The sequence below is a fragment of the Cnephaeus nilssonii genome (genome assembly GCF_951640355.1).
Source record: "Cnephaeus nilssonii genome assembly, chromosome: 6".
NCBI classification, from domain to species: domain Eukaryota; kingdom Metazoa; phylum Chordata; class Mammalia; order Chiroptera; family Vespertilionidae; genus Cnephaeus; species Cnephaeus nilssonii.
This window is the reverse complement of record NC_137077.1, coordinates 85,625,767-85,697,855: the sequence shown is the minus strand read 5'-3', so window position 1 is coordinate 85,697,855 and position 72,089 is coordinate 85,625,767. Positions and strand designations below refer to the sequence as shown.

General features: G+C 42.4%; 1 long non-coding RNA gene across 1 annotated transcript; it reads left to right on the top strand.

Moving 5' to 3' along the window:
• Positions 1-25,349: 25,349 nt before the first annotated feature.
• Positions 25,350-44,855, top strand: LOC307101280. Its single transcript, XR_013813656.1, has 3 exons — positions 25,350-25,484; positions 30,762-30,867; positions 44,586-44,855. It is a non-coding gene; the product is annotated as an uncharacterized lncRNA (long non-coding RNA).
• Positions 44,856-72,089: the final 27,234 nt, after the last annotated feature.

Below are 72,089 nucleotides of genomic sequence, written 5' to 3'. Positions count from 1 at the left end.
AGGTTGATGGGTTCACTGGGCTCTGCTTTATAGCCTCCACCACAAGAATTGATTGCACCAATGTCATTGCTAGTAAAAGGTGGCTTTGTCCTTGCTGTGGAAGAAATAGAGCTGTCATCTGTCCTGGGCTGCTCTGCTTCTGGGTCATCAGCCTTGGCTTTCTCTCTCCTGTGCCTCTTGAGGGCTTGGGCGAATTAAAAAAGAATAATGGAGAATTACGGTTTTTGTTTTGGTAATGTTAGGGTTTTGAGCTTTTCTCTTCCCCACTTCCACACTGGTCATCAGCACTTGCCCCAGCCTTCTGATGCCCCCCCCTTGCCCTACACCAGATGCCTGGAAGGGTGCTTGCTGTCAGAGAGCCTGGGGTCAAGGTCTGCCCTGCAATCTCACTGGCGGGCTGGGTGACCTCGCCTTGGTCACTTGATTCTCTAGGCACTGATATCTTTACCTGTAAGATAAAGATTGTATCACCTGTTCTGCCTATCACACGAAGATGTTATGAGGATCAAATCAAATGCGTTAATGTAGGTAAAAGGCCTTCATAAAGCATTACACAAGTGTCCTTGTTGCTTGATGCCTCCGCCTGAATTCATTCCCTCCTGGCTGACAGTGTAGAAGAAATTACAGATTTTAGAGTCAAATAAGGCCCCATGACTTTCTAGCTGTATTATTTTGGGCACATCGTGCTCTGAATTTTGGTTTCCTCATTAAAAAATGAGGATAACTTTACCTGGCATTTATTTATTTACAGCTTTATTTATTTAAACCAACACCTTGATACGGTGTTGTTATGAGGACCAAAGCAGAGATAACATATGTAAAGCACCTAACATAGACTTGGCACCCGCTAGGCTCTCAATAAATGACAATTCTCCTGCAGTTGGCAAAGGACTATGGTATGACTCAGCTGACATGCCTTCCTTTATAAAGAGAGATTTCTCCCTCTAGATTGCTGAGGACAGACTGTCTGCTAGCTCCTCCATCTGTGTTTATGAGGATGCTTGCCTACAGCTCTGGTATGCTTTAAATTTTCTTTGTAAGTCGGTAGACTAGGGAATTACATAATGGTTCCCTGCTCTCATATTACTTGGGAATAAAGATTTCTCAACAGCTTATGTGAAAAAGACCCAAATGTCTGGCTGACTGCAAAATTAACCTGAATCAATAGGGTGATGAAGCAGAAAATCAATGTATTTTAGGGAGCACTAGTGGAAGAGTCCAGTCCTACTGGATCCATCCTACCTCCTACCGTGGAGCAAAGGACTCAGGTTAGGATGCTGGTGCACTGGGATGGTTCACTAGAAGGGAAGTGCTGGCCAAGAGCTTGGGACCCAGAATGTTTGAGTAACTGTCAGAAAAACTCAGGTTACTTAAACTGCAGGAGATGTATGTTATGGTCTTCTGTTTTCTGAGTGGAGGGAGCAATTAGAGGAAAAAGAACACCACCCCTTTTCATTTACATAAGAGTGCACATTTCTAAGATGTATGTGCAAATATGTATTTGCAGCTCTGAAATTCCACAGGGAGGAATTAGGGACCGTACACAGAAGTTACAGGAACATACTTCTAGTGGTATTTCCATTTCTGTTCCTACTTCAAACTCTGGCTATTGTAAGCATTGGCTACTATAAGGTTACTACAACCCATTAAAAACTGGTCTTCCTTATGTCAGTCTCAGCATGGCATTACATATAAAAGATATCCAAAATAATATTGAAATTAGTAATTAGAAAGCAACATAACCACAAATACACCCAGAAATTAAAATAGGCAACAAGGGGTAATCGTGTACAACTTTATGTCAATTAATTTAAAATATATAAAATGGTCAATTTTCCAGAAAACTATAATAAATTTTAACTGATTCAAGAAGAAATAAGTGACCTAAGTCCTATGACCAAGAGAGGCCTTAAATCTACCCAAATTATAATTAAGATATAGTTTCCTACAGGTGAGACTTTACAAATTTCCAAGGAACATATGGTCCCAATTGTCTAGGAACTATTCCAGAGAATGCAAATAGAGAATGAAAGAAAAAAATACCCCCAAACTAATTTTATTAGTCTGGCACAAACTTGAAGCCAGAATAGGACAAGTATAATTGAAAAAAATTATAAACCAACCTCACTTCTAAATATAAAGATATTAATTCTAATAAAATTTAACAAAGTTAATAACTCAGAAAAAGAACAATAATACATTATGACCAAGTTGGGTTTTTCCCAGAAAAGCATGGATAGTTTAATATGAGAAAAATCTGTCAATATAATTTACCACATTAACAAATTGCAAGAGAAAAATCACATAGTTATTTTTATAGAGGCAGAAAAATAATTTGTTAAAATATAATACTCTCTCATATTTAAAAAAAATATATAATTAAGAGGCAATTTTATTTGGCACACATTTATTTTATAAAATGAGATCATTCTGAACATTGGACACTATTTGATGTAGTTAAGGTAGGTTGTCCATTTCAGGGGACAATTTGGAGATGAAAATCTTTCCCCAAATTCTCCTTTGTAAAGGAAAGAGCATACCCTTTCTCTGTTACGTGAGCCTGGCATTTAATTAATTAACTGACTAATTAATTAGTTCATTTATTTATACAGTTTTATGGAAATATAATTAATATACCAAATCCACATGTATTGAATGTATACAATTTGATGACTTTAGACATATGCATTCACTTATGATACCATTATCAAACTTAAGATAATAAACATCACCTTCAAAAGTTTCCTGGGGTCTTTTTGCTTCTTCCTTCCTTCCTTCCTTCCTTCCTTCCTTCCTTCCTTCCTTCCTTCCTTCCTTCCTTCCTTCCTTCCTTCCTTCTTTTATCCCTTCCTTCCTTTCTTTATGTGGGTGATAAGAACACAACACGAGATTATTTCTCTCAGCAAATCGTTAAGTGCACAGTACCATATTGTTACCTATAGGCCCTATGTTGTACACCAGATCTCTAGGACTTAACTTATTTTGTATAACTGCAACTTTATAGCCATTGAATACTTCCCCATTTTCCCTGCTCCCTATCCCCTGGCAACCACCATTCTATTTTCTGCTTATATAAGTTTGACAATGTAAGATAGCTCATATAAGGGGGTATTTGTCCTACTGTGTCTGGCTTATTCACATAATATATCTTCCAGGTCCATCCATGTTGTCACAAATGATAAGATTTCATTCTTTTTAAAGTTTGAATAATATTCTATTGTGTGTGTGTGTGTGTGTGTGTGTGTGTGTGTGTGTGTGTATATAATTTTATTTACCCATTCATCTGTCAATAGACATTTGGGTTGTTCCATATGTTGGCTATTGTGAATAATACTGTAGTGAACATGGAGGTACAGATATCTTTTCAACATCCTAATTTCAGTTCTTTTGGATGTACATAGAGGGGAGTGCTAGGTCATATAATAGTTATATTTTTAATTTTGTGAGGAACCTCCATAGTGTTTTCCATAGTGGCTGTACCATTTTACATTTGCACCCAGTGGTGCACAAAGGTTCCAGTTTCTCCACATCCTTGCCAACACTTGTTACTTTTTTTTTTTTTTTGCTAATAGCCATCCTAACAGGTGTAAGGTGTTATCTCATTGTGTATTTTTTGCATTTCCCCAATGATTAGTGATGTTGAGCACTTTTTCGTATACCTGTTGGCCATTTGTATGTCTTTTTTTGAGAAATGTCTATTGAAGTCTTTGCCCATTTTTAAATCAAGCTATTTGATTTTTTGTTTGTTTTTGAGTTGTAGGGGGGAATTATCTTAGTTAAATAAAATATATCTATTAGAAAATTGTAGCAAACATTATATTTACTGCTGAAACTTTAGAATTATTCCCTTTAATATCTGGAATAAGACAAGATGCTAATTAATTAACATCATTTCCATCTAGCTGCTGTTTGAAGGTCCCAGTCAGAGCAGTAAGACAGGAAAAGAAAAAGCATGTGAATTGGAAAAGAAAAGAAAAACACAAAACTATCACTACTCACAGAAAAATGATTGCCTTCACAGGATCTAAAAGAAAACACAAATTATTGAGACTAATATAAGAGATCAGAAAATTACTAAATATAATATTAGTATAAAAATAACTTGTATTCACATACAGCATCAATAAATAATTATTAAAAGACTCAATATTATAAAAAGATAATTTCTCCCAAAATTAATAAATTCAAAACAATTCCAACCAGAATCCCAATTGATTTTTTTTGATACTTGATAAGATGATCAAGTTATATGAAAGAAAAAAGGAGAAAGAAGTTTGAAGAAGACCAAGAAGGGAAGACTCATGCTACTATATCCAGTGTGTTGGTCAGGGTTCAATCAAGAAAGCAGAGTTGCACACAATGGAATACTATGCAGCTGTAAAAAAGAAGGATCTCTTACCCTTTGAGGCAACATGGAGGGACCTGGAGAGTACTATGCTAACCAAAATAAGCCAGTCAGAGAAAGGCAAGTATCACATGATCTCACTCATATGTTGAATCTAATGAACAAAATAAACTGATGAACAAAAATGACCCAGAGACATTAAAGCATGCAACAGACTGATTAATCTCAGAGGGAAGGGGGTCAGGGGAGAGATTAACCAAAGAAAATATATGCATATATGCATAACCCATGGACAGACAATCATGCAGAGAAGGCCTGGGGAGGGGGGAGGAGTGGGGTGGAGGGGTTCGACGGGGAGAAAATGGGGACATCTGTAATAGTCTCAAAAAAAGAGAAAGGAAGGAAGGAAGGAAGGAAGGAAGGAAGGAAGGAAGGAAGGAAGGAAGGAAGGGGAAGGGAAGGGAAGGGAAGGAAAGGAAGGAAAGAAGAAAGGAAGGAAGGAAAGAAGGAAGAAATAAATCAGAGCTGCAATGTGTGTTATGGCCTAATGGATTAGTCTAGGAAGTAGACCTTATATAACAGTGAGAGCAGCTAGGAAATGAGATCTGGAAGGAAAAGCTGGAGGATCTGAAAAGAATCTTTATCCAGTCCTCTAGAAACACAGGTGAGGGTGGACAAGTCAGAGTTTACAGGGAAACTTAAGAAGCCGAGCACGCATTCAGCTACCGAGGATGTACTGCAGAGGGGCGCCTGGGGTGAGGCCTGTGCCAAGCCATTGCTTCCCTGTGGCCACTTCCTCACTGGATCTTAGCCAAGTGTCTGGTAGTAGACCTTGGGCTAGGAGACCAGCAGCTGTGAAGAAGAGCTGGATGCAAAGCAGAGGAGAGCAAGAGCAAGTTGAAATCCTTTGGTGCTTCTATGTCTGTCAGTCCACCTAACTGTGAAGACCTTTAGAGAGTAATGGCCTTCCTTCCCTTCCACATACCAAAGTCTCACATAAATAAATTCTTCTCTTGGCCACCTTGAACCATACAGGGAAGGAAATTCTTAGCTCAACCAAGGTGGCAGTGGAACAATCCAACACATCAAGGTTAATATTAATGCTATTGTAATTAAGATGGTCAAGTATTTAGGGCAGGAAAAAAAAAAAAGGAATAGAACAAAGAGGCTAAAACCAGACCTATACATCTATAGATATAATATGGGACAAAAAGTGGCATTGCAAATTCAATTAATGATACCACAATGTTTGGTTTCCCATACGGAAAAGTGGTTAAAGAAAAGAAAAAAAAAATCCTTTCCTCACACTAGTCACAAAGTTAAATTCCAGGTGGACTAAATCCTAAAATCTTAAATGTAAAGAGCAAACTTTAAAAACAACTTTTAGGAAAGAAAATATTTTAGAATATTTTTATGACTACAGCAAGGAAACAAATGTATTAAACAAGGGGGAAAAAGAATACAAGGGATGATACATTTGACTAGATTCTGATCAAAATGTCATGGCAAAGGCTGTTATTAGAAACTAAAATGTTAAAACCGCAACGAGGTACCATCTCACACCTGTCAGAATGGCTGTCACCAATAAATCAACAAACAAGGCGAGGATGCGGAGAAATGGGAACCCTAGTGCACTGCTGGTGGGAATGCAGACTGGTGCAGCCACTCTGGAAAACAGAATGGAGTTTCCTCAAAAAATTAAAAATGGAACTACCTTTTGACCCAATGATCCCACTTCTGGGAACATATCCTAAGAAACCCGAAATACTAATTCAAAAGAATATATGCACCCCTATATATTCTTAGCAGCATTACTTACAAAAGCTAATATCTGGAAACAGCCCAAGTGCCCATCAGTAGACGAATGGATAAAAAAGCTGTGGGACATTTACACAATGGAATACCACATGGCTGTAAAAAAGAAGGATCTCTTACCTTTTGCAACAGCATGGAGGGATCTGAAAATTACTATGCTAAGTGAAATAAGTCAGTCAAAGAAAGATAAGTATCACATGATCTCACTTATGTGTGGCATTAATGAACAAAATAAACTGATGAACAAAATAGAAACAGAAGTGAGACATGGAACAGACTGACAGCGGGGAGAGGGTTGGGAGGACTGGATGAAAGAAGGTGAAGGGATTAGCCCCAAAACATAACACAGTTACAGACCACAGAGTGGGGATAGCAGGGAAAGGGGGTGGGGCTAGGTGGAGGTGGGCAAAGAGAGGAGGGGAAATGGGCATGGAAAGAGACTTTACTTGGGGCAATGGGCACACGATGCAGTGTGCAGATGTTTTATTGAGTTTTACACTTGAAACCCGTACCGTTTTGCAAACTAATGTCATCCCAATAAATTAAATTTAAAAAACTAGCCCTAGCTGCTGTGCTCAGTGGTTACAGCATTGGCCCAGGCACCCAAGAGTCTAGGGCTTAATTCCCAGTCAGGGGCACACATCTGGGTTGCAGGTTTGTTCCCTGGCCCTGGTCAGAGAACGTGTGGGCGGCAACCAGTCGATGTGTCTCTCTCACATCAATGTTTCTCTCTCTCTCTCTCTCTCTCTCTCTCTCTCTCTCTCTCTCTCTCTCTTCCCTTCCTCCCTTCCACTCTTTCTAAAAATAAACGGAAAACATATCCTTGGGGTGAGGATTAACAACAACAAAAACACTAAAATGATAAGCCACTGGCTAAAAGAAGATATTTGGAACATATAACTACAAATGATTATTACTCAGGATATTTAAAGGATATCTACAAATTACTATGAAAAGGTCTGGGTTAAGGAAAAAAATAGGAAATTCACACAGGATAAGACTTGAGTGGCCAATTTAAAATTTTGAAACAGGCTAAGAGTTACTTTGTGCTAACCATATACTGTTCCAGGCGTTTTCCATGTGCTAACACACTTAATCCTCACAATAACAGCATGAGGTTGCTACTACCACCTCTTTTTCTTCCAGAGAGGGAAAGGAGGACCCAAGCTCAAACAACTACAGGCGGTTAAAACCAGGATTTGGGCATCAAGAGTTTTGCTCAAACACATGGGCTCTTAACCACTATCTATTCTACCAACTTGCTAAAAATGTAAACATCCGACAATATTTACTGTTGGCAAGGATGCGCAATGTGGAGACGATCGTACACTGCTGAGGGAGGATAAACTGATACCACCACTTCGTAGGCGGACAGTGTGACTTTACAAGTAAAGTGGAAGATGCACATTACCCTGCAACCCCGCAATTCCCCACCTAGGCCAGAGCCTGAAGTCTCACATATGGAAACAAAGGAAATGTCTAAGACTGTTCATCATAGCATTGCTTGTAATGGTACAAAAATACAGTGTGGAATAGTCACACAATGGGATATTAATGTGAACTAACCTAGGCAAATCTCTACAGCAATATTGATGGAAAATAAAACAAGTTGCAAAAGGAAGTATGCAGAGTATGATGCCATTCATATAATAAAATTTAAAGTATGCAAATCACAACATGATTGACATATGTAGTAAAATCATAAAACCTGGAAAAATAAACTTAAAATTCAGGAAAATGGTTGCCATTGTGAAGGGGAATGAAAGAATGGAATGGGGGAAGGTTTATGCAGTGAGCACCAATTGTTTCCATAATAATGTAGTATTTCTTTGAACAATAGGGCAAATATAGTCACATATTAAGACATGATAGCCCAGCTGGTGTGGCTCAGTGGTTGAGGGTGGATCTATGAATGTATATATTTCCATTTTTAATGTCAGGAGGTCACGGTTCAATTTCCCGTGAGGGCACATGACTGGGTTGTGGGCTTGATCCCTAGTGTGGAGCATGCAGGAGGCAGCCAATCAATGATTCTCTCTCATCATGGATGCTTCTATCCCTCTCTCCTTCTCCCTTCCTCTCTGGAAAAAAAAAAAAAAAAAAGACCTGACAGAACTGGATGGTGTGTATATTCTATTCTTTTCCATATTTTTAGACTTCGACAACCTGACCCACACGTGTTTCTTACTTCACCTTTCACTCCACCCCTCTCACGCTGCTGCCACCACTCATCTATCACGCCATGCTTCCCCAGGCCACACTTCCACCACCCTTTCCTTCGCCCAGGAACGCCCTTCTCTGCCTAAAAAAAAAAACACAGAACAACTCCAACAGAAAGCCTGCTCACCTTCCATGGTTTGAAATACTTCATTTAGAAAAATTTCTGAAAGTATACTTAGGTTCATAGAAGCATTTTTCACAATATCCAAAAAGTGGGAGAAACCCAAATGTCCATCCACAGACGAGTGGATAAAGTGGGTGCTCTATCCGTACAATAGAATATTACTGCTGACAACGTGAGTGAGCCCGGAAGACATGGTGCTAGGTGAAGTAAGTCAGTCACAAAAAGCCAAATATTGTATGATTGCACTTATAGGAGGTAATCGAATTCTGAGACAAAAAGTAGATGATAGTTGCCAGGGGCTGAGAGTTCGTGCTTAAATGGGGACAGGGTTTCCGTTTTGCAGATAAAAAGAGTTCTTCAGATGCGCGGTGGTGGTGGGTACACAGTAACATGAATGTACTTAATACCACGGAACAATGAAAAATGGTTTACATGCTATATTTTATCACCATAAAATACGAAAGAAAAACACCTAGAAGGCAATGTGTACTGTTTTAGAAGTTAGTATTAGGCGTCTTTCAAAGAGGACATCTCCCACACCTGCTACCTCCCACCGCTGCTCCTCACTCTCGCAGCTCCCACGCTAGACCCCTTCCAGCCTCCTTTCTCCTCTCATTTGGGGGCCGTGTTCTGAGTCCCCAGCGGGATTTCCTCTCCAAACCCCTCTTGCCCTCAGGCTTACCTCTTCTGCTCCCTGCCCTTCACCCCCGTGACCACATTAGACCCCGGTGCTTCCTCTCCCTCCTGACCAGACCCGGTGCTCAGAACCCCTGTCTCCATCTACTTTCCTCCTTGACCCAAGCTGGGAGTCTGTTTTCAGAGCTGTAACCACACCTCATGTTCCGATTTCCTCCTGGGCCTGGAGATTGAATTTGGTTTCTGGACCCTGTTGGGAGTCATCACGGGAGCTGACCCAGCGGTTCCACTTTGCAGGAAGGGCCGAGCCTTCAGCTCTCACCCGAGAACTGTGATGCGACTCCACGTCGTGGTTGCTCAGATCCGAACTTGCTTGTTATCATAAAACCACCTGGAAGCCTTAGGGTGACCTATTTAAGTGTCCCTATGTATGTCTCCATTTGCTTATATCTGCACAGGAAAATGACCAGAACTGATGAGAGAGGTTCCAGGGAAGGGCCTCCATTGGGCCCGTGACGGGGGACCAAGGGGAGAGTCACATTTCAGTCCCCACCGTCTCCTCCTGAACCTTTTACAGTAAGCACACACCATTTTCGTAATAGAAGTAAATCCTGGCAGGAAACACTGTGTTCTAACCGGTATAATAAGCTCTAGTGTTTGGTCCTGAGATTCTCTCCTCCGGAGGCAGCTGTAGGACAGGCAGGCTGCTAAGGATCACCGCAGTTTCCAGGAGAAACCGTCATACAGAGATGCTATGTCCAATCCAGGAGGAGAGTGGCAAGGGCAGGGCATGACTACGAATTCTTTTCCTCATTTGCAAAGGACCCTTGTGTGGATGTGGAGATGAGTCATGGGGCTGCCGTTCTTGTCCTGTGGCTGCTTGTGACCCCGAAAGCGGCTTATGGGAGGGCCCAGAGGAAGGAGCCCTGCCCCTTCAGTTAGCCCCAGGAGCCAGGGAAGGTAAATATTTGTGGTTGAAACAGCACGAATCCATGGAAGTTGGGATTTTAGCCTAGAAGCCCTGTGTTGCCAAGTTGTCATGAGACCCAGAGAGCTGGAGCTCTGCTCTGCCTCCGAGTGGCTCTGAGTTTAAGGGAAGTGGGAAGAAGAACAAACAAAGCAGTGGTACTAGGTGCTGGCTGGGGAGGGGGCGGGTGCATCGGCAGCTTCTGCGAAGTCACAGATTTTACCTATTTTTATTTTATCTTGATAGCAATTTCTTCTGTTTAAAAAAATGTCAGTGCTCCACTGTATTTATTAATTCACTCTCTGGTTTTTGGTGATATTAAATACAAGTCAGATCATGAATTGCCCTGCTTAAAACTTTCCAATGTCTTTCCATTGCTCTTAGGAGGAAACCCTGACTTCTATAGCCCACAGGGAGAGTGAATGCACCATTTGCCGTCCAAATTGGGACGGCTCTGATATTTATGATGGGACGACAGTTATAATGGGGACTCTCCCAGGAAAAGCAAGATGTAGCCACGAGGCTCTGTTGATCTAGCTCCTAGCCTCATCTCCTCCTGTCCCCGTCCACTCACTTGGCAGCAGGCATGCTGGCCTCCCTTGTGTTGTTCTAACATCCATCGTCGTCTTTGCTGTCCCCTGGGGCATTGTGTCAGCTTTCTCTGATCATTTCCATCATAATCTGTATTTCATCTCTGCTCGTTTTCATCACCATACCTGTTACAAGCTCTAAGGATCTTGTTTATGTATTTGCTTATTATCTGTATCAGCTACCAGAATGAGGCCAGGAACTTGTCTGTCTTGTTCACTAGCCTGGCACATGGTAGAGGCTCAGTAAACACATGGCAAATGAATGAATGATTAGGTGAAAGTCTTTAAATTGTACTGAATTGACCCAGATATGCCCACTGCCTTGATTCTCATCATGTGAATAAAGTCCATCTTCAGTAGAAGAGAAGGAACTGAAACATAGAAAAGCAGAGGGAAGGGAGGAAGGGAGAGGGAGAGAGAAACAGGGGAAGGGGGGGTTGAGGGAGCTGGGGGTAGGAATGCTGATGCTAGACAAGTCCCTGATTATAGGCCTTATGGATGTAAAACTCATCCTTTACTGCTTCCTTAATGGGTGAACCATTCCAATATATTGCAGTTATAACCTCTCCTCCCCTTACTTACACTTAGGTTAGCTAAAATTGGAATTGAGTTTTTATTTTTACAAGCAAAGATGTCTAATAAGGCATAATTAACCTATTTCCTTTGGAATATATATTTCTATTTTTAAAAGAGAAACATTGTGGCAGAATATGCTAATTTGCCCCATTACTTCTTTTTACCTTCTTCCTTGATAAGTTAAGGGAGGAGGTATTAGTTTCCTATTGCTGTTGTAACAAATTGCCACAGTATTAGTGGCTTAAAGCAACACAAGGTGACAGTAACGTTGTTAAGGTAATTAAACAAAATAACATTTTTATAGTTTCCCATACTTGAGTAAAACCTGATTTTATATTAAATACTTTTATGTTGAATTTTCCTACAAAGAAGATTGTGGAAAGAAAATTGAGACCTTTGTACTCTTACTCCCCAGAGGGCCAATAATAAATTATATTATTCTCTCAACATCCCACACAAACAGTCCATTAGGCAATCTTTAGTGCTTTATATTACCTCCCTGAGTAGCAGCCATAAACAAAGTTCAAAGGAACACAAATATAGGTCAATGATAAGAATTCATTTGTATTATGCAGTTATGGGGTGGGGGGGATATAATTATAGTGAAGATCACATCCACAGAGTATCTCTGTGGAATGACTGTCACTTGCTGGTAAAATTTAAGGTATTATTTATCTATTTATTCATCTCACCACTCTCAATTTCCTTACCCTTTATTTTTCTTCACCATACTCTTTAATATTGCATATTTATTTGTTTACTTGTTTCTTGGCTACCTCACTAAAATGTAAACTCTGCACGGTAGGGTCATGTTTGCCTTATTCACTGGAGTATCTACAGTGTCCAATCACAAATGCCAGCTGTGAGATGGGGCGTGCTGGAGGTGAGACCAAAGGGATGTGGAGTGACTGAGTCATGGAGGAACTGCAGGGGTATTGACTGGGTCCTGAGGAGTCACAGGAGGATATTAAGCTGGCAGTTGGGGGACGATGAGTGACATGATCAGACTTGGATTTTGGATACTAACTCTGGATTTGCTGTGGAGAAAGGGTTTGGGTTGGGGGAACAATCAGGAGGCAGGGAGACTTATGAGGAGTTAACTGACATTCCAGGTGATTGGAGATGAGAGCCCAAGTTACAAAGTTGGTAAGAATAAGAATGATAATAATACTTATTTTATTATTATTAACTAGCGTTCCCGTTGCAGGAAAAATCCTGCAATAGGGTTTCCTGCTGCACTCTACCCCGCCCTGCCTGCTCTCCTCCCTTGTCCCGCCCCGCCTTCTCCGCCAGCCCGCCCGCTCTCCTTCCTTCACTCCCGGCCCCGCCTCCACTCCTCCCTTCTCCCCCGGCTCCGCCTGCGCTCCTCCCTTCTCCCCCGCCCCGCCTTCTCCGCCAGCCTGCCTGCTTTTCTCCCTTCTCCCCCGCCCCGCCTTCTCCGCCAGCCTGCCTGCTTTTCTCTCTTCTCCCCCGGCCCCACCTCCGCTCCTCCCTTCTCCTCCCCCCAGCTTGCTTGCTTCTCCACAGCTTTGCTCCCTTCATGCAGCTCTTGGCTTCTTTCTATGCTGTCTTGATATGCAAATTAGCCGCCATCTTTGTTGGGGTAATTTGCATACTCGCCCTGATTGGTTGGTGGGCGTGGCTTGACTGGTGGGTGTGGCTTGGGCGTAGCAAAGGTGCGGTCAATTTGCATATTTGTCTATTATTAGGTAGGATTTTTAATCCTCACTCAAGAACATGTTTTTTTGTTTTTTTTTTTTTGCATTGTTCTAGAGAGAGAGGAACAGAGAGGTAGAGAGAAAGAAACATTAATGTGAGAGATGTTGCCTCCCGTATATGCCCTGACCAGAGATCAAACCTGCAACCTGGGTATGTGCCTTGATTGGGAATTAAACCCATGACCATTCGTACAGACAATGCTTTAACCACTAAAAAACAGCAGCCAAGGGAATAATAATAATAATAATTGTTATAATTTTTTCCATTTAGCAGTTATTTAATAAGCACTTATATCTGCCAGGTACTGTTCCCAGAGCTGTGGTTACAGGCAGACGTGAATAAGAAAAGCACAGATGTTTCCCTCTGAAAGCTTATATTAATCTTTCTAAATACCTAAATGGAGAAACATAGGAATACCTTATATTTCCAGATAATAATAATGATTAATTTAGCAAAACTTGCTGCTCATGTAGTCTAGGAAACATTACTAAAATCTGTTTCCTAGACTACATTTCCCAGCAACCTTTGCAGTTAGGTGTGCCATGGAATGTGAGTTATTATAATGAGCTCCAATTCCAGGCCTGACCCTTAGAAATCCCCATACACACTCTCTATTTTTTCCTTCTCCTAGCTGGTTAGGATGGAGAAGCCATGTACTAGAGATCACTGGGAACTCATTAACCTAAATACTTGCAAAGCCATGAAAGGAAAAATTACCCAGTTTACCAGGTGTTCCTGTCTATTGTGTTTGAGCCATTGGATAATGGTAGGTCTATTTGTTATAGCAGCTAGTGTTACCCTGATCCTGATGAATTTAAGCACTCATTTTTAGCTAGGCACCATTCTTAGTGCTTTATGTATAACTTACTTAATCTTCATAATATTGAGTAACATTATTATTATTATCCCACTTTATAGAGGAGAAAACTGTGCTAACGAGGGGTTATGTAACCTACTGAAGGTACATAGCTAGTAAACAACAGCATCAGGTGTCAATCAGAGTTCTGGCTCCAATGTTTTAGGCAATATATGATAATGGAGATGGATAAGAATGAAGAGATAAAAAGAGAAGCTCTAGATGTCCTTTCCACTCAATTAACTTTCTGAAGAAACAGTATTTTTCAAAGTTTAAGTGGTCAAGCATGGATATGAATTAAAAGTCAAGTCAATATATAAAATAGTAATATTTCAAATACAATTTAAAGAGATTAAACTGCTTTCTGCAAGGCTTCCTAGAGAGACCTTGAGGCTGAGTTCCATGCTGGAGGTTTATTGGGAAGTGTTGCTGGAAGTAAGGGAAGCAGATTTGGGCAGAGGGAGCAGTTAAACTATAACTTAGTAACAACAGAGGACACAGCTAGCCCGTGGGAAGCTCAGCAACTGAGATTGCCCTTCAGTGTTATCCCCCATCAAGAAAAGGAGTCTGGGCGTTGTGTCCTGCTTCAGTCAGTCATTGAATATGGGCTGCTGGCTGAGAGGGGATGTGAGTTGGGGTGAGGAAGCTCCTTTGCAGAGGGAGCCAGCTGTGAGCCAGCACTCCCTGCACCGGGAGGAATGAACATCAGGATCCTGAAGGGACGGGGAGGGCAATGGGGAGAATTAGGTGGTGTAATGGAAGCAATTAAGCATAAGTTAAGTACTATATTTATAAACTTTTAGTTGTGTTAGATTGTTCCTCTGAGCTTCAGACTCTAGCCCGTAATTTTCTAATTGTGCCTGAAGCATAAGAGCGTGTGTTGGGAGGGGGTTGACAAGAGAGGAGACTTCAGAGCGGAGCCATGTGAAAGCTGAAATGGCATGCTGAAGTATTGCGTGAGAGGGACGTCTGACGGCAGCCATGGGATGCATTGGCACAGGGACACACCACTGGCAAGTGTGCCCATTTGGGGCTGTTGTACAGCCCATTGCTATGAGGACCAGTATCAATGGGATAGAGAAGAAGAGCTGAACTTGAAAGACATTTTAAAGGTAATTTTTAGTGGTTTTAATGACAGAATGTGAAGGTGAGGAGATCTGAGGCAAACCCAATATTTGTAGCTTGAGATACTTGAAAGGTGATGCTTGAAGGGAGATTGTAGTAATGTTCACTGTATAGAGGCCAGCATGACCTCTTGGCTACCTCTTCCACTGACAAAACAAAAATAATTCTCCAACTGAATATTTCTTTAAGTTCTCTTTCACTTGAAGATACTTCTATTGTTTCTTCCTAGCCCTTAAGATGAGGGTTTTTTCCCCCATATAATTGATTTCTTTATTAATCTATTTTAAAAAATATCTGCTTTATGCAATTTGCCTCCCCCTAACCCCCTCAACTCTGGTAACCACCATTTTGTTGTTGTGTCTATGAGGTTTTTTTTTTTTTTTAATTCTTTTGTTACTTTTTTGTTTTATATTCCACATAAGTGAAAACATATGATTTTTGTTCTTTTCCTTCTGACTTATTTCACTTAGGATAATATCTTCAAGATTCATCCATGTTGTCACAAATGGCAAGATTTTGGGGTTTTTTTTATGGCTGAGTAGTATTCCATTGTGTACTTGCACCACATCTTCTTTACCCAAGCATCTGTTGATGGCTCATTAATCTATTTTAATGAAAAGTTCTTTCATCATCCCTTCCCCTTCTCTCCTGCAACAAATCTAAGTATACCTGAACAAAGCATATACTTAAATAAAACAAAACAAAGTTTAAAAGCACAGATAGAAAATCCATTTTTAAAAAATTGCTTCATTTTTTGGCAGTTCTCTCATTGCCCATATTAGAAGTTCTGATAACATCCTTGGACTTCAGGTTCCATGAAGAGTGCTGGGCTTGGGGGTAAATATCTTTCGAATATGTGGTTGCTTTCAGTTGTGTAGCTATACAAGATCATTTATTAAGGCTGATCTGAAAAACAAAAAACAAACAAACATAAAAAGCTCAGATGGTGTGGCTCAGTGGTTGAGCATCAACCTATCCAGGAGGTCACGATTTGGTTCCCTGTCAGGGCACATGCCCGGGTTGTGGGCTCGATCCCCAGTAGTGGGTGTGCAGGAGGCAAATGCTCCATGATTCTCTCTCATCCTCCTCTCGGAAATCTCTCTCTTCTTTCTTCTCTGAAATCAATTAAAATATATATATTTTTAAAAAGGCTGATCTGAACGACTGTATACACAGTCCGTGTAGCTGTTAGGTAGCTTTGGTCATTGTACTATGCCCTTTTGATTTTCTGGAGCCTAAGTAATTTTCTGATCTGATATACAGAAGATTAGAATCTAGTTTCTGCAGTCTGTATTTTTGCCACGTTACTGAAAAACCCCTAACAGTGTGCAAATTTATTTTAAAAAGGAAGAAAAAGATTAGCAATTAAGGAATATCAAATTGGTGTAGGAGACGTTATGTTGTGTATATACAGGGCAGCCGGGTCAAATCAGTCATCCATTTAACAACATTTACTGTGCTGCTTCTCTGCTGGGCACTCTCCTAGGTGAGCCGAGAACATACGGGTGGATGAGGCAGATGAGGTCTCACCCCTCACAGAATGTACCTTCTAATCACTGGAAACAGACAGGATTATAAGAAATAATTCACAAGAAAACCTCCAGTGTTTGTAAGTGCTCAGAAGAAAATAAAAGTTGGAATTCAGTTTGTTGATCCAGCCTTTCCCTTCCTTTTCAAGAGGCTGCCCTGGTGAGAAACTGGGTCTCGTAGGGATCCCAGAGCAGGATGTATGAACCCAAACTTATTGCCTGAATCAGCAAATTTACCGATTCTGCGGGTTTATGGGGGTAGGGAGTGGGATTTTAAAATTTGAGTAGAAACATTACAGATATAATTTAAACTTTCACCTGGGACTGATCTCAAGTATAGTCCATGAAGACACTGCTTCATATTAACAATTAACAATTATGAGGGGGGGGTGTCTTTGAACCAGTTTCCACTTTAGTGACGTGTAGGAGGGACCAGTGCTCTCTGCTCCCCCGGGGCACACCCTGTGCTCAGAGCACGGAGCAAGCCGGCCGCTCTGCCCACACCCAGCGCCGCCCCAGGGGCTGAGCTTCATGCTTTCTGACAGTCAGAATGGTTTGTTCTCTGACATATTTGTGCCAGTTTTACTTGTTTTTAAAATTATGCATTTTACTTTACTATTACATTATGAATGAAATATGAGTCTGAAGAGAGAAAGAGACAGAGAGAATTATTACAATGAAATTAAAATGGAATGCTTTGCAAAGACTTAATAATGTCAAATTAGTTCATGAGGAAAGATGGGAAAAATAACAAAATCTACAGTATTTTGATCATGAGTATCTTTACGTTCTCACCCGATACAAAGAAAGAAATATTTGAAATGAAAAATGAGAAGTTATGTGGGCGGTTTAGGTTAAAAAAAAAAAAAAAGTAGCTTTGGATCCTTTACAGTGACCTCATCGTGAGGGGAAAGGCCATGACCTTCCACCAGATGGCAAATACATTTATATTAAGTTAAAATATAATGTTTACAACGTAAGTGTATTTCCCCCCAACTGATATTTCTGAGTAGCCCATTAATTAGCAACTATGTGTTGAGTAAGAAGATTTCACTGTATTGTAAGGTGTGCATTAAGTGCAAAAGGACTACCAATTTCTCCATCCTAACATTATTGGACAAAGAATTTGTGTACCTTCCAGTAATTCCTTTCCTCGAGCCAAATCTCCTTCCCCCCATTGCACAGGAAAAGCAAAGACAATATTTTCACTTTTCAGCAGCACCTTTGCTTCGAGAATATCAAAGCTCTTTAAGAGACAAAGTTCTAATTAAACAATAATGCTCATATTGCCCCAGAGAGGTGGATAAACATAGTTATTATCCTCTGACTGAGGATGTTAGACCCGTGCTAAGTAGCTAACAGATGTCTCCGTGCTGTCTCTCAGGAGAATTATGTTTCCACTAATCTCCCCGCCACACTGTGTTCTGTTCCCTATTCTGAATAATTCTGAGTATTACAGAGAACTATGAGAGCATGGAAAGAGCCCTTGTCTGTGGGCCAGGACACGTGGGCTCAGACCCTGGCTGTGCCACTCACTCTCGGGATGTGGAGACTCTCGTCAGCCTGTCTGTGCCTCCTTTGTCTGTAAAATGAAGATGGCAGCACCTGACATACCAGCCAACCAGACTCCGAAGTGGGAAATGAAATGAAACACATAGGCCACTTTTGCTCTCACTGTTTGCAGCTACAATGTCCATATTTGTTTTGAGAAGTGCTTCTCCCCGCCCCCCTAAATGTGGGCCCACTTTTTGTTATGGTATTTTTGGCCATGTGTTAATTTATAGGTTCTGGTTTGCACATTCATTCTTGAGACCAGAATTGGAAGTTCTTCCTCAAGAGCTTTTATTCCAATATTGCCTACCTCCTCACATGACGACCTTCTGCTGATGGTCCCAGACTCAGTAAAAAATGTAAGGAAAGAGACAGGCTGTGGTTAGGATAATGATCTATTGTACTCCGAACTATAAGATACCAGTGAGTGACTGTTATTTTCTAAACATGTTGAGTGACTCATTGTATCTCTTCACTCATTCATAGAAGCATTGCTGATAAGGTCTCCAAAGGAAAACAAAACATGAAATATACTAAATTTCCCACAATAGAGATTGCTCAATTAAATGATGGTATTTGTACACAATGGAAGTCCATTAGTAAAAAGATGTAGATAATACTGGCATAGGATGATGGTCATGATAATTAAGTTGAAAAGCAACCCCCAAAGGATGATGTACAACATAACTCTATCATTATTTTAGAAAATATGTATTTGCCCAGGCCAGTGTGGCTCAGTGGTTGAGCATGGACCATGAACCAGGAAGTCATGGTTCAGTACCTGGTCAGGGCACATGCCTGGGTTGTGGGCTCGATCCTCAGTAGGGGGTATGCAGGAGGCAGTGATCAATGATTCTTTCTCATCATTGATGTTTCTAGCTCTCCTTTTCCCTTCCTCTTTGAAATCAATTAGAGAAAAAAATATTAAAAACTAAAATATGTATTGGAATAAAAAATATTTCAAGGATATATAGTAGTTATCTCTGGGTTGTGGGGTTATAGAAATGTATTTTCATTCTTCATACTTATATGTGTTTTCTAATTTTCTATGATTGATATATGTTGCTTTTGGCAAAATAAAAAATAGATTTAAGTGAACTAAAATCCTATTGATGCAAAAGCTATGGTGGGAATGAAAAACACAATTTTGAAAAAATAATTACCAAGTCTAAAAAAAGAATTAAGTATGGAAATTTTGAAATATCTAAATAAACAATCATTAATAACAACACAATGCAATGTTTCTTTTTTTGCCAAAGCATCACTTTAAAACAAATCATCTTTTAAGATAAGAGGGAGTTGCATTTCTTTTTTATAATCAAAAAGATTATAGGTTACCAAGTACCTATGTGTAAGATATTTGAAATGTTAAATTTTGTGGTTAATTTATTTAATCATTATGGCCTTAGGAAAGAGGTATTACTGTGTTTATTTTATAGTTGCTTAAAACTAATGCCCCCAAAATTAAGTTTCTTACCCAACCATAAGTAGAACCACATGTCTTTTAAAAAATTACTTAAATATTTATTAAATCCACTCTGTGCTGGCTATCATGTGCTTTGTGCTGGGAATATACCAATGAACAAGACACAATGGTCCCTTCCCTCAAAGAAGCTTACTAGTATGTTCTAGTTGGATAACATGAAGCAATAAGTATAAATGGTCTGCAACATCTGTCCTACTTGCAAGGCATTTAAATTAAGATATGAAGCACAAGCAGGCTGAAGAGTTAGCATGGAAGAGTATTCTTGGTAGAGGGAACAGTATGTGCTAAGGCACTGAGAAGACATTTTGCTACAATAATCTGGCATAACCAACCATTCACAACTCTGGCTTGAAACAATAAGCATTTATTCCTCCCACATGGGTCTGTGGGTAAGCTGCAACTTTGCTGGACTCCAAGGCTCAGGGCTCCCTCACAGGTTGCTCATCCTCTTTTGACCAATAGCTTCTTGGAACATGCTCCTTTCATAGCACATGGCAGGAACACAAGAGCCAAATTAAATCACAAGTGCATTTAGGCCTCATGTCAAGTTCAGTAATATTTCATGGGCTAAAAAGCAAACTATATGGTCAAAACCCAAATCCACTACCCACAGTGGATAGTACTTCAGAGTCACACATAACATACGATGAGGATGCATAATTTAATATAGGGAGAATGTGAAAAATGGTTTAGTCAACCATCCCTGGATTTTCCAAGAAACCTCTTGCTAGTGTGGCTAAGCTGGGGAGGGATACTACTGGCTGCTCTTGGAAAATTCTTATTGTAGAGATTTCATTTATAGCCTCCCCCCCCCAAAAAAAAAAAGTATACACACTTTGAATGATTATAAAGTCAGTATTTATTAACATACAGTTCATTTTCAAAATTTAAAAGAATCTACAGAAATGAATAATTTTTTTTGTCAATGCCTGTTTTCAAACCAATGACCATTCTGGTCCAGGCACCAGAACGTGAAGCAATGGAATTGCAAACATCAAGAATCCATTTGTTTGGTATTTGTGTGCCCTCAGTTCATTGACTGTTGCTGGTTTTGTACTGTAAACTTTATCTTTTATGTATCCCCACTAAAAAAAAAAAAAGCCTAGTGGCACTTTAAGATAAATTTTCTTTGTTTAAAACTTAGTTTGGCTTCACCCATTATTTCAAATCAGTTAAACCTGAAAAGGAGTGAAAATTAAGCGAGTTATCAGTTGTTAAAGTGTGTATACATTTTTTGGGGACACCCTATATTTTAAGCTCTCTTTAAGAGATAATGACTTATCCAATTTCTACCTGAACTTCATTTCTAAAGAGTTGACCAACATTGAATTACCATGGTTATCCCACAGGGTTAATATAGTGTTGATTGAATTAAATGTTCCTCCTCTGCTCTGTAGTAAGTACTGTACTGGGTCTCTGTGTGACAGTAGCACATTAAAAGCTACCCCTCAGAGGCAGTAAAACTAGTGTGTGAGCCCCTGAGCAAACAGCATTAAATTTGGTTGCTACTCATTCTCCTGGAATGGAGGTCAGCTATTTTATTCCCATGAATAAGACAAACGTCATAAAACGTGAGGAAACATCTAATTTGACTACTTTATCCCACGAAACTCAATCTTCCATTTAGTCAGATTGCTTTGATAATGTTACAAGAATAGTTCAGTTTATTTTTACCCATCTCTGCACAGATACATTCATTTGCTTTACAAGTGCTTAGAACTAATGCCTGAATGAATGAACAGGTGTAAGGACACACATTGGCCAAATATAAACTTGTACAGTTCATGTGTTTAACAAGCATGGGCATTTTTAAAGAAGAAAATGTATTCCATGTAGCCAGCCATGGCATTCCTAGCTGTAATGGTATATTCTGCCGCAGAAAAAAACATTAGTTTCAGTTGAGGCGATTTCTCCCTTTTTCTGGTAAGAAGAGATTAAGTAGAAATCACTGCCTCTATGATTATCCTGTTCTGGAGCCAAATTTTTCCCTTCCTTTGTTATAAGCTCAATTTTATAGTCTTGAGGATTTAAAATATAATCTATACTCTTTCTGACAATACTCATTTCCCATAAAAACAAGATTTTTGCTAGCTAATTCACAGTTAATTTCATTATAAAGTGTGTGCTGTTTCAAGAGATATCAGTGGTTCTAATAAATGTGATGGATTGGAGGCAATTCCTTTTCCCCCCATTTTGTTCACAGTTATGTAAGCCTTCTGCTTGGTTACATTATTGTATTTTACTACTCAGTTCGCAAAGCTGCATTTAAGAAAGGTTAGTTTTCCAGTCTCCTCCTCCTGTACGTTGATACTTCTTATTTGGCACTGTTTCATCCTTATGCGTGTTTTCTTGCTCTCTTAGCCTGGCATCCCTTCAAAAGTCAGCACACTGTATACATTCCAGTAACAGCAGCACTGGGAGATGGCACTCTCTCCCAGTCCCTAAGTGGAAATCTGAGTAAGGAGAAGAAAAATAGCTTGATTGTCAGAAACAAATGCACTTCCTAATTGCCTCCTGATGGTTAGCCTTTCAGAGGGGCTACGGGGATCGTCTCCTTGTGTGTCTGTGGAGGTGTCATTCCATGCCTTTAAGAGGCATTGATGTCCATGGGTGAATCATGGGGCTTGATTACAGAGAACTGGCAGACCAAGCTCGGGCTTAATTCATGAGTTCTGTTCACTGGTCTGTCATTTCCTAATGGGCTATTTTTGCACACCTAAGAAACTGATTTACTTAGTTTTTCCTTCTGAAATATAAAAATAGCTATAATTATTTTTACTGCAGCTTTAAATGTTTAAATGACTTCAATCAAATGAAAGCTTTAGCTGCATTGCAATATCAGTAAAATCAATTGATTAATATTTCTTTCTTGATTCTGCTCTGCCCACAGACCGACTTTTACCTAAGCTGACCAAATTAACTCACCCTTTTGCCATTGTAGAGACCCAATCTTAATAGAATTACAACCCCAATTGCTTTGGACAAGTGGCTCTTAAAAACCTTAAACAATTTTAGAACCTTTAATTCAGCTTGCATAGCTTTCTTTAAAAATTTTATAATTATATCTGATCATCCTTTCCAGGATGGTGTGAGATTTGATAAAAGGTCACTTTATTATGTATTACTGGTTTAAATAATATAGTTTTACATATTTTGATTAGATGTTAAGTTAGCCTGCTGTAGTGAGAGGACTTAAAGTTTAAAAGACCCAAATATGACTTCTGTTCCTTTCTAGTTACGTGGCCCCCAAACCCCAGATGTACTGAGTCTTACCAGGGAAGCGGGTCGGTGCTTGTTCTCCTGACTTCCTTGGGGTGTTTGTAAAATTCAAATGGTGTACTGGGTAGGGACGCTCGTTGAAAATTGCAAAGAACCATATAATGTGATTTTTACAGAAAGTTTAGACACATTCTGTTTTCACTGCTACTGCATAACAACAGTTCACTGTTAATTGTTTTACATATTGGAGTTTCTAGGCAATACAGGAAGAGAAGAAAAAAGGGAAAATGTATAAGCATTGGATGAGCAGATTTAATCAACAAACTGAAATAAGAGACTTTAACAAGAATGGTGAACACTTGCCGAAACCGGTTTGGCTCGGTGGATAGAGCATCGGCCTGCGGACTGAAAGGTCCCAGGTTCAATTCCAGTCAAGGGCATGTACCTTGGTTGCGGGCACATCCCCAGTAGGGGTTGTGCAGGAGGCAGCTGATCGATGTTTCTCTATCATCGATGTTTCTAACTCTCTCTCCCTCTCTCTCCCTCTCTGTAAAAAATCAATAAAATATATTAAAAAAAAAGAAAGGAAAGATATACCTTATTTTTAATCTTAGCTTCCCTTAAAATTAACCTGTAAATTCAAAGTTAAATTATGGCAAGCTACTTTTGAGGATCTCAACATACTTCTACATTTATACAGAGGAGTAAGGGTTCAGGATGCTTAGGTCAGTTTTGAAAAGGAAGAGCAAAGGGAGGGACTTGCCCTCCCGAAAAAGCCAGTGAGGACCTGGTGCCAGAGCTGTCACATAAATTATGGAAAGTACAGAGAATCATAAACAGACCCGAGTCTGCATGGGAACCTGCTTCGGGATAAACATGGCGCCATAAATCAGTGGGGAAGGGAGGGTGGCCTAAACCCACCGATGGAATGATGCTCTCAAGCATGTACAGAGGAGAAATCCAGTGGGAAAGTTAAGTTATGAAGCGAATAGATACTGGAGGTGTTGAAGATCCTCAACATGCAAACGATAAGTTGAAAATGTAATAGTTGACTACATTTTAAAAATTAAGAATTTCTCATAGAAAACAGTCAGAATAAGTAAAGCTAGCAGAGAGGTGATGGAATGAGGAAAGATTTATAATATCTAAGAGTTACAAGAGATTAATATCTAGAATACACCAAGAAGCCTGAGTTTTCCCATTCTTAAAATGGAGATAATAATAATAGAAAGTGAACTGTGCGCAGAGCCTGGCATACAGTTAATGCGTACTGTTTGCTATTGCTGGTTCGTCTGTTCTTATCTCTGTAAGAAAACACATTTTGTGCTGAGCATTGATATATGGACCCTGAATTTCCCGTTTGTGCATGTTTTTATGTTGCTGGCTTATGGATTTACAGAGAAATATATGTGCAACTAACTATCTAGACAGTCTCAATATCCACCACCCTGCTTTATAAATGTCCCCGATAAGCCATGGGTAAAAGGCGGCTCCCATGGTATGGAGGTGAGCCAGATGCTGCGTGCACCACGGTAGCTGTGGAACCAGCTGCCAAGGACACCTGCCAGGTGACGTAGCCAGAAGAGTATGCTTCATGGTTTGAGGTGTGGGACTTGTGACTATTACATTCCATCCTGCTCGAGGCTGTGGGGCATGAGGGTGCTGTGACCAGAGGACAGAGAGACAGGATGAAGCAGCTCCGGCCTCCTTAGCTCTTTGTCCAGGTGTGACATGTGGCGGGGTGGGTGGCAGGGCCAAATGGGCCAGTCGTTTCCTGCTGGGTTTCCTTGGGACGCCCATACCCGGGGACAAGTTGGTCACAGAGAGATGGCTGTGCTCTCTGAAAACCTGCTCTCTGAAAGCAGAGCTTTGTCTTTTCCTGCTTTATGACCTCAGCTTCGGGGAAGGCTTTGGCTCCTCCAGTGTGGCCCGAAAACTTAGATGATGACGCACGGGGCAGAAGGCAGAGAGTTGCACTCAGTGGCAATGACCTGAGCTGGGTCCAATCCTCAGGCTTGGGGAGGATAAAGCAAATCATCCAGGACCATCCTGCTGATTGGGAAGGAAAGGAAACCAATGGCAGCTCCGTGCCAGGCACTGTTGCACACACGGTCTCCCTTGATTCCCTACTACCCTGTGAAATGAGCATTTCCACTTTACAATGTGAAACCCGCAGCTCAGAGAGGGAGAATTGCCCAAAGTTACCCAGACTGTAAGTGCTTCGCTGGATTTGAACCCTAGGTCTGTTTGACTCTGAGACCCACAGGTGGTTGTTTTGTTTTTGTGGTTTTTTTTTCACTGCACCATTCTCTATATCTGAGGACTTGGACTGGGGGTGGGTGGGGCTGGGTGAATCTACGGCTTGGTGGACTCTTGCTAAGAATGTATGGCCAGTCCCATCTATGTCTGATCTTGGCAGGCAGATGAGTTAGGTTATAGAAAATGAATTACATTCCCCAGTGCAGCATCTGGACATGTGCCCCTGTGGTCAGCTGGTTTTAGGTGTGGCTTTGATTTCTCAGCAGAAACTATGTTTCTGTGAAATAACGTCATCCTTAAAGTGTTGTGTTTTGCTTGTCATTCAGAGAAGTCCGAACTTCCAGGAGACACACTGCACAAATACGGATGGATTCCCTACCCAGGAGGAAAGCAGGCAGGGCCCAAGTGACAGAAGGAGCTTGTCCCCAGGTGGAATTTCATTTCTCTGAGCTTCTGGGATCTGACAGGTACTTTGAAGAGCTGGCTTCTTTAGCTGTTAACAGAGATGTCTCTTGTTGAAACATTTGCAGCTGACTTTGTGCTTGAGCGATCACAGGGTTTTTAAATTAGTGCTATTTGGAGGTCAACAGGGTTGCCAGAGCTACATGTTCTGACCCCTGTCTCTAAGGCTCAAGGCAATGACTGATAATTATAATCATGATAATGATAATCATAAGCCACTCACTCAGTATTTGCTACATGCTGGGCAATGTAGTAAGTTCATTTTATATGTACAACAACCCACTGAGGTATGTGTTATTTAGTATTTATCTGACAGCAAATAGCAAAAAGTTCTACTTCAATGGCTTAACCAAATGAGGATTTTATTTTTCTTACAGAATAAGAAGTATAGTAGCAAGTACTTTAAAAGTATAGGGGCCCCATGATACCATCAAGAACCCAGGCTCCTTCTCTTGGGCTTTCTTCCTTATGTTTGCCACATGGTTGGTCTATTTCATGCGTCACAATTGGTTTTTAGTCAGAAAGGCATAAGGGCAAAGTCTAAGTGGCAAAAACTAAACATGTGAATGCAAGCTGGATATGCCCCCTCTAATAAGCTTTCTCAGAAACTCTAACCTCCAATTGCACCTCATTGTCCAGAACTGTGTTGCATGCCCACATCAAGCTGCAAGGGAGTCTGGCAATCCAAGAGTGTTTAAGTGAGCCCCATGATTAGGAAGGAAGAAAGGAGGAATGGATATTGGCTAGGTAACTAGCAGTGCCTAGCTCATGTAGTTAATATTTGTTCAAACTTTATAGATAAGGAAAGTGAAATTAGAGATGTTAAGTGTTTGCCCAAGGTCACCTAGCTAGTGAGCAACAGAGTCAGACCTGAATCTAGGTATGTCTGGCTCTGAAGCCACATTTCTGGAAGCTCTGCTGGAACTTGTACTTGGTGCTTGGGATGTTTGGGATGGTGAACAGAGAACTTTTGGGGGCTCTCTTATGGGACAGAAAGGAGGATTGATTTGTGAGCTTCTTGAGAATAGAGTGAAGATCAACATACAAAATATTTGGAAAGGCAGATTGTGGCATACAGTAAGAAAGTGATTTCCGACAATTAATAATTAACTGTTTTATGGGCTGTGTAGCAAACTTGTCCCAGAAACATATGTGCAGAGATTAGATTACTAATAAGAGGAGATCACTGAACTGATTGGACATTTAGGTCTATTGTGAGTTCAAGACTCTGGATCTAGGAAATGGAAGTGGCTGAGATAGAACTATCAGAATTAGAGGAAGTCCTTCAGATTGCGTGTAGAAGCCTCTTGATTTGTCAGACCTAGAGTGACCATACAGTTTCTGGGGCATTTTTTTTTAGAGTAAAAGGGAGATTTATTAGTCATTACACTGGGTGAATCATTATAGACCAATTGGAACCTGCAGCCACTCCGGGCATAGGCTTCTGATGAATAAAGGAATGGGGCGGCCTGGACAGGTAGTGGCAGAAAGGAGAGACACCCCCTGCCAGATCCATCCACTTCCATAACCTGGGCCTTCCAAGGGGCCCTTCTTCACCCACGATGGAGTTTGGTGAGAGGTGTAGAAATCCTGCAGGCGGGGACAATGTGTGACTACTAAAAACATGCTCCTGACACAGATCCTTGAGCCCTCGTTTCCTCTAGCATGACTCATTTTTGAGAGACACTAAGCTCAGATAATGCTGTGTTCCTTAGTGAGTCATGGACCTGGCCCATCTTAGGCTGGAAAGGAAACTGGATTTCACATAGTTTGAGGTCTTTCTCCCCTTTGAAAAACTGCTTTTCTGGTTTGCACAGTGACCTTGGGCAAGTCACAACCTCTCTCTCTCTTGTTTGGCTTTTCCGTAAGTGGAAATAAAATGGAGATAATAGCTACATAAAATTAAAAAATGATTCAAGATCTTCCAATGAAAGATGCCGGTGGAGCCGAGTGATATTCCTATTTTTATGACAGTTATTGCAGAGCTGCTTCTTGTCCCGTTCCTTCCCATTAGGCCACAGGGCATGGAATAAACACAGGTTTGGCCCGTGGGTGGTAATTGACGATGTTGGCACTGACATGAAGGGAAGGAATTTCTCTCTGGCTGTTTCACTATTAACCTCCTCACATCTGGCCTCACTGTGTATTAGCGTGGAAACTGGAGAGCAGTGGCGAGCTTGTCTTGTTATTTCATAGCAGAGGTAGCCTATTCAGGAAACCTTTGAATAATGATGCTATTAAAACATTGTCTTTATTTCTTCCTTAATTCCTTTACTCAATAAACATTGATTGAGTGTCTCTGTGTGCCAGGTTCTGTTTCCCAAGCAGATAGCAAGATGCATAATGACAAACATTAAACTCTCTGATGATTGCTGAATCAAGGATTTTGTCAGAGAAGTAGGGATTGGAGCACTGGTCTCCTGCTGCAATCTTGCATCTCTCCCATCTAACCTGATACCTGAGAGACATTTTCTAAATGCAAAACTGCTCTTCTTACCCATGGTATAGAAGAACCTTTAGGACTTGGTTCCTGCTCACCTTTCTGTCTCATCTGAGCCCCTTTTAGGACCACCTTCCAGCAATTGGGAGTTTTCTACAGGTCCCTGAATATATAGAAATAGTCTAGGTTTTGTGGTCTCTGTTACAACTACTGAGTGATGCTGTTGCAGCATGAAAGCAAACATAGAATGGAAGTGAATGGGCATGGCTGTGTTAAAATAAAACTTTATTTACAAAACAGGTGGTAGGCTAGATTTGGCCCATGGGCTATAGTTTGCTGATTTTTGCTCAAGGCCTTTACTCATGCCTTGTTGTGTTTTCACTTGCCTACATTAAGGACCTCTTCCTCCACCATTTGTCTGGCCATTAACTATTCAATTATTGCCTCAAGACCTTTCCCTACTACCCTGGGTAGACGGGTGACTCTCCCCACTGTATTCTGTACATTCTACCTGCTTGCCCGTGTTTTCTCCCTTAACTTGATTTTAAGTTTATTCCTTTATTCATGCATTCACTGATTGATTTGTTCAACAATAGTTAATGAGGGCACAGTATGAGGCAGAGTTGATGACTTGTTCTGTCTTTGTATAACACCTAGTAGAAAGTCTGGCATATTTCCTGTTAAATAAAAGGAAATAGAAATTGATCAAGAACTTCATTGTTAAAGATATATTCATGTCTTTGGTGTAAGTGCCCCAAAGTGGGACTTGTCTTTATTGATTTTGAAACCTGTCCATTGTGAGAAAGGATTTGGTCAATTAGTTGAATAGCATGGTGCCCTCCACCCACGTGCATCCCCCCCCGCCCCCTCCCCCCGCATTGTCCATCTTCATCCCTTTTCTGAGTCTTCTGGGCCCTGCTTTCTGGTGACTCTGTGTGGCAGGACAAAGAGTAGCAGTATCAACTTCCAAACTCTGGCACGGGCAGGTGACCAGCTCATGTGAACAGGAACTTTACCAACAAAGTGTCAACATAACTCAGTGGGTTTCTTACTTTTTTACTTGTATACAGAAGGTCTGTTTTGCCCCGTTGCTTTCTGACAGAGCAGGGCTAGCTAGACTCATAAGCTTAAACAGTTCACAGCCTGAGGATGATATTAAGATTGCTTCCTTGAGGAGTGTAAATCTTTTTTCTTTTCCCATCCACAATCTCTGGCTCTTTGAGAGTGATCCTGAGGTAATGTAAAATTGAAGTTTCTTGGTTACTCATATTACAAAGTCATTTCCTAGATTCCGGGAAGCAAAAGTATTTGAAGTAGGGCCTAAGCCATTTTCTTCCATTTACAGTTCATTGTAAATATAAGCAGAAACTTATTAAATTGGTTGTCACCCGTAGAACCAAGATGGCTTCATTCGTTTCAACTTGTTCAGGTGTACATTTTCAGGGGTTGCCAGGAAGGTTCTGTGTTTGTGGTCAGAGGCAGAGAAAAGAAAATGGTTACAGTTGGTTACAAAACAAACACAAAACCTCACAAGGTTTCTCACGTTACAGGAGCAAATAGAAGGAGCCCCAGCTGGGGACTGTAGCGCAGAGTGTGTGTTGGGTAAACACTGGAGAATGTTTTGGGTCTCTTCACTTTTTTAAAGAAAAGATAAGAAGCCAGGGTGGGAAGTGGCAGCTGAACAGAGAGTGCAAGGCTGTCGTTCATTAACTCACCCCGACAGGTAATAGAAAATCAAGTCCAGTCCCACGGTGCCCGGCCTTTCCACCGGCGCAGCCGCGGCCGACCTGGCCTGACCTTTCCGACGGACTCCTTTTGTGAGGAAACCACGGTGAGAAGAAATGATGTGCCTGTGTTTCTGAGGAGGAAGGGAGGGAGGAAGGTCATAAACTGACCTTTGGCTACAGCAGAAAAATAAGGCAGTGTTGCTAAATGACTAGGGCCACAAAGGGTAGTAAACACGGCAAGGCCGCAGTGGAGAAAGTGTGGCATTCGTGAGCTAACCCCATTGCAACACTCACGCAATTTGGCGGTAAGGAACTTCTGGCAAGTTCCTCACTCAGTAAGCTGTTGTCAGTGTATTTTGAATGGATTTATAATAGTGTGTGTGTGTGTGTGTGTGTGTGTGTGACAGAGAGATAGAGATAGAGATAGAGAGAGAGAGAGAGAGAGAGAGAGAGAGAGAGAGAGAGAGAGATTGGCAAATAAGTTTCATAAGTAAATGTGCTGCTTCTCTGACTGAGGCTTAAAATAAAATACTGTCTTCACTCTTGTTTCTGGCATGAACAAATACCTTACTTTTGGCAATTCTCATCAAAAGTTAAGTGCTACCACTTGGCAATGTCTATCAGAATTAAAATTCACCTGTCCTTTGACACTGCACTGATTCATAGTTCTATTCATACATACGTGAAAAAAATATGTTTATGGGAACCAAAGGTTAGAAACCACTATATGTCTGTGAGGAGAGGGATGCGCAAATTTTGGGGCATCCATACAATGAAATACATTGAAATGAAATGAAAGCGGTAAATCTAACTGTATGGATTTATGATAAACCCCACACTATTTTGTTAAGTTTTACTAAGGAACAGAAGACATGCCTAGGAAAGGAGGTCACATATGCATGTATGCTTGTGTATATGCAGAATATTTCTAGAAGGATACCTAAGAAATACAATACTGGATGCCTCTGTGGAACAGCCTGGGAGACTGGGTTCCAGAGGTCGAGAGCAATCTACTTTCCACTCCATACTGTTTTGCACTGCTTGAAATATTTATTGGCTATAAATCATTTTTCAAGACGAATTTTAATGGAAATGTCACTCTTTCACTTAATTAGGGTTTTGCTACTGGTGGTAGCAGTGCCAGTGAAATAGACGGAAATATACGGCCTGATTCATGCCCTAAAAATGGTTTGAAACCATACAGAAGAAGGAATCTTTCAGGTAAGTGTGTATTTGGGAAGAGCATTTCAGTAACTAATGAATAATAGAGGACATTGACTCGGGCTGCTATTTTTATGCTGACAGTTTGGAGTCCTAGAGAGCTCCAGAGAAAGCCCAGCGTCTCCCCCAGGATGTCATGGCCTTTCACGAAGGGTCACCCTGGCTTACAGCCTGCAAAACCCTTAAAGAGAGCTTTCCACCTTCTCGCATATTCTAATTTCATCGTTCTTAAAGAGTCATCGTTGCCATTTCTCTCTTTGCCTGTGGATGACTGAAGAATGTTTGGGAGCATAAACACCAAGTGACTTATTTACATTAAATAACACCCTGCTCATTCCCAGGGGCTGACAAACTCAGTGGCCTCTAGAAATCAGTCACATGACAGCTTGGCTTTGGGTGGAAAATAGATAGAAGAGGGGCCAACACACCGTGAGACCTGCCCCTGACTCAGCTTGCGGGTTGTGAGAGAGGGTACTAGTATATGACAGCACACCCTTCATTTAACCTTCAATAGCCTGTGTTATCTCTCGTAATGTTAGGTTTATTGTTAATTAAAGCTTCATTTGTCTAAGTCTTCTCTCTTCTCAAACTGACTGTAAGCTCTTTACATGCCAGACTTCTGTCTTCATTCATTCGTTTGCTCAGCTAGGGAACAAATATGTACTGTATGACTACCACGTGTGTGTATGCTTTGCTAAGCCATAGGGGGTGCAAAGATGAGTAAGACGTATTCCTTACCTTCAAGGCACTCACAGTTCACTAGTCCCTTCACAGTCTGACAGTCTTATTCAGAGGTCGCATCTCCCAAGGTTACTGACACAGAAGGTGCTTAAGAAGGTGCTTAATAAATGTTGTTTGATGGAAGAATTGCTCAAGCTCTGAACCCATGATACTGTGGGTGTGCATTCAATTTTTGCTAATGAACTTTCAGTAAACCACCAGATAATTTCTTGAGACCGCTTCAATGATAACCTTTAGAAATGCAATTTCTATCTTAGATCAGATGTTTCTAGACCTGGGAATGAACTCGTTCAGGGCTGATGTTGACGGCAACAATTATTCTGGCCCAACAACAGCTGGGGCTATAAACTCCGTAGGAAGTAGGCTCACTTCTCACATGGACCAACAGCCACACTGACAAAGAGCACAGGGAGAGGGAAGGCAGTCCGGGCAGCTAACCTTTCCTCTCAGAGCCTGGACTCCACACGCTTCACTTCATGTAGTGAGCAACCACCCAGAGAACGCAGTGATCTCATGTGGAGAAAAAGAAACGAGCATTTTTGCTAGCCTTCTGGTTAGTAGGTGACAGATATATTTGTCTGTATGTATGCATGTGTTTATAATTTAAAACGAAATATTTACCAAGCACTCTTCTAGGGGCTTGGTGCTTAAAGAGGTATAAGCCATAGTCTGTGCCCCAAGGAGGCAAATGATATAAAGAAACACATCCAAAGTGAAATAACCTCATGAAAGTAATATAACAGTAGCCAAGAGTATTTTAGAGCTGGCTGGATCCATAGTGGATCATTTGTTGAACATTTAATTTAGAGTTTCCTAAAATGGTGTGTATGCATCGTTGGTGGCATGCAAGATGTTATATTTGGGTGTTACACAAATATTTAAAAATTTTATTAGGTGTTTATTTTAATATATGTTAGAAAAATGTATAACTACTGGGTCAAATCCTTGAATATGTGGATGTTTCATCTTACTGCAAAGTTACATAGGAAAGTGAGGCTGATGTAAAGATTATCTGATGAAATATATCAAGTGGCCAGGTACAGAGATGTGGTCCAGGCATGTGGTGATGACTCTGCAAGTGTTATTTGAATGATCTGAGTTTGGAAAATGCAGATCAAGTCCAGTCTCTGGGATGCAGAGAGCTTAAGTGAGTTGTCCACGCTCTGAAGCCAGTAGAGAACATAGACAAGAACCTAGCCACCTGACTGGCCCTCTGGCCCATATCCTCAGTAACCACTTCCTATTTTGCTGATGAGGAAACTGCAGCCCTGAATAAAAAGTCCTCTATTTGAGTGCAACGACTCACGCGAGAATCTGAAAGCAAAGTAGAAAGGACGAAGTGGGCCTCTTGAAAAATCAAAGTTAGTATTTATAGAGTACTTACCATGCATGCCAGCATTGCAAAAATTTCATACATACTAACTTATGTGAATCCCCAAGCCACTCTGTGAGATGTGCTTAGCTATTTCCAGCATTCCTCTTTTCATGAGGAAATTAACAAAGATCAAATAACTTCCCTAAGATTATAACTTGCAGAGCTGGGATTTGAACCCAGGTAGTTCCGTTGCAGAATGTGTCCCCTTAACCGCTATGCACACAGCTCACCAGTAATAGGTGAAGAGGTGAAAGAGGCAACCTGTCTCCCTAGTGGAACTGGAAACAGTCCGCTCCGACAATGTATGTATTACCCTGGGCCCTCCTGTTTCCAGTTCTCCAATTAGCCCTTTGTCTATTTCGTGGAAGACATAGTTTCTTTAAACCATCACCTTTTAATGTGCGGAAACTCCTGAGAGAAATTAGTGATTATCAAAAACAACACTTTCATGAGAAAAACTTTTTAGATGACAATAAGGACGATAAAGCAATATCCCATCCCTAAAGGGAGGAGGGGGAGAGAGTCATGGGAGGTGAATGAAGGGAGGGGTAATTTCTGACATGGTGGGCCAAGAGTGGCATGGGAGAAGGCCCATGCAGGGCCGGCCCAGTGAGCCGCGGGGGGCACACGGTGTTGTGAAAGCCCTGTTTGTGTCCGGAGCTTGGCACTGCACGGGGCACAGAGCAGGTGCTCAAAAGCTTTGTTGAGTGAATGGAAGCCTGGATGGAAACAGAAGCCAAGCAGCGTGAGTACAGTGATTGGAGGTGAGAGGGCACCAAGCAAACACTCGACCTACTTTGTAAGTGCACTCCAGGTAAGCCGGAGGAGAGAGCACTGCTCCCCATTTCCAATCAACAAAAGAGCTGTGAGCAAGCCATTTAACAGCGCTCCTGATGAAACTAGGACACCTTGCTTTGGGGAAAGCCGTTTCTCTGCTGTCACCTCTTGTAGCAGCCCCAGTTCAATCTTCAGGTCTAGTCTTCCTTAGATTACAAGTCCTCATTCTCCCTCCCTCCAGGGTGCCTCAGGGTGGCCCAGGCCATCCAGGCACCACAGCCAGCCCCCCTTGTGCGGCTGTAGATGGGGACCAGCCCATGCGATTTTCTCCACGTCTGAGGGGAGGCGGCAGGTGCTGACAGCTGAGCCATTCCACGCAGCTTTGGGGCAAACAACTGCCGGAATCCAGGGCCGAGTTCGAGTTTGAGGCCAGAAACTACTTCCAAAAGCTGGGCGGAGAGACCTGGAGGGGCTGCGCATGCATTACATAAGCTGGGTGTTAGCAGCGCCCCGCTGATGCACAGAGCCCCGAGTTGCGCAACGCTTACGCAGAAGCACTCGCTAAGTGTTGCAACATGACTCCACATCCTTATCAAAATGTGAAACAGCCACCAGCACACACTTAGAAACGCTAAAGCTCTCCCGCCAGGTGGTGACGGCTGCTGATCCGGCTGACAGGAGAGCAGCGGCACAGGGGGCATGACTGACTGTAGCTCTTGGCCCAGGAAGCTGAACACTCAGTACCTTGTACCCCACTAGCCTTGGGCAGCGCGGGGCTCTGATAAAATGTACTTTTTTTGGGTGTTTGTTTTTCCTGGCAATCTCATTTTGGGTTATAAATGGCTCATTATTTCCATCCCATAGATTTCTTTCTTGCCGCTATTCTGTTCTCTCCTTGCTTTCTGAAATAACCAAAGGTTGGTAAAATCATCACTGACGAAACCTGTGTGCTCTGACCTTGAGCAGAGGCCGAGTTGCCACATCGCCCTTGCCATCTGCAGCTCCTGCCACGTGGGAGGGGCTGGCTGGAAAGGCCCCCGAAAGCGGGGCGGGGTGAGGGGGTGCCAGGAGGTGGCAGGATGTTCACACACTGCGGCCCGCAACCTTTCCAGAGGACTGTTAGGTAATCATCAGAGGTCATAAAGTTGGAACAGCATTCTCCCCGGACAGGTCATTTTCCCTGCAGGACAGCTTGGAGGCAAATTTTATTAAGTATCAAGTAGCTGATCCAAAGCAGTATAAATAGCGAGAGAGCATATGACTAACCCAGAATTGAATGTGGCTAAACCCCAGGCCAAATGTGTGCAAGGTGTTTACTGTCATCAGCACCTGAACAGAGATGTTTGCCCAGGAACCATCCAGGAAAGGTGTTGAACCATAGAAATGGAGTTACTGCTCTGGCTGGTGTGGCTCAGTTGGTTGAGTGCTGTTCCACGCATCAAAAGGTCGCTGGTTTGATTCCCAGTCAGGGCACATGCCTGGGTTGCAGGCTCCATCCCCAGTGGGGCAGTGTGCAGGAGGCAGCTGATTGATGTATCTCTCTCACATTGATATCTCTCTCTCTCTCTCTCTCTCTCTCTCTCTCAATCTCTCTCTCTCTCAAAACAAAACCTATTTAAAAAACTCAAATCTTTAAAAAAAGAGAAGAAATGGATTTATTAAGGTTCGGTTTAGTCCTAGAAAACTGATTGTATCCCTACTTTGAAAGCTTGCTGACCACATAGTTCCCAGGAAAGAGGCCGGTGGCTAGGCCAGATGTGCTTAAGTGTCATTGAGAAATAAAGACTGAATCTTATAAAACATCTTAAGTTCATCCAGGTCAGAGCTCGGAAAAAAGCATGGATGCATGGTTTATAGTAGGAAGACCTGTAAGCAGTCACTATCAGGCAAAAGGAACCTCCCAAATTGAATTTTTCAGGGAAACATGGAGGGAATTTAAATCCGGGCCTGTTTTCTCCCGTTGTTCCCTGTCTTTATTTTAGAATGCAGCACGGTGTAAACCGTGCTTTACTGAGGTTGATCAGGCCACAGACCACTGAGTTATGAGGGGCCTTCAAGCTTTCCCAGGCCAGTTTTCTAAACCAGTGGCTTCCTCAGTCCTGTCCCCATTGGCGGGAGCTTTGACATTCTGGAAGGTAATCTTGTGTCATCACACTGGAACTTTGATGTTCGATGGAATGTTGAACGTTTCCACTCGGGGACAAGTTTCCTGGACCCGCATGCCACTGCGCCTTCCTGGGCCCCTTGCAGGGAAGACGTCTGCTTCATCAGGACCTGAATTCAAAAGCCATTCCGAAGGGTGGCAGCGTTGTTAGTGTCTGACCCCTTTGGAGAAGACAATAGCCCCTGAACATACCAATTCTTGTATATGTATTAACAATCAGTATCTTTACTTTGTATCTAGAACCAAGACCAAAAGGGCCATGCGCTTCCAGAGGCCAGAGTGACCCCAGGGGCTGATGCAGCCAAGAAATGCTTTGTAGAGGGTATGGGGCATGGATGAGGCCCTGTCCTTTCCCCAGACTCACCCTCACTCCCCAGGCTCCTTACCCAATATGCACTCTCCATTTTTATTTATTTTTTAACATGGCAATGTGCGTGGCTAAAGACTGCATTTTCCAGCCTCCCTTCCAGTAGGGTTGGCCAATGAGACCTTAGGAGATGTTATTGGATGGGTAATATTGCCAGATAAAATATGGTCTGCCCAGTTAATTTTTACTTTCAGATAAACAACTCATCATTTTTAATATAAGTATGTCTCATGTAATATATTATCATTTTTATTTCCAAATCTGGCAACCCTATGGGTGGAGCTTCTGGGAAACAAGATAGGATACTCCTTTTGCTCCCCCCCTCCCCCTTCTCTTCCTTCCTGGGACATTGATGGAATAGCTGGGATTTCAGCAACCATTTTGGATCATGAGGTTAGGATGGCAGAAGAGGACAGAATACTTGGATTCCTAATGACCACATACCTTCTGACTTAATGTGTGAGAATAAACCACTGATTTGCTTTGGCCACTAATAGTAGCTCTGTTAATTGTATTCAATTACTACTCCTAATTTATGTAGCCATAGTAAAAAGTGCACTGTTATTTTTTATGTGAAGTCTGTTTACCATCTTTACCTTTGCCTCTTATATAACATAAACCACTTTTTTACTTACTATATTTTTTTAAGAACCCCCAAGAAGAATGGATGGTGTTACCTATAGCCTTTGAAATGACAGCCCATAGCATGAGTTTCTACGCAGCATTATTGCCTAACTATTTTGCAAATAGCATTTAGGCATTTTGAGTAATTGCTTCAGGTAGTTAATAATAATATTTCTGAAGCAGAATAGTTTGTATCTCTGCACAAAGATTTGGCCTGAAAACTCAAGTCCCATGAAATGATGCTCCAAAACTCCAGAACCACATTTTAAAACAATAAAAATCATGTTTGAATTTTGATGTTCTGCTTTATGAAAGTTTCCTTTCATATTGTTTAAGTCTTCATTCATCTTTATATTGATAGATTCCCTTTATGCTGTAAAGATTAGCTAAGGATAGTTATGAGAACTGGTAAAGCTGATTTGCAAAGCTCCAGCAATAATTCAGTAATCATGTAAAATCAAACTCCTCAGCCCTGTTAGCAAATCAGCTGCTTTGCATGTCCACTGTGAGGCATTCTGGGAAATGGAGGGAGTCATAGAACTAGCCTCTTTACACATCAGCCCAAGCGAACTAGCTTAGTTTGCTAGTTATGCAGAGGGAAAAAAAAAGTTCCCTGGGCTGTGAACTACATAAATACTTGCCCTTCCTTTTGCAGTGGAATCTTTCGAAGGTTAAGTAATAGTAAATAATCAACTAAGATTTCTCAGATTGGCTGCGTTCACCTTTCTCTGAAAGAATTTTTCCCTGTGAGGACGAAGCAACTTTGGAATGAGAGAAGTATTTCCTTTTCAGCCTCCTTGCTTCAGACATTCAGAGAACAAGATCAAGCCTGGCCTGACTAGCAGGGCTGCCTGGGGCAGGCAACTAGACTTGCCATGTGGGGAGGGGAGGTAAGTTAGAATTTAACAGAAGAGGGAGGGTGAGGGGGAGGAGGAGAAAACTCCCATTCCATTTTGTAAGTTTCTGCAGAGGTCCATCAGCAAGAAAAAGGCAAGCAGTGCCTTCCTCCATCACAGGAGTAAAGAAAGTCAGGAGTCTTTCTTTAGTAATAATGTTAAAAAGGAACAAGCAACACAAGTAATACACAAATGGAGAGAGGAAAACGTAGAAAATCTGGCCTTGATGTCTGCTGACAGGTCGTGATGTTATGATGGTTAGCTCAGAAGCGATGACAGATAAGCTCATTTGTATGCATCTATGTTACAGATGCAAATAAAAATTGGACTGATATGAGCTGGGAAAAAAATATCCAAAGTGAATTTGTATTATTTACACAATGTTAAAGGAGAGGAACTTATTTCTTTTGGCCAGGGTTCATTGGTTTATATTTTGTCCAGGGTCCACTGATTATGTTTATAGTGACTATCCATTCAGCAAACATTTATTGAGCACCTACTATATGCCAGGCACTGTGCTAGGTGCTGGAAATGCACCTAGTATTATAGTGCTGACAGCATAAAGGATAAAAATGCCTTTGAACTTCACAAGTAGGTTAGAATTTTACATGGCCCCTCCATTCCCTACTCTCAACAGAGCCAGCCACCTGCCTTGTACTGTGATCTCTTAAGACCATAACAATTGCTGTTCAAAACGAGTGTGTATAAAACATTGGTAATGTTTTGTTAAAAAGCCTTATTATAAGCCCTGTAGTGAAAACTAGAAAACCTTTTAATATTAGAAATATTTTCTCTGCTGCTAATTAATAACAACTCTGGACAAATTCTTTAATTGCTCTGGGAATAAGTTTAAATATTTTTAAAATGAGGTAGTAGTTTGACTTAATGACCCTGAGTTTGGGATAAGCAGTAAGAGGAGGTTAAGAGGTAGACAGCCACTTACTAGCCACTCATCTACTGTAGGAGCTCAGGGTAGTTACATAAACTGCTTAAAGTCTATTTCCTTACCTGAGAAATGGGGATAATGTGATATTTGTTGTGAGGATGAAATGGATTAATGGGTAATGCACCTAGTTCAACACAGGGCATAGTAGAAATCTACCCAGTGAATACAGTTATTCTTAGCTTACTCTAAAATTATTTGAGTCTTTGGTATGTATGTATTCCTGCCTCTGTCTCTATGTATCTATCATCTATCATCACTGATCTCTTATTAAGTCATTAATTGAGGGATCGCAACACATTGGGGCACAAACAGGTAATGGGTTTTTTTTTCTTTCTTCAAATCAGTACTTTCCATGGTGCTGTGCAATCCCCTTTAACATTCCTCAACAACATCTAGGGCAGATTGTAGAAATTTGCAGCTTTTAAAAGCTAGGTCCATGCAGTTTGAAACTTATTCTGGTTCACAGCTCTCCTCTCTCCACCCTCTCCCAGGCTCTGGCTTCTCCCATGTGGGGGCAGGGTGCGGAGATTCTCTGTGGTTCTCTCACCACTGTGGGTGCTGTGTCTCGGACTAACACTCTGTCTGGCATGTTGGTGCCCCTGTGTGGTAGGCGCCAAAGGCTGGTGGCACATGTTGTGTCTTTGGAGGTCGCTGTGAAGCTCCTGACCACATAGTTCAGTGACCCGGAAGACCTGGGCCTGGGTAGACTTCCTCTACCTCCTCAGCTCCTGCCCTGGCTGTCACCCTCCAGCCTGTTACCTGTGGCTCTACCTCTCTAGCATCCAGTGGGTGTCTCTATGCTTATGTGTAATTTCATTGATATTTGAACTGTGTTCCAAGAATGCAGTTTTTGCCTTTTAGATGCTCAGAGCTCCCATGGATGTCTACCACTGGTTGAGACACAGTTATAATAAAACTAGAGGCCAGGTGCATGAAATTTGTGCACGGGGGTGGGGTACCTCAGCCCAGCCTGCACCCTCTCCAATCCGGGAGCCCTCAGGGGATGTCCTACTGACGGCTTAGGAGGTGACCAGGCTGATCAGGGGAAGGCACCACCCCCATAACCCCGCTGCTGCTGCCACTGCTGGTTCCCGCAGCCGCCAAGGTGTTTTCATCAACACGGACTCCAGTCTCTTCACCATGAAAAAATGACAACTCTCTTTAGGCATTTTCAAGATGTCTCTTTCATAGGATATGACATTTCTTCCTTCCTTCCTTCCTTCCTTCCTTCCTTCCTTCCTTCCTTCCTTCCTTCCTTCCTTTCTTTCTTTCTTCACCTGAGGATATTTTTCCATTGATTTTTAGAGAGTGTGGAAGAGAGAGGGAAAAGCAGAGAGCAACATCAATGTGAGAGGGACACTTTGATTGGTTGCCTCCTGCATGAGCCCTGACCTTGGCCCTGGCCAGGAAGGATCCTGCAACCTAGGTACATGCCCTTGATCAGAATCGAACCCGGACCCTGCGGTCAGTAGGCTGAGGCTCTATCCACTGATCCAAACTGGCTAGGGCAGGATATGACATTTATTAGCCCCTCCAGCAGCAGACCTTCATTTTTTCCTCCAGGAGTGAGGTGGAAAAACCCTAGATCACCTTCCTGGATTCTTATTACCCAAGTTACCAAGAACACTGTGAGTGGCATGCGGGGAGCTTAGCCAATGAGCAGTCAGAAGAGGTGTTTCCTCTGCAGCTCACGTGCAGAGGCGGGACTGCCGGTGCGCAGGGCTGGCAGGCCCTGTTCTCTGCAGGCCTCCTCGCTGCTGCAGCAGCTGGCAGGCCCTGTTGTCTGCGGACCTGCGCCATCGGTGGCTTGCCTAACCTCGCACGCAGTCCCCTCCCGCCCACCTGCGCGCACAACCTCCTCCTGAGCAGTCATGATGTTATGGCGTCCTGGCTAATTTGCATATTACCTCTTTATATATATCAATAATGGCATGAGGGGCTACATCATCGTCTCGCTTTAATCCCAAAAGTTTATTTGTATTTTCATTAGTTCAGATTCAATCTCCTTTATTCAACACAAGTAACCTCTTTGTGTATATATACTATTCTCTGTGTATATATAGTAATCTCTTTGTGTATATTTAATATGTTGTTATATATAATTTTATGTAATACACTTTATATTATATATGATATACTTCTGTCAGAGAAGGAACTCTTTCCCTTAACAAGTTTTAATTTAAAATGCTCTTATTGACTACACGTATATTAATATGTTATGTTATTACATATAATATGTTTTAATATTTCTATATATGTTATATTTAAATATATATTTACATATCAATAAGGTCACTTTCATTCAAATTTGTTAAAGGAAAGAGTTCCTGCTCTGACAGAGGTAAGAATCTAGCTGTTCATCTCATTATATCTGTATTTTAAATTTATGTCCCAAAACAATGATGTATCCATTTCTTTCAGAAAGTATTAATATATCCATAAATTTTCTGGTGCTTTAAAAAAGTTTCAAAAAATTATGACATAACTTACATAAGATACATGAATTTTAAGTGTTCATTTTAATGATTTTACACACAGGGTGGGAGCAAAAGTAGGTTTACAGTTGCTCATATGGAAAACAATACAATAATTAATAAAGAATAATAAAAGAATAACCTTTGTGTTTTACATAATCACAACAGGATGAGCTATTGGTTTGCCACGTTTGTTCCTTCTCACTTGGAACCTTCTCAGGAGACTTAGGAATTGTGTCTCAAAAATGCCTGCCTGAGCCTGGCCCATATGGCTCAGTGGTTGAGCCTTGACCCATAAATTAAAAGGTCACCAGTTCGATTCCTGGTCAGGACACATGCCTGAATTGCGGGCTCAATCCCCAATAGAGGGTGTGCAGCAGGCAGTCGATTGATGTTTCTCTGTCATTGATGTCTCTGTCTCTCTATCCTTCTCCATTCCTCTCACTCTAGAATCAGTAAAAACCTATTTTAAAAAAGCCTGCCTGAAAGACAAAAGAGGGACCTATGTATCATTAGCTTCTGTCATCAAGGTGGTCCCATAGCACTACTTCTGGGTTATAATGTGTTAGTGCCGAAGAGTTTTTCCTAGGTACACTGCATCTTGCATAAGAGAAGACCTGGAGCAGAATGCAAGAGGTGAAGGGGGCCCCAATAAATACTATTAAACTATCAGATTACACCCAGGGGAACCTGGACAAAGACCACATGGAACTCAATGCCACAGCAGTGGCTGCAGCGGGAGGTGGGGTTGAGAGAATGTGAAGTGGTGCGTGACCTGTATCCAATACACATACCAAGAATGTTTTGGTATGTAGACCCAGACTGGGGAATAGTTTTCCAGTAACATGCCTCTTCTTGTAGCAGAGATTTCCACCCGAACTCAGGCCTATTCTGCTGCTGGAGTTCATGCCCAGGCATGTTTGCCCAATTAATGGAGTCTATTTATGTGCATCAATATGCATGAGTGCTTTGCTTTTTTCCTGAAGGAAGGGAAAGGGAGTTTTAAGTAAAGGAGCCTTAAAAGAGATATGGGAGAAATGGAGGGAACCATATGGTAGCTATCCCGTGACAAGGTTTAAACTCTATAGAAAAAGGGGATCAGGCAGAAAGGGCGGGATCTCATTTAGGAGGGATTCAACACCTTGATACCAGGCAGTACAAACTCTTTCAAGGCCCTGGGTACAAAGTGTAATAAAGAAGTAAGAGAGTTGGGCTTTCTTTCCACTCCTGCATGGTTCCATTGGGTAGATCAAATGTTTATAATGCAATAAACATATATGCTGTTCCATGTGACCTGGTTATCCTGCACATTTAGAGACAAAGTTTTTTAAATTTATCTTTATTGCTGAAAGTATTACAGATGTCCCCCTTTTATCACCATTGACCCCTTTTACTCCACTTTCCACCCCCTGTCTCCAGGCCTTCACTACACTATTGTCTGTGTCCATGGGTTATGCATATAAGTTCTTTGGTTAACCTCTTCTAACCCTCCCCCCGCCCCTTCCCTCTGGGATTTGTTAGTCTGTTCCATACTCAGAGACAGAAAGTTTTTATTAGGGATGTTAGTAGCTGTCATAATTGGAGATCGGCCAGTGTGAGGTGGGACTCAACATGTGAACCAGCCTCCAGAGATAGCACAGGGGATCCCAACCAGGGCGATAGGAAGAAGGCTTGGCAAGTGAGCAGAGTTTAGCTTCCAGCTGCAGATAGCTCTACTACTCAGTGAAAGAGTAGCGGCCTAGTCATGGGAACTTGGGGAGGGGGTTATACCAGGAGAGGATAAAGTAATATTCCAAGCCCAGAAGAAATAGCATACAGAGTAGGAATCCAAGACGCAGTTCAGGAAGGTATGAGGAAGAGCCAAGTAGAGTCCAAATGGATGTAATTATAAAATAACTAGGGATAAATCCAGTTACTGGAAATAGCCTTGAGAGTGTCTGGCCTAAGACTCCATTTAGTTCTTCTTCCTGAAATATGTCTAAAAGACCAGAGGGATATGACGAGGCTGTTTATTAGCAAAACAGGCAAGTGGGCAGCAGGGACAGCGAGTCAAGTGGGTTTCCACTGTTGAATGATCAGTAAGCTGCAGGTGTCTGAATCCGCTAACAAGGAAGCAGGCCGCAATAATTAAAGCCTGTTTGCAACAGGCCTTATAAGAGACGACTCCTGTTGTTTTCATCTGTCTGCACCTCTTCTCCTCTTCTTCTGCCAACAGAACTGGATTTTAATGAGGACACCTGACTTTCCAGAGAAGAGAGCATGTGACCTAAGCCCAGTCAATCGGAGTGTTTCCTTCCTTGGCTTGGGGACAGGCAGGAAACCAAGAAAGACCAATCACATTCTTCACTGAGGTTTGCTACTTAGGTGCCTAGGAAGGGAAGAGAGCCCTCCCTTAGCCTTGAGGTCATAAGCTGTAAAGATGATGGAGTGTGGAGTTGCTTTCTGGCAGCTTTCCTGGATGAATAGGGAAAGCCATCTGCAGTAAGAGACAGTGAGTCCAAATTAAGAGAAAGTCGGAAATGAAGAGAGATGAGAGGGAGTAGAGAGAGACAGGGTCCTAAGGACATTACTTGGGCTCTGAATCCAGCCATGACTGAAGCAAAAGCATCCTTGTTCTACCATGAGCCAATAAGTTCTCTTTACTCAAGCCAATTTCATTTGGGGTTTGATCACTTACCATGTAAGGAAATCAGATCAATACATTTGTTTATTTACTGCTTCACCAGCAGTACATATCTGTTGTCTCCATTCATAGAGAGCCTGAAATATAAAGTTAGGACTGAAAATACTTGCTCAAGTCTGGCCTCCTTTGTGCTTCAGGAGGACACATGACCACTTGGGAGAGCAGATAGTCAATACTTCCTGTCTGGCAAAATTTCAACGATATCAGAACCATGTCATTGTCTGGCACTGCTTTTGACATATGTTTGTTCTCTGGAGCTCACTTTTCCCTCTTTGCGCACGGTCTTCCCTGACTGTGGATGGAATCCTGAGCCCTTTCTTTTTGCCAAGGAGTTTCAAACCTAGAACTCAAACCCTGACTTTTCTCCTAAAACTAGATACATGCTTTTAATTTCTATTTGTGGGTTCAATGATCAGCTCACACGCAACAAGTCTAAAACAGAACTCAGCAGTCTCCTGGTACTGATGGCATCCCCAATGTGCCAGTCATCTGCCCCTAATAGTTCTGAAATTATTTGGGCTGCCTTTCTTCTCCTACCTTCATGTGCCCTGAGTCATGGAGAAAATCCCTTTCCTTCATGATGTCTGTATGCACCAGGAGCTGTGTGAAATGCTGCTGGTAGAACCAAAATCAAGATGTGGTCCCTGACTTGATGAGTTTTCGTTGTACAGGTGGAGCCATCCAAGTGCCCTAACAGCTCAGCAGATAAAGGACCATGGGAGCCTGACTAAAGGCAGAGTTCACGTCTCTTATTGGGGATCAGGGAAGTCATGGAAGAATTTCCACTGTCTTTGAAGGGAGAAGATCATTGTGAAAAACTGATTGAAGTGTTCTTGAAATGACGACTTTGGTTTGCTGGCCCGTTGGGGAAAAGCCCTGGGAATAGCAGTGGGAACCTATACTGAGGTCAACACTGTGCATGGTGTATACAAAAGCCAGTCATAGCCCCATTTGGTCTTGTTTTCTCATGTTCTGGAGCTATAAAATGGAAACACCAGCCTTTCCAGCTTTCCTTGCATGACCAACTTCGGCCAAAGAGAGTAAAGAAGATGTAACCTGGTGGATGTCATGGGAAAGCATTTATAAAGTGGACATGCTGTGCTGGCATGCTTACCTTGGGCTTCCTCTTCTCCCCCTTCTTCCTACTTAGGAACACACATGATTACTTATGTATAACAGCCATCCTGGACCATGAAACCACCAAGGATGAGGACATGTTTGTGGGATAGAAGAGGAGAAAGGCAGAAAGATCCTGCCATCATCTGGCTACTGTGACATCCAGGACTGCTTTCCCCCAAATGCCTTGGACGTGACAAAAGAATCCGTGTTTGAGTAAAAATCACTGTTCGTCAGATTTTCTGCTGCTTGCAGCTAAATAAAATGTTAACCAATAAAGCCACATGTTAGAAATACTGAATGCCACTCTAGAGAAACTGAAGTTTATTCTATAAGCACAGAAGATGCAGAAAGCTCTTTACATAGAGGTTAGGGAGATGCCATTATCAGAAAACCCTCTCCTTTTGCCCTTCCAAGCTCAGGTCCATCTCCCTCTATTGATGGAAGCTTCTGACTCTTGTCTTGGCCACCTTATCCTCCCTCACTGTTGGGCAATGGTCAAGTATAGCTTAGTGACATGGATTGGTACTAATTCTTTATAGATTTACTAGATGCCCGGTGCATGAAATTTGTGCATGGGGGGGGGGCGGTGGTGGTGGTGGTGTCCCTCAGCCCAGCCTGCACCCTCTCCAATCTGGGATCCCTCACCGGGATCAGGCCTAAACGGGCAGTCAGACATCGCTTTCACAATCCAGGACTGCTGGCTCCCAACTGCTCTCTTGCCTTCCTTCCTGATTGCCCCTAACCACTTCCACCTGCCAGCCTGATCACCCCCCTAACCACTCCCCTGCCAGCCTGATTGATGCCTAACTGCTCCCCTGCCAGCCTGTTTGCCCCTAACTGCCCTCCCCTTCAGGCCTGGTCACCCTAACTGCCCATCCCTGCAGGCCTGGTCACCCCATAACTGCCACCCCCTGCAGGCTTGGTCCCCCCCAACTGCCCTCTCCTGAAGGCCTGGTCACCCCCAACTGCTCTTTCCTGCAGGTCTGGGTCGCCCCCAACTGTCCTCCCCTGCTGGCCATCTTGTGGTGGCCATCTTGTGTCCACATGGGGGCAGGATCTTTGACCACATGGGGGCAGCCATCTTGCGTGTTGAAGTGATGGTCAATCTGCATATTACTCTTTTATTAGATAGGATAGAGGCCTGGTGCATGGGTGGGGGCCAGCTGGTTTGCCCTGAAGGGTGTCCTGGATCAGGGTGGGGGTTCCCTTCAGGCGTGGGATGGCCTGGGTGAGGGGCCCGTGGTGGTTTGCAGGCCGGCCATGCCCCCTGGCAACCCAAGTGGAGGCGCTGCTATCTGGGGTTTATTTACCTTCTACAATTGAAACTTTGTAGCCTGGAGCGGAGCCAAGCCTTCTGCTCGCTCCGTGGATGCAGCCATTTCTGTTGGGACTTATGTATCTAATATAATTGAAACTTTGTAGCCTGGATCAGAGGCTAAGGCAGGCCAGGGCTGCAGAAGCTTAGCTTCCTCCATTGCCGGGGGCAACCCTTGCCTCCTGCTCTTTTCAGCTTAGTGGTTGCCGCCATTTCTGTTTGGATTTGTTTACCTTCTATAATTGAAACTTTGTAGCCTTGAGTGGAGGCCTAGGCCGGCAAGGGCAGGCAGAAAGCTTGTCTTCTTCTGTTGCTGGGGAAACCCAAGCCTCCCTCCTGCTCTCTGTGGCTCCAAGCCATCTTGGTTGGGTTTATTTGCATATTTGCTGCTGATTGGCTGGTGGGCATGGCTGGTGGGCGTGGCTTATGGGTATAGCGAAGGTACGGTCAATTTGCATATTACTCTTTTATTAGGTAGGATGTTATGCATTCCAATAGAACTATAAGTGCCTTGTAGGTAATTGGCCATGTTTTATACTTTCTCTTTCTTTCCAAGTGTCTGGGCTGGAAAGAATGACATAGTGGGCTGGTGCTCAGGCACTGGGGTCTTGGGTTTGAATCCTATCTCTATCACAAAATATTTGTAGATCTTAGGCACATTTTTAATCTCTCTAGGCTTCAATTTCATCATCTGGGGAACAGAGATTGATAGTAGAACTTGTCTCACAGGATTATTGTGAGATTCAAATGAACTATTTTTTAAATGAATTCCTTCATATTGGGTTAGTTACCATTACATATGTAGCAGATGGAGTGTATTAATGACCATCCTGTATCCATGTGCTTTTCAATGTGACTTTGCAGCTCTTCCCATCATGAAGTGGACTCCATTCTCACCCTTGAATCTGGCTGGCCTTATGACATTCTTTGGCCAATAGAATGTGACAGATGTGGTACTGTGCTAATTCTCCATCTGGTCCTCAAAAGGTCAGGCACATTTCCCTTCTCTCAGGACCTCGCCTTTGCCATGGAAAGGTATTGGAGGATGAGTGACCTTGTGGAGTAGGACAGAATCTTCCCAGTGGAGGCGTTTATAAACCAGCCAATCTGCTGGTTGTCTACAGTGAATCCAGCTAGATCAGAAAAACCTACTCAGGAAGCTCATACACTTAGCAGCAACAATAAATGCTAATTGCTTTGAGCCAGTACATTTCGGGGAGGTTTATTATATAGTAACAGCTAACTGATATGTTTCCGAAGACAGAGGAGGGACTTTGCCTGTATCATTCGCTTCCTTATCCCCAATGCCTAGAACAATGACATACACAGGTGCTTAATATATTGTTAAATTCTTGACTATAATTATGATTGTTATTATCATCTTAAAGAGTCATAGTAATGAGTAAATGAGACAATGCAGGAAAAGAATTCAGCATTGTTTCTGGCACATAGTGACTTCTCAATAAATGTTAGGTATCAATGGGGTTATCAATGATGACGGGTTAATTGGTTAACACATTTTAATTAATATAAGACTAGCTGATGAGCAATGCTGTTTTAAGCTAGTGAATGAAGCATTCTTTTGTCTTTTTGAAGACCTAACATTAACCAGAGCTGGATTTTCATTTGTAACTTTAAATAGATAGGTAGGTCAACAGAAAGATCACAGATGAACTATGCCAGGAAACTTGGAGAACAAAATTCCACACGAACTATCCATGGAACCCTGGATCTCAGAGCTAAGGCGTCAACCTCCTATAAACTACCTTTTTTTTTTTCTTTCTGGTTTACTCTCCTCTGCTATTTGCCCAGCACCAGGCCACCATGTGCTGAATTCCCAAGTCCTCCCAGTACACTGCTCCTCCCACCCCGCCTCCCAGTTGGTGGGGAAGCCTCTCCTCTGTGGCACTACCAGTGACCCTGGGGGTAGCTGGCGTGTGTGGGAATGGGAGGTGGAGCGTGAAGCCTGGAGTAATTCCTGGGTAGCTGCATCATGGAGCTGATCCTGCTTGCTAGCTCTGCTTTGCTCTTGTGAAAAGAGGCATTTTCATCCTCACCGAGCAGAAGGCTCACGCTTTTTAATCTCTCAGTGACCTTATTACTTCCCAGATTACATTTGGCTGCCGGAAAGATGAACACATGGTACCCTCTCTGTGGGACTCATTATTTCCATTCTGAAAACTGTCATTTATGAAATTCTGATCTTCTTTGATTTTGTATTTACACTAGGTAAAGCTAAGAATATTGTAATTGTCTGATATTTTGAAAACACTTGTCACAAATCGAAGCGAAATGCTGATTAATGTTATGTGTTTTGGAGAACCAAGCTTTGGCTCATTAGCTGGACTTTAATGGCATTACCCATCAGCTTCAAGTCCTGGTAACTGCTCATCACAGATTGGTGCTAATTTGATAATGATGGTGCTGACAGATTTGTGTGTTTTCCCCACATTGCACATTATGCACATATAAAGACTAGTGTGAATGCTAGACCTGAGGTTAAACCTGGTCCCAGATTTACCACAATGACCTTGGGCAAACCAGCTAACCTTTCTTGTCTAAGAGGTTTAGACGAGATGATATTTAATATCTTTCTTTACCAAGATTCTATGGTGTCAATAGTATATAATTTTCATTTTGAGTGGCACAATAAGCAGATTCATTTTGGGAAAGGCACATACATTAGGCAGAACTGATATACATGGAATATAAGCAGGGGCCGATTCATTTCCTTCTTCCTTTTCTGCCATCTTTTCTATATTAAGAGGAAAAGAAATGTTTCCTGATGGGATTGCAGGATAAGCCCATAATCAAATGTTACATACCATCTGTTTGAGAAAGTATTTGGTAAGTCAAACTTAAGTAGCTATAATCACTGTGGAATCTGAAACTGTTTCCTGTTATCCTGTCTATTTTCTGAAGCAGATGGGAGGTAGTCTAGCTTCTTAATCCGGCACAAAACAGCAATAATATTCCAAGGAAGAAAGATATTTGTTTTGAGGCTCATACTTTGAAACTGCTTATTGAATTTGCCTTTCCTTTTCTCCCTAGTCTCCCATTCATTTACACTGCTTCTCCTCCTCCCGCTTCTGTGTTCAAGTTACTTACCCCCTCAACATGGCTTACTGCCTTCCACTCTATTCTATTCCTTGGCATCGTCCTTGGGGATTTTGACATACGTGTTGATAATTCTTACCCTGGCATTAGAAGAAGGCCAGACTCAGAGATGTCAATGATTGACTCAAGGTTGTATCACTAGTTTATGCCAGTGGATGATAGATTGTCATGAGGATTAACTGAGGCAGTGTATATTGAGAGACTCACGGAGTGGGCTCATAATGTGCTCCCCAACAGCTGTCAGAATCATGGAAATACAGAGCTTAATCAGGCTAATGTCCTGCTGTCTGTAACCCTCAGCTCTGGCCATTTAGCTCCCTAGTTGGAAGATTATGAAAAGAGTTTCAAAAGCTGCCTGTTTTCTTTCCTTCTAATATTAGACACATTTTCCTAAAGGCCCCCTTATTCTTCCACTGGCTGAGTAACACACCACGTTTTTCTATTTGAGAGGCCAGGGCCATCCTCTGGAGCCATCAGCCCTTTCCTACCAACTGGGGAGGTGGTGCCAGCAGAGCACAAGGCAAGAGACTGACTTGAGTTCACTTCACCTCTGGTCCAAGTCCACGGGGTTGGGTCGCTAGGATATGGGCATCCCCATATGTCACATGCCTTCCAGGATATTAAGTGTCATGTGAACAAAGCTCCTCCGCTGCTGTCCGTGTGTGCTGTCACCTGTCAGAAGGTAATGTTTACTTGGTGTGGAGACGAACTGCCACATCTTCCTGCAGCCTTTCAAGTCCTTCCGTTCTGATCCAGGACAGCAGTGGAGTTGCAATATCTGAAACCACGAAAGAACATTGGTGAGGCCCTGACCGGTTTGGCTCAGTGGATAGAGCGTCAGCCTGCAGACTGAAGGGTCCGAGGTTCGATTCCAGTCAAGGGCATGTACCGTGGTTGCGGGTACATGTTCGATTCCAGTCAAGGGCATGTACCTTGGTTGCGGGCAGCTGATCGATGTTTCTCTCTCATCGATGTTTCTAACTCTCTATCCCTCTCCCTTCCTCTCTGTAAAAAAAATCAATAAAATATATTAAAAAAAAAAAAAAGAAGAACATTGGTGAGAGGATGTGGGGTTATTGGGAGCATGACCTCCTGGACTCACCTTGCACATTTGGGCTTAGTATGGATGGGTAAAGGTTTGGGATCTGCCTTTCCATGGTGAGAGAAAGGTGCTGAGGCTGGAGAGAGCCTGATGGTCTGGTCTTCTCTACTAAGTTCTGTGGTATGCATGTGGAGCACTACCCTCTATTCCAGGTTGTTTTAGTTTTACTTTAAAAACCAACTTAAGGAGAAACCAAGATGGCGGCAAAGGTAAACAATTAAACTGCCGCCTCGCACAACAATTTCAAAACTACAACTAAAAGACAAAACGTCTACCACCGGAACCACGGGAAAGCTGGCTGAGTGGAAGTTTTACAACTAGAAGGAAAGAGAAAGGAGCACAAATGCTGAAAAGCTGAGGTATGGAGGCACGCGAATCAGGCTGGTGGCAGGCGACTGGGCACGCGGCTTTTTTTCAACACGAAGGGAGACAAGCTCCCGATCACTCTGAAATCCAGTTCTTGGGCACATGCAGGGGACCCAGATGTCTACGGGGAGAAGCTGGACTGTGGGCCATCAGGTCCGAAAGTGAGGGTGACTTTTTTGCAGAGGTGTGCCCAGCAATCAGTGTTTACTGCGCTGGAGCGCGGGACATGGGGACTTGGGAATGCGGAAAGGCAGAGAAGGCTGGCTGGCAGCCATCGCTGTTTGCCATGCCCTAGACTAGTGACACCCTGAGATCCCACCCGCCCTGAGACCCCACCCCGCACATTCTACAAACCCGCCAGGCTCCACACAGCAGCTTTTGCATATAAATGGCCTGCCCTGTGGCAGCTTAACCAAATAAACTGCAGCTCCAGTCAGACTGCTCCAAAACCGCCAAATCCTATGCAAAGAGGAGAAAACTGTAGTTCTTGCTGTAGCTCCTGTTGGGTGGCCTCAGACAGTAGCTGACCTGCACCCATTTGGAGATCCAGAAGCTAGTGTATCTAGTGGTCTGTGTGAGACGACACCAGATTTCAACCACTCTCATAAGGGACACATTCAAGAGGCAGACTCAGTGAGCACCAAAGCCCTACTGGAACAAGTCCCGCCCCATAAACGTGTCTCCAGCACAGCAATTCTTCCGTTATAGACACAGCGGGTCCTCACAGCCAATTGGCCTGGAGGTCAATTCCTCCCAGTGACACTAACAACAATCAAGACTTAACTACAACAAGGCTGTACACATAGTCCACAAAGGGGTGCACCAAGAGTGTCCACCTCAGGTAACTGGGAAGCTGACCCATTGAACCATATAGGACACCTAGCACACAAAGCTACCCTACCAACTCAGGGAAGCAGCAAAAATGAGGAGACAAGGAAACAGATCACAAATGAAAGAAATGGAGGAGAACAAACAACTGGACATAGGGTTCAAAACCATGGTTATAAGGTTTTTCAAGAATTTCCTAGAAAAGGCTGATAAGTTTAATGAGACCCTCGAGGATATGAGCAAGACCCTCGAGGATATGGAAAAAGACCAACTAGAAATTAAACATACACTGACTGAAATAAAAAATATTATACAGAGACCCAACAGCAGACTAGAGGAACGCAAGAATTAAGTCAAAGATTTGGAATACAAAGAGGCAAAGGACACTCCTCCAGAGAAGCAAGAAGAGAAGAGAATCCAGAAAGTTGAAGATAGTGTAAGAAGCCTCTGGGACAACCTCAAGCGTACCAACATCAGAATTATGGGGGTGCCAGAAGAAGAGAGAGAGCAAGACACTGATAACCTATTTGAAGAAATAATGACCGAAAGCTTCCCCCACCTGGTGAAAGAAATAGACTTACAAGTCCAGGAAGTGCACAGAACCCCAAACAAAAGAAATCCAAAGAGGACCACACCAAGACACCTCATAATTAAAATGCCAAGGGCAAAAGACAAAGAGACAATCTTACAAACAGCAAGAGAAAAACAGTTAGTTACCTACAAGGGAGCCCCCATACGATTATCAGCTGATTTCTCAACAGAAACTATGCAGGCCAGATGGGAGTGGCAAGAAATATTCAAAGTGATGAATAGCAAGAACCGACAACCAAGATTACTCTACTCAGCAAAGTTATCATTCAGAATTGAAGGGCAGATAAAGAGCTTCTAAGAAAAGAAAAAGCTAAAGGAGTTCATCACTACCAAACCAGTATTATATGAAAAGCTGAAAGGTATTCTCTAAAAAGAGGAAAAAGGAGAAAAAAGTAAAGATAAAAATTATGAACAACAAATACATATCTATCAACAAGTGAATCTAAAACTCAAGTGAATTAAAAATCTGAGGAACAGAATAAACTGGTGAATATAATAGAATCAGGGGCATAGAATGGGAGTGGATTGATAATTCTCAGGGGGAAAGGGGTATCTGTGTGGGGGGTACTGGAAGAGACTGGACAAAAAGCATACACCTATGAATGAGGACAGCGGCGGGGGAGGTAATGGCAGAGGGAGGGGTGGGAACCAGGTGGAGGGGAGCTATGGGGGGAAAAAAGGAGAAACAACTGTAATAATCTGAACAATAAAGATTTATTAAAAAAAACAAACAACAACAAAAAAAACTTAAGCCGTAGCTGGTTTGGCTCAGTGATTAGAGCATCGACCTGCAGACGGAAAGGTCCCAGGTTCGATTCCAGTCAAGGGCATGTATGTCAGTTACAGGCTCGATCCTGGCCCTGGTGTGTGGGAGACAACCAATTGATGTGTCTCTCTCACATCGATGTTTCTCTCTCTGTCTCTCCCTCTCTCTCTAAAAATCAATGGAAAAAATGTCCTCAGGTGAGGATTAAAAAAAGAAACACACACACACACACACACACACACACACACTCAATTTAAAATAGTGGATGTTAGACAGACATTGTTACCATGACTCCAAAGAGAACACTGAAGTCAGGGTTGTAGACCAAGGTCTTGTTGGAGGTTGAAATAGAACCTGAGCCTTAACTCTTGATTAAGCTCTGATTGCTTATTCCAGTGTACCATGGCCAAAGCTACATGATGAGGGCATTCAAACCTAAGAACTCACGTTCTGAGTTCAGGTTACATCTTTATGATCTTTAACTTGTCCTCCCACTGCTGGGTCAAAGCAGCTCCTTGTTCTGTCCTATTAGTTTTTCTTAGACTAGAGAGTTACGACACTTCCTGCTCCTGACCTCCAATGGGGGGTAGGGTGAGGGTAGGGTGGGACCTAATGACAGCTTTAGGATCATACCCAACTCAAGTGATTGCTCCAAACTATGAGAGCAGGGAGTCTGAGTCTTTGTTTTATAACCCTACCAAGCAGAACTGGTCTTTAATGCAAGATTTGTAATAATGGAGGTGATTCTTCCACTATCTCCTGTCACAGGTTCCTGCTAAGGATGCAGCAAGAGGCTAGGACCTAAATTTTGAGGGCATAGTATCCTAGATTTAAATCCTGACTCCATTGTTTCCTGGCTGTGTGACCTTTGGCAAGTCCCTTAACTCCTCTGTAGCTTGATTTCATGGTCTGTAAAATGGGTAAAAGGAATTCCTTAGGATGAGATAATCTTCACAAAGTCCCTGCCACATAAAGGATATTCAGGAAATAATGGTTTCTTCACTCCTCCACATTCCCCACACATGTCGAATACAGTAATATATTTTGAACATCATAATAAAGAATAAATATTATGCTTAGGTAAACTAAATTGATCTAGTCAACATTAGGTCTTTGGGGATAGCTATGCCACATGCCAAGTATAGATTTCCTGTTAATGGGCTTTAACTATATAGATAAGAGAATGTTTGTGCTCCTTGGATGGAAGCACAATACATTATTTTGTGCCACTGGCATCCAGGAGAAAGTACTGAGGCAAATGGATTCCCATAAGTTGTGCATTGTGAGTCAATTGAGCCCTCATTCTTCTTTCATGACCAGGGTATTTGTTCCAAAATAGGGGAAAACTCGTTATATAAAAATATGCAATTGTATGCCATACCCAGTAAGAAATTTAAAAATATTAAATACCACAGGAAAGATTCTTACCATTACATGCAATCATTTTATATAAGTTTAATCTTTTAAAAAATTTTGGAATCATTTACATTGTCAAAGCAACTGAATGAAAGTAGGCTGTTCTCTCTCTGTCTTTATCTTTCGATCTCTATCTCTCTGTATGTATAAAGTGAATTGAAAAGCCAGCTAATGTTCACCCTAAAATTGAATCCTAGATTATTGAAAATAACTAAGCCTTTCAGAAAAGAAATAAACGTGTCAATTATTATTTCTAAAGCTGTATACTAGGAAAAAAGTAGCTTAAGTTCTAAATAATCATTATACATATATTTCAGGTAAAAAACATGTCGATTTTCATTTCTATGTCTACTGGAAAAGTAGGACTGTCCTTCTGGACTATGACATTTTAACTTCTCATTTGCATACTGATAGCCACCAAGCCCTTCTAGTTCTGAATGTGGAAGATAATAGTGTGCCCATGACTGTGTTGATGGATATGTTCATGCACTCACTCTTTTGACCAATGTAATATATTCAAGCCCTATACTGTGTGCTGAGGACCAGAAATGAGTGTAACACCATAGCCATCTCAGATGAACCAACAGTTTAAGCAAGAGTTCTTGCCCTGTGGTCTATAGATTCCCAATGGGTCTGAAGTTGGGCTTTAGGGGACCCTTTTAAATTAAGTACAATCATCAGTCCAAATGTGTGTACAGTCACGTTCTGCTTAATGATGGAGTTATGTTTTGAGAAATACATCATTAGCCGATTTTCTTTTTGTGTGACATCAGAGTGCACTTACCCAACCTGAATGCTATGGCCTACTACACACCTGGGCTGTGTGGTTTAGCTTATACCTACAAGCCAGTAGAGCATGTTCCTGTATTGAATACTCTAGGCAACTAGTCAATGAAAGAAAAATACCACATGATCTCACTCATTTATGGATAATAAAGAACATTATAAACTGATGAACAAAAAGATAGTTACAGAGACATTAAAGCAACAAACAGACTTTCAAATTACAGGGGGAAAGTTAGGGAGAGGGGGGGTAGATAAGAAATCAAACGAAGGACTTGTATGCATGCATATAAGCATAAACAATGGACGCAAAACTCTGGGGGGTGAGGGCATGTGTGGGTGTGGGGTGGGGGGGTAATGGTAAGATATGTACACATATAATACCTCAATAAAAAAAATAAATTAAAAAAAAAAGAATACTCTAGGCAACTATAACACAATGGCATTTGTGTATCTAAACATATCTAAACATAGAAAAAGCAAAGCAAAATATGGCATAAAAGATAAAAAATGGTACACCTGTATAGGGCACTTACCAGGAATGGAGCTTGCAGGATTAGAAGTTGCTGTGGGTGAGTCAGTGAGTAAGTGGTGAGTGAATGTGAGGGCCCAGGACACTGCTGTACACCAGTATAGACTTATAAACTCTGTGCACCTAGGCTACACTGAATTTATAAAACAACACAAGATTAAATCAGGACAAGAGAAAATGATGCGATCAAAAAACTTGGTAAACACAAGATGTATGAGGCTGCTGCCAGTGTAACACAGCACACCATTTTATAGGAAACTTTTTTTAATACATAAAAAGAGTACAGGGGGAGAAACCAAGATGGCGGCATAGGTAAACACCTAAACTGCTGCCTCACACAACAATATCAAAACTACAACTAAAAGACAAAACGGACACCATCCAGAACCACAGGAAAGCTGGCTGAGTGGAAATTCTACAACTGGAAGAAAAGAGGAAAGCACATTGAGAATCAGAGGAGCTGCAAAAGGCTGAGGTACGGAGACGCGCATGCAGAGAGGATGGGTGGCTGTGTGCATGGGCGGCTGAATGCGTGGCTGGCTTTCTAAAGCGGGAGGGAGACGGAAGCTCCCGACTGCGCTGATCTCCAGTTCCGGGAGAGTTTCTGGGAACCCCGACTCATTTGGGGAGAAACTGGACTGTCTGGCAGCGGGCGAAACTCGAGGGCGGCTTTCTCTCAGAGGTGCTTGCAGTGATTACCACAGGACACTGAGACACAGGGGCCTCATAGGGCAGGGCTGACAGGAAACCAAGGCTGTCTGCTCCGCTCTGAAACTCTGCCCCATCCAAGCTGAGCACAGAGACTTTTGCAATTTTGCAAGTCTTGACTCATAAGAGTGTCTCCAGCACAGAAGTTCTCCCAGCATAGACACAGCTGATCCTCATAGCCAATTGGCCTGGAGGTCAATTCCTCCCAGTGACACCAACAACAATTAAGACTTAACTACAACAAGGCTGTACACACAGTCCACAAAGGGGTGCACCAAGAGTGTCTACCTCAGGTAACTGGGGAGGCTGAGCCACTGTGCCCTATAGGACACCTACCACACAAAGCTACTCTACCAACTCAGGGAAGCAGCGAAAATGTGGAGACAAAGAAACAGATCACAAATGAAAGAAATGGAGGAAAGCTAATGACTGGATATAGAGTTCAAAACCACGGTTATAAGGTTTTTCAAGAATTTCCTAGAAAAAGCTGATAAATTTAGCGAGACACTCAAGGATATGAAAAAGGACCAACTAGAAATTAAATATACACTGACTGAAATAAAAAATATTATACAGAGATCCAACAGCAGACTAGAGGGCCGCAAGAATCAAGTCAAAGATTTGAAATACAAAGAAGCAAAAAACACTCAACTGGAAAAGCAAAAAGAAAAAAGAATCCAAAAATTTGAAGATAGTGTAAGGAGCCTCTGGGACAACCTCAAGCATACCAACATCCGAATTATGGGCGTGCCAGAAGAAGAGAGAGAGCAAGATACTGAAAACCTATTTGAAGAAATAATGACTGAAAACTTCCCCCACCTGGTGAAAGAAATAGACTTACAAGTCCAGGAAGCACACAGAACTCCAAACAAGAGGAATCCAAAGAGGACCACACCAAGACACATCATAATTAAAATGCCAAGAGCAAAAGACAAAAAGAGAATATTAAAAGCAGCAAGAGAAAAACAGTTAATTACCTACAAGGGAGCACCCATATGATTGTCAGTTGATTTCTCAACAGAAACTATGCAGAACAGATGGGAGTGGCAAGAAATATTCAAAGTGATGAATAGCAAGAACCTACAACCAAGATTACTCTACCCAGCAAAGCTATCATTCAGAATTGAAGTGCAGAAAAAGAGTTTCACAGATAAGAAAAAGATAAAGGAGTTCATCACTACCAAACCAGTATTATATGAAATGCTGAAGGGTATTCTTTAAGAAGAGGAAGAAGAAGGAAAAGGTAAAGAAAAAAATTATGAACAACAAATACATGTCTATCAACAAGTGAATCTAAAAATCAAGTGAATAAAAAATCTGATGAACAGAATATACTGGTGAATATAATAGAATAAGGGGCATAGAAAGGGAGTGGACTGACAATTCTCGGGGGAAAGGGGTGTGGGGGTGCAGGAAGAGAGTGGACAAAAAGTGTACACCTATGGATGAGCACAGTGGGGGGGAGGTAAGGGCAGAGGGTGGGGTGGGAGTTGGGTGGAGGGGAGCTATGGGGGGGGAGAGGAACAATTGTAATAATCTGAACAATAAAGATTTATTAAATTTAAAAAAAGAAAGAGTACACTCTAAAATAACAATAAAAAGTATAGCATAGTAACTATATAAGCCAATAACATCATTATTAATTATCAAGTATTATGGACTGTACGTAATTGAATGTGCTATACCTTTATATGATGGGCAGTGCAACAGATTTGTTTACACCAGCATCACCGAGAGGGATCTGTCAAGGTAATGGAGAGCGTGGTCCAACTTATTTCCCTAATCCATCTATCCATACTTGAGAGCAGGGACTTATATACCTAGATCTCACTTCTCAGGAAATAGCCTCATCTGGAGTCTGAATCACCTGAGTGATGTGTGGCACTTGACATGACCACAGCTGCGTCCTCAACAGGATACGCTGTCTGACGTTGACGAAGATATTATTATGCAGTGCATGACCCTATACACACAGTTCTGGGATAAGGACACATATCTTTCATCAGATTATCACGCGGATGGAGCTCCATCAAGGCTGAGAAAACAACTGGTCTAGAAGAGATGAACACCCGGCCTGGCTCCAGCAGACAGCCATTGGCTCTGTAACCCCACCTGGAGTCCAGGTAGGGGTTCCCCATGCCCCTCCTCTAATATTCCACCATCAGTGTGTCTCTTTCTTTGAGTGTCTCTTCTCATCCCTAGGTTATGCTTTCCTTCAATCCATTTTCACTCTGAATTCCTGATAAAGAACATTTGATCAGCCCTGTATATTCTCTTTGTTTCTGTTGAGCACAGCCTTCTTGCCAGGACACCTGAAAGGTTTGGGGCTGCCCACTGACTGAATTTGGGTCAAGCACCAACCTGGCCCTATTCAGTTATGCCAGATTGGGGAAGGTGTCACTGGGATCAGATCATGATCACGGCTCTATAAGGCCTTGCCTAGGATTCCTCCAGGAGAGACTCCAGGTGCGGCTGTTTCCTGAGAAGTGAGTTGTAGGTGTGCCAGCCCCTGTTTTCAAGTATAAATGATGGATTAGGGAAATAAATTGGACCAAGCTCTCCATTAACTTGACAGATCCCTCTTGGCATCGGTTAATAAGATGACTAGTTGTTTTTGGAAACCCATTGTGTGGCCATGGAATGAAAGAAAGCTAACTGTCCCATGCATATTTAAAACTTGAAACTTTGGCCTTATGAGTATTAGCTCAACCCAACTAACTGGTAATAGTGACTGTGAAAAGCACAGACACTAGAACAAATGCTTTAATTCTGATCCCCGGTGAACTCTTACTTGTCCCAAGTCTCATACCAGAGACCCAAAGAAAAATATGATTTGCAACCTGTCTTTGCAGCGATCACATAGGAATAGAAGTTATATTGTTTGATATAGATAATAGCTGAATTGAAATGGCAATGGGCTGGGAGCCAGAGGGCCAGAATTCTGGTGACGACCCTGCCGCTTACTGGTTGTGTAAGCTTGGCTTCGTTATTTAAATGCTATGAACCATAGTTTCCTTAATTTAAAATGGGGATAATAAAATTCACTCTGCTTGACTTTATGACTGTCAGAGGGACTAAATAAGATAATGTATGTGAAATGCTTAAAATTGCTAAAGCAAAACAAGGCTTTAAAAAATTATTGCCTTAGTTTTGGGTATTATTGGCAGAGCCGAACCATTCATTACTGGCGCCATGGTAGTTCCTATCATTAAATGCATTCTTTGTCCTCTCAAGGTCTATGTGAATAGGTTTAGAAGAAATATGATCATGTTGGAAATGTGTATTTTATTGTTATGCATTTGGTTTCAAAGAACATCTGATAAAGGTTTTAAAAGTTTAAAAGTACAAACTGAATATTAAGAGCACCAGTTCAAAGTTAATGAAGCAGGGCCCATCAGAAAAGAGAGGCAGTTTGCTGAGGGTGAGACAGTGCCTCTGTCTTTTGTTAGAACTTTCTACTAGTAACTCTCAGAATTATGCTGGAAATTCCCAAAGGGATTGGTTGGTCTTATTCAATTTCATATACAACTTCTGATTGTGGGCACCCAGAGTTCCAGAACAATTGTGATTTTAAATGATTTTTTAATACTGAGTGAAGTATATGAACAAGAGTTTCTTTTCTGATTTTAGTCTGATAAGATGAGGTCTATGAGTTGGTCACTCACATAACAGAGTAGCAGGGATTTCTTTTGAGGTCGTTTGATGCTCTACACGTCTTTAGTACTATCTGGGTCAGAAAGGGCTTTAATTGTTTGTGTTTTTGAATATTACTGGACCCTCTGTCTCCAGTCTCCCCCGTGCAGGCCTGAGACCCTTGGTGACAGGAACTGTGTTTTATTTCTAAAAATACTTATAAGACCATAATGAATATTGCATTGAGATGGCATAAGCCACATCAAGGCTGAAGTCTGAACAAGGGATAGTTATCTATTTCTGTCCTTTCTGTGTTCCAGAATCTTGCTGATAATAGTCAGGTATGGTTTGCTGGATCAGGTGTCTGTATGTAACCGCTTGAAATGGTTCCTTGACTTCAGATTTTATGAAACTAACAAAAGGATCTGTTGGAAGTGACAGTCTACTTATTGGCGTGAGAATCATACATAGTTCACTAATCACACTTAGAAACAAGGAACTAAAAAAACCCACAGTGGTTTTCCCCACCAGTTACCCTTCACTAAGGAACGGACAGTGGTGCTCGGCCTGCGTTGTGGTTAAGGAACCGAGGCTCTGCCAGTCTGCTTGAGACCTGAGCTTGAATTTCGGCTCCACCACTAATTAGCTGTGACCTTGGTCAACTTACCTAACTCCTCTAAGGCTCTGTGCTGTTGTCAGTAAAATAGGGACAATAATAGCATGTGCTTGATATGGGCTGTTGGGAAGATTACATGCTAAAGTGCTTACTTGGCAGAGTACCTGGCACATGAGATGTGGTCAATGGGCAGCAGCCCGCTTAATTTGCCCCTACTTGTCCTTGTCTCAAGGGCTCTGTGCTGGGTTTCCTTCTGTTCTTGCTTCATTAGTTACTACAGATTATTCTCTTTGTTTTTAACCCCTGGGAATGGCTGCATAATGAAGGATCCTGTCCCTACCCTGAGTTAGAGATGGGCCTGTCTCATCTAGTGACTGTGCAGGGTCAGTGTGAGTCTGCATGCCGCCGGGAGAGGAGGAGGATTTAAACCCCTTAGGCCAAAAGGAGTCACTTTCTGCTGGAATGTAAGCTGCAAACAGATTCATCATCTCAGGGCTTATGGTGCATAGCGACGTTAAATAACCCCGCAGCAGAGGCTCTGGACATTATAGTTTAATCACTTCACGCCCTAAGCCATATGGCAGAAGGCAACTTCACGCTGGATACTGAAACTGTTCCATTAAATGAATGCCTTTTAATTTAATAATCATTAGCATGACATAGATGCTGACTTCAAGTATGGGCTTGAGGGAGAAGTGAAGTTCAAAATGCTCTTTTAAGCTCTTTATTTTAGGGGTAGGCCTCGGTCTGAATTGACATCTCTTGAGCTAGCCCAAAGTGAGTGCACTTTTGGCATTAAGGATCATTTACCTCATAAAAACATTGGATTCTATTGGGCTTGTGTGCATTGCTGCTAGCTGGATGTCAGAAGCTCACTGTGGGCTCTGAAGTTTATGCCAGGCCTGGCTAGTTTGGCCAGGAAGACTGTAGGAAGGGATGTGAATCATCCCAGGCAAGCTTGTAATGGGTTGATGCATCTCTGTGTCAGGAAATGCCTAATCCCCAGGAGCCTGGTATTTTGCCTTAGGACTGGTGAGCTAGAGGAACGTAGAGCTCTCTTTCTGTGAATTTGTGCCTGCTCTTTGCTGGAGTTCCAGTGTTCTCTCAGCTTTATCTCCCAGCACTATTTGCATACTGAGGCCTTCTAGATTCAGATCTAGGACTCGTAGTTCCATCTTGCCCATTAGGTTAGTATTACAAATGCGTCAGCTAATCAGAACCCTTAAGCATGGAAGAATGATGATGGCCCATGAAAATTTTAATCTAGTTTGAAAGTTTAATATAGTTTGTAATGCTGTCAGGTAGTTTCCAAATAGTCTAGTTCTCACTAACCTGAAAGTTCCTTGGGAGTGGGAATGGCTTTCTGTGTTCGTATTGGCCACATCTAGTCAATGGCAGACCCACAGCACATGTTTGTTGAATGAATCAATCAATGAATGGATGAAGAAGCATCTGTGATGGGGTAATTAAGTGTTATAGTTTATGTCCGATGGCAAAGGCAGCATGGAAGGGAATGACATGGCTTGCCAGGACAATAAATAGCAACAAAGCAACATGGAAGTATTAAGGGAAGGTGAGGAGAAGACAGTGAGGCCAACAATAAGAATAAGGGTTTGGTAAAACAGAAAGTCACGAGTAAAGACCGAGACAAAATTCACCTTAAACAGAAAGCCTATTCACCTAAAACTAATACAAAATAGTGTTGAATGTAAACGAATTGAAAAGTAAAATGTAAAAAATGTGCTATTAGAATCTTTCAAATAAAAAGTAAAGCATATTCTTCATTTTAAAAACATCCTCTAACAATATTGATGTTCCTTTATTTTCTATGTTTTTAATCCCCACCCAAGAACATGCTTGGAGAGAGCTAGAGAAAGGAAGAGAGAGAGAGAGAGCGAGAGCAATGTATATGAATTGGTTGTCTTCCATACATTTCTGGACTGGGGACCAAACCCACAACCCACGTATATTTCCTGACCAGGAATTGGACCTGCAACCTTTCCATGCATGGGAAGACATTCAACCAACTGAGCCTCTCTAGCCAGTTGAAGTTCCTTTCTTGAGTCAAAATGTTTTTGTCCCTACTTCAAAATAGTCCCTTTATTTCTATACTATATTTTGAGCACATTTAAATTTTTCCATCAAGTCAGTGGGCAAGGAAAATGTTCTTTCTGTAGACAACTACTTGCTTTTTCTCATTTGTTCAGTAGAAGCAGGATTTTCGAAGTGACATATATGGACAATCTTATAATAGATTTCCCCAGAAACAAGTATGTAAATAAAAGATTTGAAGTGAATTCAGTACTTGAACCCCACAAGCTCTAAAGTTCATATAAATACTTCACTACACTAATAAAATCCCTCTGTTTTCCTATGGTGAAAGATAGCACAAGCTTCCTTTTCACTTTCAGCAACTTCTCTAAGAACGTAAGATAAATTAAACCTCAATACATTTATGGTGGCTGCCGAAAATTTAGTTTTACAACCATCAATTACTCTCAGCCCCACCTTAAAAGTATTAAGTGAAAGCCATCATTCACAGTTATAATTAGAGATTGAAAATGCTGACCAGGAAGTTCATAGGTTCCATTCAAAATGTTCCCAGGAACCTGTCCATTTCAAAAGGCTATTGGGAGAACATAAAGTCAATAGGAGGCAGGGGGAGTTCTAAATTTCAGGATGGGTGAAGTATAGCATCCAGAAGTAATTTTGACCAGGAAGTTATCCCTATAGCTTTCCTGTGAGACCATCAGTGAAAACTACTACAACAAAAGGTAGAATGACATCCAGAGTTTCTTTCCATATGAAACCTTCTGGATACAGTTAAGAAGCTTCATTCTACCAGGTGGAGGACAGTAGACTAGTGCCCACATGGGAATTAATTCCTGGTAGGAAGAATTAGAGAGCAGGGCCCAAGCACATGCCTACGAACACGTGGAAAATTTGCTACAACTTAATAAGATGATATGGTTTCCATTTCTGTCACCTGGAATAAGAGGTCTGTAATATTTTTTGTACATTAGGTCTATAATTTAACACACAGATGCTTATAGAGGACCTACTGTGTACTAGGCACCATGGTGGCATAGGGACACAAAGAGTGGCCTTGCCCTTAAGAAACTCACAGTCTAATGGAAGGAGAAAGATAAGTTAAAAGGAAAGTGTTTTGGATGAATGTAAGGTGTCTGGGATTGGAGGAGAGAGTCGAGTACAGAGAGGTAAAGGTGTTCTGCTTGTGTGGAAAGTGGCTACTTATTTGGTACATGTAAGGCGGTGCAGGTTAGGTCAGGATTTTCTGATCTGGATGGGAAGGCTGAGCAGAGAGCTGGCATGAAGGCACTGAACAGGAAAGTTTTACCTCCTTAGATTTTATACCCTTTCCCTCTCAGTGGCGCCCTCTAGTGGGAATGGCAAAAGGCCAAGAAAGCTCAAGTAACTGACTTTTAAAAGGTACGTTTGCTGACAGTGATGTGAACAATTTGGTATGTTTAAGATTATGACACCTCAGCATCGCAACACCGAAGGGGAGAAAGGCCAACACCACATTAAGCTTTTGACTTTATACCCAGACTTTACAGTAAGGACAACTGGCAGCAAGATTTTCAAGATTTTGATGAAAGTAACAACCATCCAAATGAACCTGAAATAGTGCACTTAGTTACATGCAACCTCCCTGCAAGAGGCCTGCACATCCCTTGCTTCCTAATTCTTCATCTAAGCCCAGAACCAGGATTGGGAGCACTGCCAATTGGGTTGTGTAGGGAAGAATGGTAGCACTCAATGGAGAAGAGTGTAGTGATTAATTAATGATGTCTGTCAAAGCTGTGGGGAGGGGGTGGGTGAACACATGTGCTATGTATTTGCCAGCCCTGAACTAGAGCATATACTCAGTAAGCTATATCTGCAATGTAACTGTAGCATATAAAGCTAAAATTCTTTCAACTGTAACTTCTCTGGCATGAGATAATTATAGTTTTGGTGACATACACTGGGAATTTTCAGACTTTACCAGCACTCTTTAATTATGAGAGACACTCTTTGGGTGATATAATAGTCTTAGGATTATATAGATATACTCCACTGTGGACCAGAGACAGTTCGTTTGGATTGCTCACATCCTGGGGAATGCATCTTTCAAGACCTTAAATTTCCTGTGTTCTGGTAAGCCTGAGCGGTGCGTGTGAAACATATAGGGCAATCTCGCCCACTCTGGCTGAGGGGTCATGAGATGATAGGATAATTGTAGTGTTGGCCAGTAATGAGTTAAAGACCTTTCTGTGCTTCTCTTTCTGCCAGTAGTTAAAGCCCCAGGGTCAAGGTGTTCTTTGATCTTGCTGTATAATGGTAACAGAAAAAAATTTTTGAAATAAGAAAAACAAGGTAGGCTAATAGAGAGGGTGTGTTTAGGTGGCTTTGTGGAGATGGAAGAGGGACAGTCTTTACATTAGAGCCCCGGAATATTGTTTTTTTTCTACTTCTAAAATCTCCTAGAAGAGCCCTGGACAGTGTGGCTCAGTTGGTTGGGCATCGTCCTGTGCACGGAAAGGTTGCTGGTTTGATTCCTGGTTAGGGCACATGCCCATTTTGTGGGCTTGATCCCTGGTAGGGGTCATGCAGGAGGCAGCCAACCAATGCTTTGTTCTCACATTGATGTTTCTGTCTCCCTTTCCTTTCCTCTCCCTCTAGAAATCAATAAAAATTTTTTAATAAAAAACAAAATTAAAAAATAAAATAAAGCTCTTGGGAGAGAATAACGACAGTTACTGTTTTTTAATCAAGGGAAGTTTCTCTTAATGTAAAGGAAAAAAGCTTAAGAAAACAATCAGAAACAAATAGTAGGAATAGCAGAAACAAGGTGGCCATGGTGAGCATTAAGGAGTTTGTGAAAAGTAAAAAGAAAGAAAAAAGATTGAGCCTTAATAACTGGCCACTAAGCAGGCCAGTGTCAGCTCCGTGGTCCTGGGAGGACCATCATGGAGCATGGGAAGGGGAGACAGGAAGAGGGAAACTCTTCCAAGGACATGGACAGGATCCATTCGTCACTTGAGGCTGGAGTTGATGTCAGGTGAGGAGAAATTATGGTGATTGCAGGAGATCCTCACCTGAAAAATGCGGGTACCACATTTTATCAATGCCGAAATGCCCATTTTCTTACAGTTTAACAACCTTGACATCAGGGTGTGTTTTACAACTGATGGTGTCAAAGTCATTGTTGGTCGATGGCAGGCATGACCCTGTGGTCATTGCTGTGCATGCATATCATGTTACATAATGTTTAATAAATGCATATTTATGCCACAGAAATTTAACATAACAAGAAAATAAGAATTTCCAATAAGAAAACATGATGCCATGGTTTAAATGGTATTTCTTTTCCCTCCATGACAGATTAAATACTGGTGTGTCATGATCAGTGGCACCTTAAATTCAGTAAAATACAGGTTGATTTGCTGTTTATGAATCTAAATTCACTGTTTTATAAATTTGTGTCCCATTAACACACAGTCTTGGGTTTTCTCATCTAATACCTCTGTTGAACCAAAAATGTGTAATTTAGGTTGGTCAAAATGATTACCCAGAGGTCACTATTTTGTGTTCAGAATTGGCCAACTATTTATTGAGTTTGGTTGTTCATCTACACTAATAAAAGAGAAACATGCAAATTGACCACCACTCTGCTACTCTACCAGCCAATAGGAGTGAGTATGCAAATTAATCCAACAAAGATGGCGACGCCCATAGCAACCAGGTGGCACTGGGGCTGCGGGGGGCCTGATCGAAGACACAAACCCGCAGGGGAGGCCAGCACCTCGCAGCCCCAAGCCCCGCCATGGCCGCGCTGGGGCTGCGGAGGGCTGGATTGGAGACACAAACCCGCAGGCCCAGCACCCAGCAGCCCTAAGGCCTGTGGACGAGGCGCTGGGGCTGATGGGGGGTGGGGGGAGCAGCGGAGACACAAACCCACAAGAAACCTGTGGAAAGGGAGATAAACTATCATAACTTTATCTCCCTTTCCACAAGATGAGAAAACTGCCCCTGGTTTATTTAGTGATGTGGCCCACATCTTTCTACAAGCACAGGGTATGTTATGACCACTCCCAGGAAGGTCTGGTGAGAATACTGTCTCCAGGGAATACCGCTACTGTGGCAGATCATCTAAGAGAGGAAACAAGCTTTTGTTGGGTTTATTCTGAAGGTCAGAGAACATGCCACCCCAACATATGCTGTGTTGTTATATTGATGATCTTGAGCTGCGGATGCTTGAAAAACAGCAAATGCATGCAGAGGCTTTCACTGAAGTCTCCTGATCTGCCTAAAATTGGACCCCCCAAAAGGAGCTTAAATATCATAGGTCCCCTTGATGGGAGAAGTGTCATCAGGCAGAGAAGACTGACTCCTGTCACAGGACAGGAGAGTAGAAGTTAACATCACACCCAAACTTTGTTACAAACTATTTCTCCCCACCTCCATTCATCTTTCCTAAAAATCATTTACTCTCCTCTAAGAGGCCTACATCTTCTGTCCCCTTTCCCTAGGAAGAAGGTATTTAAATCTGCATTCTAAGCCACCTTGGGGAGTTACTCATTTTTCCCTGGGATCTTCCACATATACACAAGGTACACATGTTAATGAACTTTTGTTTTTCTCTTGGTGATCTGTCTTTCATTACAAGGGCCTCCACTAAGAACTCAGAAAGTTAAAGGAAAACTATTTTTCCTCCTCCATAATTCTATCTCGGGAAATCAAGTCCCCAGCTGAAGAATGAGGTTGGCTCAAGGACCAAGCAGTCTTGGCTGATGGGAGGGAAGCTTCTAGGGAGAAATCAATGGCATCAAAGTGGGACAGAGGGCACATGCATGGTTGTTGGTGGGAGTTTAAAGTGGTTCAACATTTTTGGAGGACGATTTGGCAAATTTGATAGAAATGTTCAAGGTACATCCAAGAGTCTTCTTCTAGGAATTGCATCTGCTGAGATAAAGCACAAGTGCATAAGCCCTGGTCAGAACCCAGGATGCTACTGCGGGCTCCCCTTCCACAATAGGAGAACATGGGAACAACCTGCATTTTTAGGACAAGGTGGCATCTATACTAATAAAAGGGTAATATGCTAATTAGACTGAACATCTTCCGGATGACCTTCCGGATGTCCTTCTGGACATCCTTCCTGACAAAGCCATGTTAGCGGGGCCAAGGCAGAGGAGGTTAGAGGCGATCAGGCAGGCAGGGGAGAGCAGTTAGGGGGATCAGGCCAGCAGGGGAGAGCAGTTAGGGTGAATAGGCTGTCAGGCAGGTGAGCGGTTAGGAGCCAGAGGTCCTGAGGGGTCCCAGATTGGAGAGAGTGCAGGCCGAGCTGAGGGGACCCCCTTCCTGTGCACGAATTTTGTGCACCGGGCCTCTAGTTTATAACAATAAGTGTCTTAACAGGGACTATTTTTTAAACCAAAATGTGTGGTTTTTGAGTCCGAGTTCATTGTCTCCTGAAATCGAAGAATGAAGTCATGGATAAAAATGATTAGTGAAACCGAAGTTTATTGAGAGAAGCCAATCCTGGAAAAGGTGTAGCTGGGGTTCAAGGAGCAGGCCATTGTCCAGAGCTTCCTTTCCATGTTACAGCCAGGTGTTAAAGTTTGTTAGTCTGTGTGACCCACGTCCTGCGTGGTTCAGCGTTTGGGATCTGGAGAAGGACTGCGTGCAAATGAAAGAGATGAGACAAGAAATAATAATTTGGAAATATTGGGGGCCAGGTGGGAAGCCCAAAGCAAGGAGAAGGACTTCCACTGGTGTTCAGGCCTTGCCAACCTTTTATTCAATTTTGGATACACATCTAGCCCTTATTCAGGCAGGCAATTGCAGTAACAGACAGAGTATCTTAAAGGTCAGTAAATATTAGAAAGATTTACTCTGAGACTATTTGGTCAGGAAATTGCTTGAGCCACCATTGTCTCAACTAAACAATCGGTGCATAGCTCTGGCCCTTGCCAGGGGCTCAAGGGTCACCAGCGTTCCCTCCTTGTTTACACTTCTCTGATAGTGAAGACAATGGGTGGCTTCCCACATTAGTCCATGTGTAGAGTCCCACATGGCCATTAGCCACGTGGGCGCAGGGATGTGCTCTCCCTGCACAGGAATGAACATCAGGAATGTATTGATGGGGAGAAGGGGGAGGGTGAAAGGAAGCTCATGCCTTTTAATTTAGGGGGTGGAGACAGCCTTGCTAGCTCTTGATTGGCCTTTTCTAAGAATTTTGCCTTAGCAACATCCTTGGGATTGGTTTATATACCTTACTGCCTTATGATTGGTTATCTACACACTGTCTGTCTTAGCAATATCCATACATTTTAAAGTTCATGCCTCTCATGTGCACCCTCCCTTCCCTGTCCAGTTGGGGTCTTAGTACCTCCATCTAATTGGGTTCTTGGGTTTAGTCCCTTCCCCTGGTCCTGCTCCTATCTACCTAGCTTTCTTCTGTCTCCTCATTTTGACTTGATACTGCTGGATGCTAAAGGTTATAATTGCATAGATAAGTGAGTTTCTGGGTGTTTTTTTTTCCTTAGCATCAAAGAGTTGAGCCACTTTTTCATCTATCCTCTTTGTGGCAGTGAACTTCCAGTTACTACATCATACCAGTGTGGAAAGCTGGGAAAGGTCTCCTTCATTTGTTATCTGCTACAAAATAGCTCTGCAAGCCAAGTGAGTGAGATTCATGAAGGTGTTGTGATGAGAAAGTGGGATCTGTATTTGGGAGATGGTGGATCAATTTTTTGGAGTTGTCAGAGCACAGCTCCTTCTCTGAGAGGGACTGTACCCCCGGGGATGACAAGCAGTGGATGAAGATATGAGAACTCATAGGCATATAGGAGAGACTTTATTGTAGGCCAAGTAGCCTTGCTACCAAGGAACCATCAGACAAAGCAATTTTTCTAAATAGCCTCACAAAGCAGCCATGCACCAGCTGGTCAGTAATATATCTTTATTCCAACTTAGACAAAAGAGGTTTCTTGCCAAATAGTGATATCAATATTTGGGTTACAGAAAGGTAAGCCTGCACATTGCATACAGTAAAACTGCTGTGTCATTGCCTTTGCACATGCGTATGACAAATTGGCCTTGAACACCCGGCGTACTCTAATTAGGGTTCCCACAGGAGTGGATTGGATTTGTATGAGAGAAGGGTTACAGGTAAAGATGGTGAGTTGGACTGGTGTGTATGGGACAGGTGAAAGTAAATGCACACAGTATACACTGACATTCACACACCATCAAAATACAGGGGATCTTCTGTTAAGAGGAATTGTGGTAGGCAGTTAGATAGACATGATCAGAGCAATGACAATGGGCCAGATACAGAAGGTCACCAGGGTGGAAAGACCCAGGTGCCTAGCAGCAGACAATCAATTGTAGGGTGAGACCTCATCCCCAGGGTGACCTTTCCTCACCTAGTATATTATCGGCCATGAGGTTTGGACGCCCTGACATTTCGTCCTTAGAGATAACACCTATGCCTCAGTTGTATTTTAGCTTCAGGCCTAGAAAATCAGCCACTAGCTGACCTCAGGACCAGCTGCATTGAATAACGACCCCTGCCCTGGTGCCGCCAATCAATCAGTGGATATCACAACCCTGAAAGGACACACCTGGAAAACTGCTGAATATTCTATTGAGATCTTCCCCTGGGACCTCCCCTAAAATCTCGACCCTTAAAACCCTTAGGGGGACCCAGTGCGCTTTCTCTCCTGGGAGCATACCCTTGCCTTTCCCTTTCTCCTCCCTTTCCCTGTCCCAGGCACTTTACCATTAGCTTCCTCACTCCCAAGCTCCAAGGGCTCTTCCTTTACCTCTATAACTTGTTTCCTCAGCCCATTTCTTCTATGAATTACTTCTTCTACCTCTCTGATCCTATATAATAAAAAGGTAATATGTAAATTAACTGTCACACCATCACAAGATGGCTGCACCCACAGTGGAGACAGGGTTCCTATAATGAGCTATCAGCAGGGACCTGAGGCTGCGTAGCGCCGGGCCAGGGTGGGGGACCTGAGGCTGCACCCCCATCCAGCGGGGCTTGACTGGGGACCTCAAGGCACACCCCCGCTCCAGCGCCGGGCTGGGGGACCTCATGCCAGATTCTTTGCCCCAGGCCAGGGGACCTGAGGCCATGCCCCTGCCCTGGTACCCTACCAGGGGACCTGTGGCCACACCCTCTGCCCCAGCGCCAGGCCGGGGGAGCTCAGGCTGCACCCCCTGACCCAGTGCCAGGCCGGGGGACCTGAGGGTGCACTGGGGAACTGAGGCTGCGCTCCCCACCCAGTGGGGCTTGATGGGGGACCTGAGGCTGTGCCCCCTGCCCAGTGCCAGGTCAGGGGATCTGAGGCTGCACCCCCCCCCCCACCTGGTGGGGCTTGATAGGGGTGGGTCGGCTAGGTCTGGATCTCGTCCAATGGGGGTGGAGCCAGCTGGATCTGGATCTTGCGTGATTTTGAGGAGTGCGTGAGTGGGCAGGGACTTGACTTTGGGTCCCGCGGTGTGCCCCAGACTCTTGACAGGAGGAAGACTTTCATATACAACTTACTAATTTTCTTTCATCTCTGACATTTCTATTATAGAGAAAGGGCAAATAGCAATATTAAAATATTTCCTCTAATTAATTCCCCTTTAATGTGCAAGAATTTTGTGCACCGGGCCACTAGTTTTACAAATAAATGTTCTCTTACAGTTTGGGTTTTGGCTCTGAATTCTTTCCTAGCCAGAACCCAAGTACCGAGGTTGCTGAACCCAGGTTTGGGCTGATCCCACTGGTCAGACACCTGGTATTATTCTGCCTACAACAGAATGATCAGGTTTATGAGGCAATGATGCAAAATTTCTTGGCAAACTTTGTAAAAAATGAGGGTTTCTACTCCAGGTAAAAGTTGTAGGGCATAATCCATTTTACAGCTGGTGGCCCATTTTATTTTTCAGATGAGATGGAGAGAAGGAGGTGGGAAGCCTGTCCCTGGATGGCACAGCAGAGTCAGAGGTGGGCAGAGAGGATCCAGCTCATTTATTTCCCTTTCATTAGTCCCCTGAAAAAATAAAGACTAAAGACTTAATTGCACTGTTTGCTTCTATAGCCAGAGAAGCTGAATTAGTAATTGCATTAACTTGTTACTATGCTTTGCTCTTTCAGGGTAATATAATTTTAACTACTGCTTCCTAATTATAGGGTTTTCATTATTCTGAAAATCCCATTCAGCATGTGTTCCATTTTCATTTTTATGAAGTACTTTTTGGGAAAAACATGGG